The sequence below is a fragment of the Mycena indigotica genome (assembly GCF_014461135.1).
Source record: "Mycena indigotica strain 171206Taipei chromosome Unknown Mind.scaff0004, whole genome shotgun sequence".
Taxonomy (NCBI): domain Eukaryota; kingdom Fungi; phylum Basidiomycota; class Agaricomycetes; order Agaricales; family Mycenaceae; genus Mycena; species Mycena indigotica.
In genome coordinates this window covers 326,177-397,643 of record NW_023503003.1, presented here as the reverse complement: position 1 = coordinate 397,643, position 71,467 = coordinate 326,177, and the positions used below count along the sequence as shown (strand labels likewise).

The 71,467-nt window shown below is 53.4% G+C and overlaps 4 protein-coding genes across 4 annotated transcripts; 1 reads left to right on the top strand and 3 right to left on the bottom strand.

Moving 5' to 3' along the window:
* Positions 1-16,464: 16,464 nt before the first annotated feature.
* Positions 16,465-17,058, bottom strand: MIND_00409600 (uncharacterized protein; the record flags this gene model as incomplete). The annotated part of the gene is made up of 1 exon (XM_037360920.1): positions 16,465-17,058. Exon 1 carries the CDS (start codon positions 16,942-16,944, stop codon positions 16,465-16,467), a length of 480 nt encoding a protein of 159 aa, XP_037221212.1. The 5' UTR covers positions 16,945-17,058.
* Positions 17,059-20,008: 2,950 nt separating this feature from the next.
* MIND_00409500 (uncharacterized protein) lies at positions 20,009-22,686 on the bottom strand (the record flags this gene model as incomplete). Its single annotated transcript, XM_037360919.1, has 4 exons — positions 20,009-21,261; positions 21,303-21,463; positions 21,517-22,424; positions 22,462-22,686. The coding sequence occupies 4 exons, from the start codon at positions 22,684-22,686 to the stop codon at positions 20,009-20,011; spliced, it is 2,547 nt and encodes an 848-aa protein (XP_037221211.1).
* A 9,089-nt stretch (positions 22,687-31,775) lies between these two features.
* On the bottom strand, positions 31,776-33,552 carry MIND_00409400 (F-box domain-containing protein; the record flags this gene model as incomplete). Its single annotated transcript, XM_037360918.1, has 2 exons — positions 31,776-32,819; positions 32,866-33,552. 2 exons carry the CDS (start codon positions 33,550-33,552, stop codon positions 31,776-31,778), a joined length of 1,731 nt encoding a protein of 576 aa, XP_037221210.1.
* A 5,483-nt stretch (positions 33,553-39,035) lies between these two features.
* Positions 39,036-39,443, top strand: MIND_00409300 (uncharacterized protein; the record flags this gene model as incomplete). Its single annotated transcript, XM_037360917.1, has 2 exons — positions 39,036-39,057; positions 39,115-39,443. 2 exons carry the CDS (start codon positions 39,036-39,038, stop codon positions 39,441-39,443), a joined length of 351 nt encoding a protein of 116 aa, XP_037221209.1.
* Between the last annotated feature and the right edge of the window lie 32,024 nt (positions 39,444-71,467).

Below are 71,467 nucleotides of genomic sequence, written 5' to 3'. Positions count from 1 at the left end.
CATGCTATATCTGTTGCCGACAGGACGGTCTAACACAGTAATGAGTCAGTATTGATTCAAAGTGCCAATGCTTGAAAAAGACGTACCAGCATTCAGCGAAGCCATAAGGAAGGTTATTTTGGCGTTGTATTTGTTGACCGCTCGTGTCTTTTTCACAGCGTGGGAGGCATTGGTGATGCGAGAATAACCTCGGCCTCTGGCACGCCATGGTCTCACGCCAGTTGTGGAACCGCAACCCGAATGGGCTTCAGTAGGGCATGAATGGCGTCGGTTAGCGTTTGTTCCTTCTGGGCTTTCGCGGCTCGACGAAGCTTGGTGCTTGCTCGAAAGTTGGCACCCTTCTTTGCGCGTGTCCAGAGGCGGGGAGGGATAACTAGGGATGGGCACGGATAAATCCGTGGATACCGGACCCCCTACCCATATCCGTATCCGCACAGCCACCTATCCGCAATCCGCGGATACGGATAAGGATAATCCGGCGGATCGGGACTATGTGGCATCATATGTCATCTTTCATCAACTCAAACTAGCTCAGTTATTCTGTTTCCAACCGCCTAAATTCTGCCTTGCTGCTGGCACAGAGCTCAGCAGTTCAATTCTCACCCATGGATACTTTTTGTCACTATAAAGTCCTATCCGTATCCATATCCGTCCGGATACAATCCGTGTATCCGTCCGGATTGGCCCAATCCGTGCCCATCCCTAGGGATAACCACACGATTAGGATTGCGGCTAGCGTGCGTGGCTCGTTGCCGCCACCACAGCCGACTTCGTCAACCCAATCCTCGCTGCCATCGTCTTCATGAACATCTTCAGGAATCTTCTCCGGCAAGAGTGGATTCGTTGGCACACTGGATGACATGGCCGACAGAGAGGTGGAATGAGTGGGTGGATGCCTCTTGTACGAGTGTGACCAGGGTCCAGTGCCGATCCGATGTTTGTGGGTTCGACAAATCCGTAATGGCTCGTTCCGTCGGATGACAGTTGGTATGGAGGGACGGAGCCTGATTGAGGTCATTTCAGGGTCGCATTTTCGACTACTTTGGAATTTAGGTAATTAGCTACGCAAGGCCGGTAATCGATGCTGAAGACTGGCTTGATCGTGGAGCTCGAGTCTCCCATCTGCAAGCTCATTGACTGCTAAGACACTACAATCTCTGTCAATATGGCCCAAACTGACAAGAAATATACATACTGATCTCGATAAATACGCCGAGTAGATATATGTCGGTTGCTGGCTGTTGTGGCTATCTTCCTTCTTTCTTTGTCGTGCAGTGATAGGTTCTTCATCGTCTTGGCCGTCGACACTCAAAGCCAATTGCTGCTGCCGACTAGAGCGTCTAATAAACCCCGCGCTCGAAATCGATTCGGTGGTGTCGATGATGTCGAATTCTTCGGCTGAGTGAGATGAGGCGCATGACACGCGTGAAAGACGATGATGTGCATGAAGATGACGGTGCCCGTGAAGATGAAGCAGCATGTGAAGTCGGAGACGCAGACGCGGAAGCATCGATCAGGGGAATGTTTTTGAGGTATTTTGCAATTTGAGAGATTGGCAAAAGAAAGCGCGCGTTTGGGGGGATATGGAAGGCGGTGAATGACGTTTTTGCAGTGGATTTAGAGGAAGAAGTCGAAGTAGTAGTAGATTCAGCGTCAATAGGTCCAAACGGCACCAATGGAAGGTCTCAATGGCGTCCAGATACGCTATCCTCATGTTCTAAGGCACAGAGCATTTTCTACTGAGCTCTGACACCAACCCACGTAGGATGACCGGTGACACTATCTGGTGTCGCGCCAGGCACAGCCAAAGCCGCACTTCTACAAGGGATGAAATTCGCATTTCTGCACATGGACTTGACTTACTGCATAGTGAACGCCCCGATCTCTGGAACTAGCCAATAAAGCAGCTTTTCTGAGGTATTATGGTGGTCGCAATCCTTGTAGTTGTTGCTGGGGAAAAATGGGGGGTCGCAGAAGCTCGTGTCTAGCAGCATCTAGCTACAGTGGAAGTCAGTAAAACTGTAGATCAAGTATGCTATCCTCACCTGAGCTACTGACCACGTTGTCAAATGGCGAGCAGAGTAGGGGGTGGGGCAAATGTGGGGCAAAAGAAAAAGGTCACACGCCGATTGCGCCGATTGTCATGCTGAGATCGCAGATCGCAAGCAAGCAGTTGATGATTATAGTGAATCTACAGCGAAGCGCAGATAATATAGCCTATAAATTCTGCGTGCCAAAAATATAAGATGCCGCTCGTAAATGTAGTGCTCGCGCGTGCCTACTGCATGTAAGTCCTCCATACGTAACAAGTTCTGCCATTCACCCTGCAATAATGACTTTACCTCTCCTCGGAGGGCATCCATTACCCTTGGCCATCGAGTATCTCCCAATTTGTCATGCATCGCTGCCTCAAATTGAAGCTCCCGGCATCGAAGCAGTCCATTGACGGCGCAGCAAAGATATTGAATATCACACTGTTCTGGTGGGCCGTCAATGCCGGTCATGTGAGCCGCGTCGAATGGGGGGTGCCTCGAGCCAATGCTGAAACTGGCGGCTATCGAAATGGGGCTCTTGAACATCATAGTAGATGTACCGCTCGGAGTGGAGATCGGCACACGCCCAGTCCTCCACAAGGTCAGGCAAGGAACAGCTCGAACCAGACGCGCACTAGGAATGGAGTTGAGCATGAGAAGCAACCAGAGTTGGACGCCAGAACCGTTCGCTGCCTTCGTATCGAGCATTAGCGGCTTGACGAGCGACCAGCCTATCTGCAGGGGTACTGTATTTTTTGCGACGACCCATGGTAGAAAGTAGGGCGAGATAGCAAGGTTGAGTTTGTCAGTGTATGGTTGTGTGAATGAAGTTGTGACTAGCCTTCTCGGATATTGAGCGACATATTGTAAGGGCAACCTCGCGAGGCTCGAAATCAGAGTCCTGGGCAGAGGGGGAATCCTTAGTGAACTACTACAACAGGAAGGGACGCTACAGACTCACCTGGGCAGAGGGGGAATCCTTAGAGAACAAGCCAAGGAGCCCTCTGCCCAGGTGCACTACTATATACTAGTGACCGGAGTAATGATAGAGTGACTGCGTAGCGACGGATGACGGGTTGGAGAAGTCAGGTGTCGCTAATGGACCCTAGGTGAGTGTCGAGTAGCCCTCGAAGCTCCGGAGAGGCAGGTTTGGGACCGTGATGCCAAGGGAGGGGCCCAGGCATCCCTAGAAGGCCCAAGAAGGGCTTCGGGAGGTCCAGGCTGCCTCTGGGCGTCTCCGCTTGTGACCGTGACATGACAACCGGAATCGGAATCGGAATCGGAATCGACTCCGGGTGTGTGACCGTGACGTGACGGCCGGAAACGGAGAGGGAAGGCGTGGAGCGGAAAGGGAAGGAGTCTGGTCTAGCCCAAGGGCCGGGGAGTGTCGAAGAGGACCAATGGGAATGGCGGCCAGCCATGACCACTAGAGGGTAGCAACAGGGGGTCACTCGGAGACGTCCCCGGACGTCTCCAGAGAGGTGGAGGTGTGAGGGCATGCAGCCTGGGGCGCTGCAGTAGGCACGAGCCTTAACGGCAGTAGGCCTCACCCAGGGGAAGACCCGGTGACGGGGGCCGTGGTGGCGGAGTAGAGAGCGGAGCCATGGCAAAGCTCAGCCATCCGAACGTAAGCCCGAATGTTGACATAGGTTGGGGACACCCAAGAGGTCCAGCGGATAGAGATGGTAGGGAGACCTTGATAAGTAACAGCCCAGAGAGGCTAGAAGGCCATAAGCTCAAGGTCTCGGAGGGAAGTGGTGCATCCACATCCGGAGAGGTCTCCGATGGCGTTAGTGATCCATGATGGTGATTCCGGATGGACTTCCGGAGGGGAGTGGCCAGGGAAGTCGAAGACTCGGGATCACTGGATGTGGGATGTGGTGCAGGCAGTGGAGGGAGGGAGAGCGTTAGGGTGCGGAGACGCGGAGACACGAGCGGAGACGCGAGCGGAGACGCGGGGCGCTTGATGGGATCAAGTGACGGCATCAGGGGTTCCCCTGACACATATAACACACTTGGGTAGCATATTGTTAATATTGAGGTCTGAAATGTATCCAGTTATAACCGGGCATGTCACAAACAACACCAATTCAGAGGATGCCAGTTGGCCAGTGAAGGCAAGCAAGAAGCACCGTGAAAGGATATCGTAAAGATGATGGAATTCGAAGACTGGGGTACAAGACGAAATCTACTCTACTTATATACACTACTACCATGTGTTTACCATGCCTAATACGAGAGGCAATGATGTCATACTTTAGCCATGCCTTTACGTGCTATTTGCCTCATGTCCAACTCCACGCTGTCAATCAACATCAGCATGGACATCTGATGATCCAATCACTATCTTATCGTCCATCTTATCTCCTGCTTGTCTTATCTTATCAACCAGGGCCAAAATAAAAGGTTTAAAGGGCGAAGAAAAAGGGTTTTTAAACCCAGGGTTTGACAAAATCGGCCCTATGTACAACATTTGTATTTTGGGACCCCCCTTGGATCTCATTCAAAAAAAAAGTCAATGGTGCAACAAAGGGCAATCATTACAGAGGAGTGGTTTTGAGCTTTGACGATGTGCCCTGGCTTTCTCGCCCAGCATCATTAGACTTAAATCTGAGAAATTATCTCTGATGCTAGATCAATATTTGAAATGTATAGGTAGTAAGGTACAATTGAGTGATAACTCTATTGTCTCTACCCAAGTGTCATGAAATTGCCACTGTTCCAAGTCGAATCCTCACTAGGGGCTGTGTCGTATTTGCGCTATCCGCGCCCAGTCATACCTGAGCCAGACAATTCTGGATATATACCCTATCAGCTTTTGGTCATCGACCTGCGCTTTGGCCTCGGTAAGGAAGAACGGGGCGGAGTCGGCAGCAAATTGGCAAGAAATGCAACTGCATTAACATCCCTGTCGACCGCTGGACAAAGATCGATAACCCAGCCCTGATGGATTTGCGCGTGCAGTAGCTGAACATCGCTGGTGAGCCTCAACCAACGCCAGTGAACCTCGCACACAGCCGTCTCTCACGCGTTAGACATGGCCGCCTCTGCAGCGGCTGCTCTGCTCATTCCCAGGCCCGACCCTGAGCCTGCCAGTGTACTCCATGTCGTCTTCCGAGCCACCGACGACCACTTGTTGTTCTGCGGCACCTACGCCCACATGAAGTGAGGCGTCGTTGGTCAGGCCTAAGAACCCGCAACGATGGTAGACAAACCGAGCATGCCGTGGTCAACGTAAAGAGCAACTGCGGTTTTTGTCGACAGAAGATGCCTTGTGACCCGCTGAACAAGATGCTCTATGCGTGGGACGCCGCATTCAAAGGGGGGGGTGATGTCAGGGGAACCTCCCTTTCGGCCCGGAGACGCGCCCGATTCCGGTCCGACTCCGGTTCCGACTCCGGTCCGGCCCTCCATCTCGCCCGCACAATCACCGATCCGTCAACGCCCTCCCGAGGGTCGCCCTGGGACCTCGCCTGCGACGCCGCCCAAGCCTTCTGTTCCCGACAGCGGCAGCTACGGACAAGCAGTATATAGTCAGCTACCTAGCAGGCGGACCCTTAGAGTTTCTTCTCTTTGGATCCTCCCCTGCTAGGTCAGCTTCATTTGTATTCGCTTACCAATGTTTACGCTTTGGATCCTCCCCTGCTAGGACCTTGATCTCAGGCCTCCGGGGTTGCCCTTACAGGTGCGTGCTCGCTATATGGGTGAACATCATACTCATATTGTCGTGAGACTGGGGTATACCACTCGGACTTCATAATTGCGACCTTCGCTGTCCACTGCCGACAAACTCGGAAGGCACATGTCTCATACGGGCAGCCAATTGGAGCCCTGTCTCTCGCAGCAGCAGCAGTGCGTGAATCTGCTCATATTAGGCACATTATTGATGCTTGACAGGCTGAGCGCGCTCTCTGTTGAAGTTTTGATGGTCACATGTGTGACTCGCCGGAATGTTCTGGCAGTTTCTACTTGCGCTGACTGATTTTCTACTGACTCATTTAGAATATACTGGAACAATGTAAAAACAGTATATAAAGTGAATAGATAGTTAGCGTAGGGCATCGTTTGCCCTAACGCATAGATCACTCACCTGATTGCGATTGCAAACTTCTCGCTCTCTTTGATCCCGGATCAACGCTTATTTCAACACTCTCAAACTCTGGTAGACAGGGAGTCTCTGAAAGACAGACGGTGTCACCCGCGAGGGCAAACCAAAAGCCGCCAGCTTTATCGAGGACCCGTGGGCCGACCACGCCAAAGCATACCTTGAGGGTATCCGTGGCCTCTCCAACCAGAAGTGAGGGGAGATCTGGACCCTCGCTCATCATATACTCCGAAAGACCCCCTCTGCATCGACATCTTCACCGGCCGACAGTGGTCCCAATGCCCGTTCCGAGATCATCATCTCTGATGATGAAGAAGAGGAGGAGGAGGAGGAGGATGATGTACCTCAAACTATGCAGACTGACGACGAGATGGCGACCAGCTCTGAGTAATATTCCCCAATTTAACTACTTCAGTACAAATAAATTCGATTTAATATTCATTGGTGTGATGAGAAAAAATTTGTCTTTACCTGGAAAACTGTCTGGATGTGGCCTAGACAATGACCTGGCAAGATTCTGGGGCCAGAATAAATATTGGAGCTTGCTATGTCATTAATGGGGCCAGAGAAATTCTGGCAGGCTGGAATACCTGTTCATGCCCTGGATGTCATAGCACCAGGGCTCCCAGGAAGATTGAGTTTTCCTGATGATTGCAAAGAAGCAGCTCCGTCGTTCGTGCACGGACACTAGAGCCATCGCGCACTGCGGCACATTCAAGTTGTTCAGTTGTTGACGGATAAAACGCGCAACCGCCTGCCAGACTGAAGTTCTGAACCGCCGGGCAGATACGGCCCAGGGCCTTTTATACAGGAACAAAACGATCAATCAGTCAGAACTTGAAGAACACCCCATCGTGGCCCGACGTCCGGGCTCGAACGGACGGCAGCAGTGGCCGACTCGGAGGGGGAAGTGCCAAGGACGAGCCATGATGGGTGTCGTTTGACAAGTAACTGGCCGGGTGAGCGACTAGTAGTCGTGAGCCGTGTCGACGAGTGCCTGACCTTGTTGCCCAGTTAGAGCAACTTGAACTCGCGGCCCGTGTGTAGCGGTGTATCGTTGGCTGAGCTCAGCAGCTGGAAGGGTGGCTGGGACTGAACCCGAGAGCAGCAGTATGATCGCGGGCGGGGAAGTAGCGGTGATTGAGGGTTGATTCAGCGGTGGACCGATAGTGCCTGGACACAAGGAAATGGGTTTCCCCCGCCCTATGGGCAGCGTGGCTGCGCTCACAGCCTGAGAGGCGGTAGTAACCCGTGGGAGAGCTACTGGTGGCCGTCTTGATGAAAAGTTGCCGTGAGACTGTGCGTTGGCTGGCGGCCGGCGCGTATTCTCACGCGAGGTAAGGAGGGCAGGGCATTCAGGAAGTTAGCCCGGCGCACGACGCGTGCTGGAGCGGGGCGCCAAAACCGGAGTTTGGTCCGCAGATTCATTTGACAATGACTAAGGCGCTGGCATGGGTCGAAGTCAGAGCGAAGGAGATGTTCTTGACTCCCTGGGGACAGATGGGGACGAGCAGTAACGGCGGCTGGTCGAGTACACTAGAGAGTAACATTAACACACCTGAATGGTCATGTAGACTCTGAGTTCCACGCACCAGTCCGATGAGCATCATCACCGCTGCCTCGCATTTGTGAATGCCATCCTTCTATCATTAAGAGCCAGGAGGGTGACGAGCTGCCAACGTGTCTCGGATATCCATTGGGACCGCAGACCCCGTCGAAGCCGCCAAACGCAGCGCTCACTTGCTCGTCGTCGTGGAGTGGAAGAACGAATGATACACATCCGTCACGGCGTTACACCGAGCCGAGAGCCGATCAGCGCTCACACGCTCTCGCAGCGCCTCCACGACGACGCCCAGTGCAGCGCGCGCATCCAGCGCTGAGCGCGGTACTCGGCGGACCCTCAAGCGCGTTGTCATGGGTGGTTGGTAAGCCTATGGACTTGTTTTCAGCCGCGAGCCAGGCTGATTTGACGCGGGGCTGTTGTGCGGTGCGTAGTGCTCCCTTTTCGTGTGCAAGGTCGACTCATTTACGCTGCAGCAAGTGATGAAAGAAAGGAAAAGGTTAGGGTTTAGCAGCAAACGAACGGCGGTCGACCTCGTACAGTGCATCTCCCGTCCAAATCCCTTGCGTCCCCCGCTCTTCGTCTACACAGTCGAAGCGCTGACAAGCGCGGCAGGCCAGCGCGCCATCCAGAAGAGGCCCGCTGCGCCATGCCGCCCGCGTCTTACAATGTGGTGGCCATGTTATAAGACGGGTGGCCAATGGTGGCTGCCCCCTTCTCGTGCCTGGCGCCCCCCACCGCCTGCCTCAGCCGTGACCGCAGCCGACTTCTTTTGGGGACATTGATCGGGTCGTCGCGCGCGTGCAGAGTATTGATATGCAGGTGCGTGCCAGCTTTCTCCTTGTTTCTATCGCTCACCGACAGACTCTGTTGAGCGTCCTCTTTTGGCATCCTGTCCACAACGTCCGCCATCAGCACACGCAAATGCCAACTGCCAAGCGGCTGAAACATCACCTTCCAATTGCAACTCTCCCCAAAACCGCCACATTCCCCTCGCCCCACCCTCTCTCCTCCACCTCCCTCCTCCGCCTCCCATCCTCACCAAAACTATGTCCTGGTTCCCACCAAGCCAGGGGGCCGCACACGGGGAAACTGCGCGGGCCGGGGGCGCGAGTGCCTACGCGACGAGGAGAAGAAGCGTCTCGTACAGTCCGACGCGCAGATGAAGAAGGCTGTCGGCGAGGTCCGGGGATCGGGCGGGTCCGGTACTGCTTTGGGCGGGTCCAGACGGGAAACGAGCAGCAGCCGAGGGCAGGTCGCACGAAGCGCAAGCGGGGGAAGGAGGAGGAGAATAGACTTGGAGGGCAGCCGCTGAGGAAAGACCAAAGGACCAATTCAGGGAAAAAGGGGCGAGGGCACAATGATACATCCGCCCAGCCCTAGCAGAACTAAGCAATTGAAGTGTTGCAGGCAGTGGTTACAGCAGTCGCCCGCCCAGTGCTAATGACGAGATATGTGTATCAGTTTATCTCTGGGCAAGGAGCACAGTGACGCACCAGTTGCCAGCCATGCACCGCAGTGCAATTCTCTCGCAGCGGAGCGGTGGGGCACATGGACGTCGGGACGAAGAAGCGATTGACGTGGCACGTGCGGCACCGCCTGGTCCGTGCGCGCCACGTCAATCTTCGCGTTCCTTCCTTCCTTTCCCTCCGCCCCCGCCTGATACTCCGCGCCACGGTCTTGCTAAACACACGGGTAACGGTGTCGCTTTCGATAGTGTGTGAGCCAACTGCGCTCGTGTTCCAGGCTGACGCGTTCCAGGCTGACGAGTACCCGCATTCTTTGTCCGGCACAACGACACCCACAATGGGCCCGCCTTTGCTGCCGGCAATGATAGCGGAGTGCCGACAAAAAGGTGTAAACGGTGCGTGGGCTGCTGCTATCCGTCCTGTCGGCGCTGCTGACAAACACTCCTCTAGCAGGGAACGTGTTTGGACTCAGAACGTGGTGGAGCCATGCCAGGCCAGACCTCCATTGTTCTGGCTTGGACAACCACTAGCATACTCGAACGACGAGTGTGTTGGGTGAAAGCGGTCCTAACACCCTCAATGTGGACATTTGCCTTGGTGGCGATTCTCCTTCGTGGTCTTTGGGTCCAAGTGCGTTCTTCCGTTAACTTTCTGAATCGTTAAGCTCATTTCTTGGAGAACTCCTCCGCGGTACTAGCGGCAGACTTACGACCCAAAACGGTCTCCTTAGCGACACTGGTCTTCGCCAACGATCTAATACGGGCTGGATACGGGCTGGACAACGTTTTCATTGCTTTTCGTCGAACGTAGCACCAACAGTCCCAATCACGAATAAATCCTCTCCGTTCCCCTTTGCATCCCAACAAATGACCCCCCCGCACCACTCCTCACACTGTTTCATTGCCCGCCGCTGCCCCAGAACGATTCGCGCGCCTCATTCTCGACACCCCTCTCGCATCCCACAATGCTGTCCTCAGCCATCTTCTGGCCCTCCAAATGTCTTTGTCGTGTATTAGTCGTTGTCTTCCACAGAAACAATATATGGTCCACAAAGCATTGTCAGTCGCCGATACGCCGATGCACCTTTGTCATTGTCTCAGAGACTTTTCTGGCTAGAGCTTAAACAACATCCACGATATCTATTCATATCCATCCATCATAGCCATTTGTACCGCCCCCATTGGACGGCTCTGTGCTGGAGATCGTCTTCACCTTCTTCATCACCTCGCCAATATCGGTATTGCTCACTGTATTTCTGCTACTGCAATGCAACGCGAGATGGCCATTGGTCTTGAGAGACGATAGCAGCACCCTCCACAGTTAATTTCGACTGGCAACATTGCGAACACCGGTCATATAATTCGCCCCGACTTCTCGCATTTTCCCCGGACGACGATTTGCCTTAATGTTAACACTCTGAACTACAACACTCTGATTGTCTAGTGTTACTAGTCATAGGAGGCTTCAATCACAAGCAATGCAATACGCCGCAAATGCCTTAGCCTATAGCCTCAGGCCTTCATCCGCCCACATCTGGTCGAGTGTGCGTTGAATGCGTTCATAACCAGCTGAAAAACAACACCATCACCCCGCCGGTCATTGCTCAGAAGGGACCACACACCTCTGTGTTGGGAATGATCACCGGCCAGCGCTTACCAAGCCCGGAGCTCCGGACGTTCAGGCGTACCTTAGTCTCGGAAACCCAGACGTTTATACGCAATTCGAGAGGGGGAAGCAAACGGATTTGTGTCCAAATATGTTAATAGATGACATTTCTGACATTTGATTGATGCCGCGGTGGTGGGAAAATTTTAGGGCGTATAAACGTCTGGGCCACTCGTCATAGTGACACCTACCGTCACTCCTCTGCCTCAAATTCCTGGACCAATCCTGGGTGCCCCTCCGCGTCTTTGCAAGCCAGGCTCTTCAAGGAAGGCCTGTGGGGATGAGGGCCAGCACCCAGTGCTCCGACAGCGTAGTGCTGAGGTCCTTGAGGATGCCCGGCTATATAGCTATGGGCTGGAGCCGAGTGACGGTAGGTGTGACTATGATGACCGGCCCAGACGTTCGTACGTCCAAAAATTTTCCCACCTCTCTATCAGCAATCAAATGTCAAACACGTCGTCAATTAACATATATGGACACAAATCCGGCTACTAGGATTCAGCGTACGAACGTCTGGGTATCCGAGACTAGCGTACCTGGGGTTTCCATGCATCAAATGACTGTTGTGAGAAAGCTGCCATGATGCATCAAGGTCTCTAGCACAGACCGGCTCAGATGCATCATGGCAGCTCTCTAAGGCAGTCTTGGAAGCCACCCACGCTGTCCGCTTGCATCTACCCACCGCCGCCCTCCCGCCCACCTGCTCCCGCTTCCCGCTTCCCGCTTCCCGCTTCCCGCTTCCCGCTTCCCGCTTCCCGCTTCCCGCTTCCCGCCCTTGTGCTGGGCATGTGTCATGTACATGACGTGGGCCGCGCACGTGCCGATACCCGCGGCCCTGCTGACCACATATGTGTGACGTTTCGGACCGGGCTGAGGAATGCCGCTTCCCGCAGCGCACCGTCCACCCCCGCCCGCCTACCACCTACCGCTTGCCTACCCACCAATTCGCCACGCGTGTGACGGTGCCACCCATGCGACACTCATCCCGCTGTTCAGCGGCGTGCTCGCAGATCTCCTGTGCTCTTGGTGGCTGGGCCACAATGCCTATAGTGCGCGCGGCAGGCGGGCGGGCAGGGCGCAGGACGCGGGACACGGGGCGCGGCAGATGTCATTTTGGGTGGCCGCTTGTAAACGCCATCGGTTATTCCCCGCTCTTGGGGTTGATCGGCATCCATATGACATCTATTGACCGTGAGACGGAATATCGGGGCACGACAAATGGCCAATAATGACTTCCATTGACCCAAATCTGTGAGGGGATTTATACTATCCGTGTCTCGTAGTCAGCCCCCGCCTATGTACAGGTTTCTGAAGAAAAATCTTACGGTTTTGTTAGAACTTGTATATTGCGGAAGTACTGGTGTGTACCTATACTAAATTCCAACTACTATTGGAGAACTTTATTGTATTATTGCCAACTACCACCAATTGTGCTCCGACCACGTCTGCACGACCTCTAGGGACGTAACCCGACTTAATCGGCGCCTCCTGGCGCTCGGCAGCGGGCCACAGCGGCCGTCGTCGCCGTCGACGACGTTCTCCACGAAATCGGTGAGCGCCGGGCCCATTTCTGGATCCTTCTGGCCGGAACCTTCAGCGCAGGTAGCGTTGACATAACGCTCAAGTTCCACCAACTCCCAAGGGAAACGAGGGAGGGGTTGCCCCTGCGCGCAACGGAAACTGCCAGGGCAGGTGTCGGCGAGGCCCGGGGCCACCAGGCTGAATCCTTGCCCGTTTCGCCTGGGATTTCCAGGGATACAACGGGACGTGTGCCGCTCCCCTCCTTGAAATTCCCAGGCGGAATGGGCCAGCGGCTGGCTCTGCGCGACCCTCTCGCTGATTTGCCAGGCGACCGGCGTTCCGGCCCGGCGGCAAGTGTGTAGCAGGTATATGAGTGGTGGACAAGATTGAGAGGCTGGGACGAGCGGGGGGGCGAGCCACAGGACGGTACAGGTCTACATTGAGGCAAGACGCAAGGCGGAGGGCCCGGGAGCACGCCGGCAGCCCGCCGGAGCACGCCGGATGGTCCCCGAAGGTGGAGCAGTAACGAGAATAGTAGGAGTGGGACTCACCAAGTAGGACTGAATCCTACTTTGATGAGCCCAGTCCTACTTTGATATGATAGATGGCATGTGGACGCTGCCAACAGTGCATAGCCGAGTGATAAAACGACACTCAAGATCACAAAATCAATCAAACACAAATGAATGATGCTCCGTGGCGAACGGCAGCCCGCGGCAGCGTGGGGTCCGGGGCAAAGCCCTGGTCGGGGTCCCGCCACCCCGTTAAAAAAGGTGCTTATGACATTGAAACAGCAAACAAGTCGCCGGAAGGAGGTCCCACGCTCCGCGCAGCGGGCCCCGCGGCGAGCGAAAAGCCCCCGGCAGGGTGGGTCCAGGGCGAAGCCCCTGGTCGGGGTCCGGGGTGGAAAACCCCGGCCCAACCCTATTGATGCGACAGTTGTCGATCCATCAACGTGTGGTTGATTTGCGGGAAGCGAGTCCCATTCCGGGGCCGCGGGAGTAGGACTGGGACCCATCAAAGTAGGACTGAGTCCTACTGTGCGAGTCCCAGTCCTACTATTCTCGTATATACTCCCGAAGGTGCGCAGAAACGCTGGGGTGGCACGCAATTGGCTGTGGGGTATGCGGGGGAGGAGGATAGACCGGCAGTTAATCTGCTGGGCCAGGGACGCTGATCATGAACAGCGGGCGCCCGAGCCGGGGGGTTGAATATATATAACGGCGGGTTATGGAAGGCCCCAGGAAGGGAAACGGAGCTGCAGCTTCTCTCCGAGCAGCATGAAGCCCGCTGACGAGTATGCAGGGGCTTCCAGGTGGGAGCACCGAGGGCAACCAGGCGCCATTTTGGAGCAGAACCCGGGAGATTGCTGGATATACTGGCTGGAATCCAGCTGCCCGATTGCTGTGAAAGTCAGAGGTCCCACCCATATAATTGAGGACGTCTTGTATGTCCAATTCAGCATCAATTCGCCTGCTGGATGGTTGCCTGTGGGTTGCGTTAGCTATGCTACAAGTCGAAAAAATGCCAGAAGACACGGTTTTGAGTGCATGTTTTGAAAAAATAAGTGGCATTCGTTCATCAGCACGATTGGCCCGACGCACCATAATACTTTCAGAATTTTCGGGAATTATTTGGGAATGCCTCTGCTCGCTGTCGAGGACGATGACAAGAAGCATTGATTGCTGTGATGGACGTCGTCAGTGAAACGGTAACCAGTACGTCACGCTATGATGACATGCTGATGTGATTGGACTCACCGACGAAGGCAGAGACACACTGATGCATAAAAGCCAGGTCAGAGCTAGAGGCCTTCATTCATCATTCCATGTCTGTGGTGACAGCCAATGATGCATCGGAACCCCAGGTTGGGTACGGACGTTCCCCGAGTTTCTCTCTGTTTCCACTTACTTATCTTCTTCCTCTCTGTAGAATACTCTAGAACAAATAGCAGTACTATATAAAAGACATGTATTACTGTACTATTTCATTCAATTCTGCGGGCCTGTGACCTGTGACACATGTGGCAGAAATGTGCAATTCAGCCAAGGGGTGAATTTGGTGTGACCTCCTGCCTTATATGGAAGTTCTGCGCGCCGTAGGCGCGGAAACTTTTAAAAATTACCATTTTGGGACGGTTTAGGGCCAAAGAAACTTGCTGTGACCTGTGACAGGCAGAAAATTTTCGGCCAAAAAAGTCAATGTGACCGTGACAGGACTAATTGATTGAAATAGTACAGTAGCTACAAACAATTCATACTCTCCTTCTATCCCCTCTGCTCCTCTGCGCCCTCTTCTCCACCTCCATCCTCAACACTATGTTCTCCACAGCGAACGCCGCCTCGTCCACCCAGGGTTCTCTGCGGAGCAAGCCCCTCGCTGCCACGCGACACTGCCATCGGAGCGCAAACGAGGCTGCATCCACACCAATTGCTGTGAGCGTCGGAGTCGCTGCGGCAAGGGAGGCCGCAATGGCGGGAAGGTCAAAGTCGGTATGGGCCAGCTGTTGGGGCCATGCGGGGCTGCAGAACAAGAAGTGCCATTTGAGCACGAGGGTCTGTAAGGTCGGCGCAAGCGAGTGCGGGGCGCAAAGACTCAGTAAGTAAGACGGCGCCTGGGGGATGATATCAGCGATCAGCAGTATGCGACAAGAGGCCACGCACGAGTTTACTCTCCTCCGAGGCGTCAGGCAGGTCCTCTCCCCTAAACACCCGGTGGAAAATGATCTTCAATGAGCGCAGCGCAGCACCTGTAGTTGTGCACATTTGACAACTGCACTGAGTGCACTGAGTCAACCTGGTGTCAAATCCACTAGCTCCACTGAGGCCTGAGTGCAGTTAGTGCATTTGTCTTCTGTTCCCCTATAAGACTGATCAAACTTTGATATAACATCAGTATTAATAATGATTATACTTAATAAATGAATGTTAAGTTCCTTTTCTTCAGGCCGAAGACCCGTTATATAATTTGGAAGACTATATATATAGAAAATAATTAATAATCCCAATTTGGACAGAAATGATGTAGCTGGTTACAATCATCAAAACTTTTGATGGCAATCAAAAATCTTTCCACATTGATGACATTATCTAGATGCCATCAATTCCATCATCAATTCCCATAATAGTAGTCTTAAATAAATAAAATAAGCCTTTGAAGGAATGTGACATATGTGACAAAAAGCCCTGCTCAGTGTATTTGACAACCGTTATGCTAGCTGTAGCTAGTTGCATTTGTAAAAATATAACACCTATGGCTCAGCGCAGGCAGGCAGGCCCACATAGGCGCGAGGAGAGATGACTTCGCGGTTGGCACGTCCAGCGAAAGACACACCAACAGCGGGTGGGACGTTTGTATTAGCTTGCACAGTGTTGAGACATCATCTCCCGGCGGAAAGTTAAGCGTCCTGAGGGCGGATTTATTACCATAGATGAAAAGCTCCACCACAGCAGAAGACCCCGTTGACAGATGCGCAACGGTGCTGACCAATGACCGGCACCCTGAAACAATGTCTGAGATGGCTGGATGCGTGCTAGATATGCCCACGATAGTCAAATCTTCGAGCACAGGAAACTTGGGAAGCAGGGAGGCAAACACTGGCTGGACGGTAAGGTTGGGGTAGAATCTGACGTGCGTCACGGTGGGAAATGTAGGGATGTCGTGTGGGTCCTCGCTCCATGCACGTGCATTGCAGGACAGGTCGAGCTCTTTCAGCATTGCAGAGCCGAAGAATGCTCGATACACAGTGAGGGTGATGGTGGTGGTCACGGTGTGCTGGGATTCTATCTTCAGCACCAATTTCCGCAGCTTCGCCAAAGCTCTGGTGTTTTCAAAAGCCACAGGCTGTCGGGAGAAGCGACAGACAATATGCAGGACCTCAAGAGACGGCAGCAGATGATAAATGTTCAACAATGCATCAGTCGGCAGGGTGACATCGTCCAGAAGCAGATATTTGAGTTTCATGAAGCAAGACAAGCGCGAGAAGAATGTATACAGGCCCGAGAGCTGCATTGCGGCCTCCTCGTTATCCTCCGCGACCAGAGTAGGCCTTTGCATTGGCGCCCTACTTGTGCGAGGGGGAGTGCATGGAGGTCGACCATTGGTGCTCTCTCAGAGAAATACAAAAAATGAGGACAGCTGCGCGGCAGGTAGCGCTGGGATGTACTTCGAATCACCGCAGAAGATGACCTTCCGGAGAGACGGACAGTCAAGGAAGATATCCGTTGGCGCTGCAGACTCGGAGTGCCACAGCGAAATCCTAGATACAACGAGCTCCAGTTTGACGAGTGAGTTGAGCTTTCCCCGAGCCAGTTCCATGATTTTGATGTAGGAAGGAGTGGCACACCAGAGGAACAGAGTTCTCCAGCGGTGTCCATGCTCACTGAGAAGTGCAACCGTCTTTGTTGAAGCTGAATGCCAGTCTTCCTGGAGCGGCGATCCGATAATGATGTCGACATCCAGCGGATGTGAGCCGCTTCGGGTTAAGGAAGTGGATAGCAGCCCCAGATTGCGAGAAATGACGGCTTTGTCCGTCAGTGGCCAGTTGTCTGTGTCAACTATAATCCGCGACCACAGAGCTGGGCTCTCCATCACAGTGTGGTGCCAGCGGCTACACACCTGCAGACGGGAAAATCATCATCAATGAACCAAGTCAACAGACGGGTGACCACATACCTTTGATAGCACCAATAAGTGGCTTCTTGCTAACCTCTCCACCTCCCTCCCCTCTCTGTCATTCTCCCCCCATCTCCTCCTCCTCCTCATGCATAGCTGCCACGGCCTTGAAAATTTCCAGCAGAATCTCTGTCGGAACGCGGCGAATCGGAGCGTTGAGGAGGGAGGAACAGCCCTCCACGTAGCGCTGAAGCTTTGTGCGCTGCAAGACTAGCTCCCCCACCACCTTTCGCAACTTGGCTATCGCCTCGTCGTATCGGACAAGCTCCAGGTTCCCCGAATCGACAGTTGTCAGGAGGCGTGCCGCAATGGCGGGTTCCAGCAGCCCTTGTGCGCGAAGAAGAGCACGAAGATCAGCTTCGTCGGTCAGGGATGGCATTATAGCCGAGGGCGTGAAGCCGCACGCGACGCACGAGGCAGAGATCATGGGTGTTCGGAAGGAAGAGTGTCACATCGATGAAACGTGATTTGCAAATTAAAGATTTGATCAGATCGAGGTCGGTCCCACTCATCTTCCCATGGATCCCCTGTCTTCCTGCGAGGTCACTCAGACAGTAATACACCATGCTTGTTTTCCTTGCTACTTCACAGCACAGTTATTTTTACAGACCCAGCAGCTATTAAGTCGTCCTGTACCATGACATTCGATTCCAAGGCACAAGCTCGCTGGTTCCCCCAACACCCGTCCGCGTTGGCGAGGTAGCCTGCAATGAGAAGCAGTTGTGGAGGAACTATCCGGGTGTGACGCTCGTCCTGTGGTGCGGTCCTGTGGTGTCGGCGGTGATGCCTTGTCATTGATAGCGCGGGCCCTGCTGGACGGGGACGGCGTGCGCGGGGTTGCGACATGGAGACGTTTCTTTCGTCCCACTACTCACGCTGAGGGTCGACGGTCGTCACGGTGCGGGGCGGTTCCATATATGCATCCAAGCTCTGGTTACGCGAGGACGAGCACTGGGACCGGGCCGGGTGGCTGTCCCGGGACAGCAGTCGGGACCAGCGGCGATGCATGGCGCATGCGAAGGGGGAGAGACTGGCGCGTCCTTGTACTTCCGTGTGTGGGAACTCCGCTCACTCACAATAGTATCGGCACGCTCGCCAAATTCTTCCTCGTCGCAGTCCTGGGAAAGACATTGACTTTGCTTGTCTTTCTCCCGCGACCCGACGCGCTTTTGCTGGTATTATAGAAGTAAACCGCGGAAATGGACTCAAACCAAGCAGGGCACCTGTGGAGAAGAGACGCCGCTGGCTTATAAAGGTGCATGATCGGTTTGTCCCCCATTTCCTAGCTAAGGCCTTGTCTTCAGCTTGGAGAAGATGGCAACCCGCAGAGTCTCACTGGCTTGAAAGTTGAAAGCGATTCGTGTCCGCACTGACCCCGTTTGCGCCTGATACGCTGCCACCCTTCCTCGTTTGGTCGCGGCTGCTCAATCGCCGGCGGACATGCGCGGAATGGGGCAGCTGAAGACACGCCTTGATTGGGCAATGAGAACAGGAAACAAAACGACCCCGACGCACCCTTAGAGACGCTACGTCTCTTCTCCACAGCTGACCCAGGTATTTTCGCGCCGTTTAGTCTTAGAATGCACGCAAAAGCACGGTAGAAAGGCGAGCAAAGGCGACAGCTTCCCAAGGATCGTGAGAGCGCAGAAGTGGGCAGGTGTGCTGCAGAGGCAGAGTCGCGAGTGAGCAGAGCATTTCGGGGTCCGCACGCGGGTTGCCGTCCTCTCCCTGCGTTCCTCGCTGACCCGCAGGTGATTAGTAGGTATAGTCCAGCTGGCGCCAGCAGAGCGCAGTGGTGCCTGAGAGCCCTGCAAAACACGCTCCAGTCAACTCGACGACGATCGGAGCGATCGACCTCCCCAAAAGAAGCACATGGCGGAGGCTGGCACAGTCGGTGCGGGACACCAGGGACGAAAAGGGCACGGTCACCGTTGGCCACGCCTCTTATAACATGCCCACCGCATTGTAAGACGCGGGCGGCATGGCGCAGCGGGCCTCAGGCTGTTTTGGATGGCACGCTGACGTTTGTCAGCGACGAAGAACGGGGGACGCCAGGGATAAGTTAGATGGCTGGGTCACGAGTCCATGGGAGAAGGAAAGGACCGGCAAACTCTAAAAGAGTTTGCCTCGCGGCTAGCGGGCACACTAGTGACCGCTAGTGGGGGAAAGAGTCGGCGCACCCGGGCAGCGGGCCGGCGAGGCCGGCGCGGGCGACGAGGTGAGCAGAGAGCTTGGGCCGTCCCGAGGGAAACACGACTCGGCTCGAGCGAGCGCCTGGGACGCCTGGGCTGCCGACTCTGAGCGCGTGAAAGACCGGGGGCCTGCGGGCTGCCCAAATCTAGCACACACTGAGACAGGGAAGCGGAGGGCGGGGAGAAAAAGGGCTGGCGAGACGTGTCGAGGGCCGAGAGGAAGTCGAAAGTGAGTCACATGATAGCCTACTCGACACATCTCTATCTAACTTATCCGCAGATACCCTTGAGCCGCTCGTTCCTCGCGTCAAGGATATCTCAGAATAAGTTAGATGGCTGGGTCACGAGTCCATGGGAGAAGGAAAGGACCGGCAAACTCTAAAAGAGTTTGCCTCGCGGCTAGCGGGCACACTAGTGACCGCTAGTGGGGGAAAGAGTCGGCGCACCCGGGCAGCGGGCCGGCGAGGCCGGCGCGGGCGACGAGGTGAGCAGAGAGCTTGGGCCGTCCCGAGGGAAACACGACTCGGCTCGAGCGAGCGCCTGGGACGCCTGGGCTGCCGACTCTGAGCGCGTGAAAGACCGGGGGCCTGCGGGCTGCCCAAATCTAGCAACCCGAAGCGCAGCTCACAAGGGTGGGCAGCGCCGCAGGCTCTGCCCGGCTACCCAACGAATGGGCTGGGCAAGGGAGAGAAGAGAAGAAAGGAGGAGAAGAGGAGAAGAGGGGGAGAAAGGGAAGGGAGAAAGGGAAGGGAATGGATTGCACGGTGGGAACGGGTACAGGACCTAAACTAGCAGTTTTCTTCGGGGGTTAAGGTGATATTGTGGTCAATGCGGAATTGTTCGAAAGCCAGAGCAACTTCTTCAATCTTTTTCTTGTCGTAAGCCTTGCCGACGGCCATTGCGATAATGTGTTCGAGTTTTCGCCAGTAAAGCAGGAAGGCCAGGGAAGTCCAGCCTCCGGTTGCTGCCACAATGTCGCAGGGGACGCCGGCCAAGAGGAGCTCGGTAGAGCCGCCGATACGGAAACTGTGGCCTGCAACCGCCAGCAATTCACACTCCTTCCAAATCTCGGTGCAGCGAGCCAAGAACCATGGCTTGGTCATAGGAAGCCAACGGCCGTCTGCGTGGCGGAAGGCAAAAAGTGGGGCTTCTTCCGGGATGTTGCTGTTGACAAAAAGATGATTCTGGAGGGCTTCGACTGGGCAAAGTGGGTCGTCTCGATCAGTGAGGATGACCGTGCCGCCTCTTTCGCGGGTGGATTTGGTCCAAGGGATGTGGAAGGAAGAAGCGCGAGCACCACCGTGCTTGATTCGCTTGGTATCGGCGCCGCGGGCAACATGCAAGAGGGGGTCAAAAGCGTTGACAGAGGGGATAGTAAGCTCGCCTAGCCTACGACAGCCCCAGAAAGCTGCGCAGGCCAGAGCCCAGACAGCTGCGTCGAAGGGGATATTGAGCTTAAGTTTGGAGCGGAGAGCGACGAGGTGCTGGACGGTGACTGGGCCCCGCTGGGCCTTTTTGAAAGCGGTGCCCTGCTTGTTTGCTGTGCGTCGGATGAGTTTCACCCAGGGTTCGCCGCCCGGCCAGGCTGCTTGATGAACGTCGTGCCAGGCCCGAAGTCCGGAGAGCCAGGACTTGACGGTGTCTCCCCCAACTAGGCCGACGTGCTTGGATACAAAGGCTGAGATGAGGGCGGCCGAGGCGGGCATACGGGCTTCCTCGTCAATGGAGATGCTGTCGCAGTATTGATGAAAGCGGAGGAGTCCCGCGGCGTAGGTAGATTGCGTGTCCGGCGCAAACGCAGCGAAAAATGGCAGCGTATATGCGGTTGACTTCGTCTGCTGGGAGTGAGGCTCTGAGCTCGGCCTCCTTGGCACGGGAGAAGGGGGAAGACCATGTGCGGAGCCGATCTTTGGCAAGGGCTGGAGGCCGAAAGTCGCTGGGCGCGATATTATTCCCATGTTTGGGTTTGCGAGGGCTTGGCCGGCAGGGAAGGCGGTGGGGGAAAGGAGGCAGAGTGCGCGGGTCTGGGTATGGTGTATGGCTTTGGGCGTGGGGCGGGGCGGGACTGTGTGGGATAGAAACGGGAGAGCGGTTCAAGTGGAGACCGGGACAGGGGCATGGGGGTGGGCGGGGCTAGGCTGCTAGTGGCGAGCGGCGGGGGAACTGGAGCCCGGAGAGTCCGAGACTGCGGCGCGTGCTGCCGGGGCATGGGGACGGGAGGAGGCAGGTGGTGCGATAAATCTCTGGACATGGTGGTAAGCGAAGACAGAATACGCGGTCACATGCTAATGATTACGAGGGTACGAAAAAGGTAGCTAGGTCCGACGGGAGGCAAGGCAAAGGTGAGATACGGGAGGCAGCTTTGGGAAGGATGCCCCTCGAAAGAGGGTCAGCAGGGTTGTTGGCTGAGGGGATGTAAACTAAGTCTAGGGCTATGTTACGGGCGGCCAGGGCCACGAAAATACGGCGTAAAGAAAGGTTAATGTCGGGGTTGCGGCTGCGGCCCTTGTCGAAGGCGCCGATGACGCCCTGGTTGTCAGAGTGGACAAGGAGATAGGCATTTTCAAAGTCTAGGCTCTCCAGCGTGAGGACAAGCAGCTCGATGGCCACAGTCTCGAGCCAGCCGATGTGACGCTGGCGCGACTTCCAGTTGCCCGTCCCCTTCCAGGCTCCCCAGCAGCCGTCTAACCAGAGACCAATCCCCCAAGCTGTAGAGGCGTCCACGAAGAGGAGGCGGTCTTGGCGAGGGCCTTTGGGGGCGATGGAGCGAGAAACGCTTGGGACGGAGAGGGTGGACTCCCACCAAGCCAGGGAGGAGTAAACTGACGGCGGGGGCCGCCGGGTTTTGAAAGTGTTGCCCTCAAACGCAATAATGAAGGAGGTGAGGGCAGGCAAATAGGAGCGACCTTGGGGGTGGACAAAGGAGATGTGGCAGAGGGAGCCATGGATCTTCTGAGCGTGGAGGAGTTGGCATCTGCCAGATTTGCAGATGGATCGGAAATCATGTATGCGCTTGAGAAATTTTAGGCGCTTGTCCTCGGGCAGAGCCACCGTTTTGTTTGGGAAGTTCCAGAGGAAGCCAATGTAAACCAATTCGAAGAGGTATTCAGTCCACTTGGTAGGATGCCAAGGGATGCGCAGCGGTTGGATGGCAAGGAGGGCTTCGGGGCGGGAGGCGGAGTACCAGAAGTGCGAAGGGGGGCCCTGCGGGGGAATGCGCTGCTGGTGTAGGCTGGCGGACCGACATGATATCATCTTCATAACGGTTGGCGGGGGCAAATCCAAGGGCTTCCCAGATGTCGATGATGGCGGAGCCAATAAGGCCTGCGTTGCTGCTGGAAGAGGCGCAACCGAATGGGCAGCAGTGGTCGATATAGAAGCCCAAAGGGCCTTGGAGAACGAACCAGCGCTTGTGGGCGGGCAGGATGGGACAAGTTCTGTGGAATTTTGCAATATCGAGGACCATGGCCTGAGTTCCCGGGGGGGCAGAGGCAATCTGGGGGTGGAATTTGAGTAAAGGGAGGTAAGATTGAGAGATCAGCAGCAAGGCAAGGGGAAGACGAGGGCCAGGAGGCAAACAGGGCAGCAGGGCGGCAGAATCGAGTCATATATCAGAGATACGTGTACGAGAATACAGAGTATGGGACGTAATGGTGCAGAGCATGGAGGACAGAGCAGAGAAGGGAGAGGATGCAGAGCAGGGGGTGTGGACTCACAATTTCGGCTACGTCAGAGGCGGTGCCGAACTTGGTGGGGAATTTGTCTTTGTCAACGAAAAAAATTGGTGGACGGGTGAGAATGGTCGCCTTTCGAGAGGTGGCGGCAGAGCCGGAGTTTGTCCGGTTCGCCTGGGCCTTGGGGTTGAACCGCGATGATGAGTGGAGAACATTGGAAATGGCCCTTAAGAATAGACTCCGTCTTCTCTCGGGAAAAGGGGCCACTCATACGGCCCGCTTCGACCTCCTCGTGCAAATAGTCGTTAACGAAAGCGTTGTGGTTGGCAGTCGACGGGTGGTTGGGGAAAATTTTGGTCTCGTTGAGGACCGGGAAGTCACCCATCGGGAAACCTCGTCGTAGTTTGTCAGGCAGGGAGCCGTGGGTGCCAAGAAGATTAAGCGAGGACAGCAAGTCGAGGAACGCATCTGGGTCGTAAGGCGTGATTACGCGGGAGAAAATCTCTTCATCGAAAGCAGGGGGTGGCAAGAAGGATCGCAAGAAAGAGTCTGCTTCATCGTCAGACAGCGAGGGGGTTACGTTGGCAAGACCAGCTGAAAGCGTGATGGGATCTGTCGCCACAGAAGGAGCACTGGTGGACACGCTCTCTGTTGTGGGTGCAACTCGAGAAACCCTCGCCGCGGGTGTTCCAGTTCCTGCAGAGGTCAAGCGCGCCAACTTTGGTGACGATAGAGTCGTTCTTGAATTCGCTGAAGGTGGCTTTCCCGTCAGGGAGGGATCTGGAGGAACAGGTTGGCCCCGTGTGGCCCGATCTAGCGCAGATGAGGCAGACGGGGTCGCGCGCTCCCACCCCGGTGCCTGGCCGAAAGGAAGGGCGTGCCGGGAGGCCGCCCCCGCCTCGCAAGAGAGGGCCCCCGGCCCACACGCAAGACGGCGGAGGATGGGAGTCGGGGGGCCTGGAGGGCAAGCGGAGCCGTGGGCTGGGTCAACCTAGCACGTGCGATCTTCAGGTCGACGACGGCGGACTGGAGGTGGGAGCTGTAGAAAGCAACATCGAAAATGAAGGGGGAGAGGAGGTATTGGGAGCGCAGTTTGATGTCCGTTTTGAGGATGGCCGGGAAAAGGTCTTCGCCGTCTTGGTGCTGCTCGAAGAAAGCGAAATGGTCCGTGTAACGTTCGGGCGCGCTCCGGGCTGGGCTTCGCCACGAACAAAAGGAAATTCTTGCTGGCCTCGATCCACTGGCCCCGATCCAAGTTGTTCTCGTCCAAGACATTCTTCTGGAAATCACCCACATCAAGGACCACAGGGCGCTTGTCGACTCCCTCGGGCGCGTTGATCTTCTTTGTGGGCAGGGTGGCGGCATTGGTAGCGATGTAGCGGAGGGAGGAGGTGGTGAAGAGGGAGAGGGGGCATTCCATATCGAGGCGGAAAAGGTCGTGGAGGAAGCGGTGGAAGGTGACTGGGAGGGCAAGGCCGGGTACAAGGCGTGTTTCTTCTCGCAATCTCTTCGCCACAGGCTGGGCTTGGTCCGGGGCCTTTCTCTTGCCTGACATCACATCGCCGAATTTTGCGATGGCCTCGAAAGCCGTGCGGGGGGAGGCCTTGGAGAGGAGCCTGTCCCAGACTGACGACTCGTCTTCGACCGTGATGAGGGACTCATTGTCCGAGGCGTCAGAGTAGGTGTCGGGGTCCCGCGCGTGTTGGAGTTTTTTCTCCGCCCTGAGCGCGTTTCTCGCTTCTATCTTCTCATTTTCGGCGCGTTTCTGGGAAGAGCTGAGGTTGTGGAGGGCCTCGATGACGTTGGCCGAGGAGTGAGTGCGGCGCGTTCTGGGCGGCGCGGCCGTAGGGCTAGGGCTCCTCTCTGGCATGGTGACGTGGAGAAAGAGGGTCTTAGTCGAGGAGCCAAAGAGAAAAAGGGCTGGCGAGACGTGTCGAGGGCCGAGAGGAAGTCGAAAGTGAGTCACATGATAGCCTACTCGACACATCTCTATCTAACTTATCCGCAGATACCCTTGAGCCGCTCGTTCCTCGCGTCAAGGATATCTCAGAATTTGGATTTGGATGGGAGGCGCACCGATCGCGAGGTCGATCCACGCTCGCTTGCTGCTAGTCGGCTGGCGATGTGGCGCCGATGCCGATGACGCTGGCAGCAGCGGGCACACTGACGATTCTCCCCGAGCCCTGCGAGCTCTTCCATAGCACCAGGGACTCTTCTTCGTTTCGTCCTTGCATTGCATGGTTCACTTTGGCGCACATGAGCAGACCTTACGCACGGAAAAGGAGCACCTCACAATAGCCCCGCGTCAAACTAGCCTGGCTCGCGGCTGAAACCCAAGCCGCACATGCACCGAACACCCATGCAAGGCTGCTTGAGCATCCGTCCCATACCGCGCTGGATGCGCGCGCTGCACTGGGCATAGTCGTGGAGGCGCTGAGCAAGCGTGTGAGCGGTGATCGGCTCTCGGCTCGGCGTGACGCCGTGACGGATGCGTATCACTGGTTCTTCCGCTCCACGACGACGAGCGCGTGGACGCTGTGTATGCGCGCTGTTGGGCAGACTCGACGCGATAAGCTGCCCTGCTCCCTTCAGCGGGGCTCTTCTCATCACTGGTGCGTTGATTGTACCCGCACATATCCGCGTCACAACTCCTGACTCGGACCGAGGTTCACTGCCAAGCCGCCCAACGCCAGCTTCCACTCGGTAGCCCCACGGGCCACCAGGAGCCAGTGCCGCAACCGCCGCGCCTGTGAGATCGGAGGAGGGTCGGGATTGTTGGCGCTCTTCATGGAAGAGTACTCCGCGGGTGGGGACCGTGGTGTAGCAGAGAAAGGTGCGTGCTCGGCCCCTCTTCTTGCTCCCATTCTCAACAGTAGGAAGGTGCCAGCGCCGGATTTCCGACTTCATTCCTTCAATACGCCGCTCGTTGGCACGTCTCAACTTTCAAGACAACTACCAGTCACATACTTCTAGGGTGTCTGTCAAAGGACTCGGAGGCGGTGCCTGGGCGGGCGACTCGGAGGTGGATCGTAGCGCCTAGCCAAGAGGGACCCTATCGCTGTTTCTATTATTTCGCTCCCGAATTGCGGGGGGAAGACGAAGAGACTGCTATGGCAACAGGTGCGTTATTGTTCTCTTTGCCCAAGAATAAACTCGAGTTGTCAGCCATGTAACACCGTGCAGCGCCCCGTGGTCTTGTTCCTGGGTGCGGAGCACGATTGCCTCCTTGCGACCAACAACTAGGCCAGTCCAGCTTGCCACGGCGCCGATGACCAATGGGTGCAGAGTTTGCTCTCAGTACGTGACCCGCTCGCCTTAGTTTCGTTGTGTTGACGCCTTCGCACAGGCTCGTGGATGTACTTCAGGTTTTGGGACTCGAAATCATGACGTTACTCTGGTGTCTCCCAATCAGCCCCAATAACATTAATATGCCCTCTATATCGTCCAACCGGCAGATCGACCCGATTAATGCTATGCGTAACGCCGCGGACACTGTGTGCCTCCACTCAGACTCCAGCTTCGCCATATCTGCTGGGGATTCTATCACTGCTCTCAGGCCACGTTTGACTAATCTGCCTATGAGTCCACAGGTGGAAACAACACACTGCGGCACACACACAGTCATTGTTCGTTCAAGCAATCAAGCAATGCCTCGCGACGGACCCACACACGGAATCATTTAGCATCGCCTTGCGACGCGCGTCCCCTGACAACATAGAGTCAGCAGAATGTCATCGAAGCTCGTCGAAGGCCGCGTGTACACAGTGGCGAAAGGTATAAAAGGCCCACGAAAGTCGAGATGTGTTCCAGAAACCCCATCTCTAATCACCATGAAACCGCCGACAGACCTTCATACCCGAGTCTATTTCGTCGACGACAACGACGATGACGATAGCTCTCGCGGATGCTTGAGGCTATTCCTGCTCTGCGTTGCTCCGCTCGTTGGAAAACTCGAAACCCACCGTAGCTATGCGTAATCCAAAGGGCATGCAACAACTAGTGCCGCGACCGGCGACTGGTACGGCGAATTCCAGTGCTGCTATTTCCTTATTGACTGCGCTTACAGGGTTGCTCTATCCTCTTGCTTCGCACTTATATGGTCAAATATGGTCTGGCAATTTTCCCGACTCCACTGTGGATGACGAAGACGGTCCGGAAATTCCAACCATCTCTGTGCAAAGACCCAGTCTGCAACGAGGAGGCAGCCTGCGTCCATCGCCGCCTTCACGCGAAACTCTGACCATGTGGCGACGATAACCAAAGTCTTCACTGACCCCCATTGGCGTCGCAGGGGGTGTGCAGAGCATCTTGTTCGGCGGGTCACAAGGCATCTTCTGTCGACAAAAACGGCAGTTGCTCTTTACGTTGGCCATGACAACCCTGCTCGGTTTGTCTACAATTATTGCGGGTTCTTAGGCGACCAACAACGCCTTGCTTCATGCGGGCGTAGGCGCCGCAGAACAACAAACGGTTGTCGGTGGCTCGGAAGAGGACATGGAGTACAGGCTCAGAGTTGGGCCTGGGAATGAGCAGAGCAGGCGCCGCAGAGGCGGCCATGTCCAACGCGTGAGAGACCGTGACGGCTGTGTGTGAGGTTCGCTGGCGTTGGTTGAGGCTCACCAGCGATGTTCAGACGCGCAAATCCATCAGGGCTGGGTTAACGACCTTCGTCCAGCGGTCGGCAGGGATGTTAATGCAGTTGCATCTCTCTGCTTCCAATGTGCTGCTGACTCCGCCCCGTTCTTCCTTACCGAGGCCAAGGCACAGGTCGACAAAAGCTGATGGGGGTATGCATTCAGGAGATTGTCTGGCTCGGGTATGGTTCGGCGCGGATTGCGCAATGCACACACACCCCAGCTAGTAAGGATTGGGCTTGAAATAGTCAAAACTTCACGACTTGGGATGGACACTTGGTGGTGGAGATAATGAATGGAGTTATCATTCAATTGTAGCTTGCTGCCTACACATTTCAAGTATTGATCTAGCATCAGAGATAATTTCTTAGATTTAAGTCTAAATTATAATGATGCTGCACTCCTCTGTAATCATCGCGTCTGACAGTCAATATAATCCTTTGTTGCACCATTGACTTCATTTTTTTTTTTGAACGAAATGCAGCATTACAGGGGGGAGAAGGTCAGGGCGGGCAGGAGGAACTGTAGAGCAGTTACATTTAGAAGTTGAGTTCCCGTATATTGCTTCTGTGTACGCAACTTAGAGTATCCGCAAGCTTGTCGGCGTGTCGCGAGAGAGTGCGCGGTCGCGGATTTTCACGCACTGACAAGACCAATCCGCCAGGAGTAAAGTCATAGACTCTGGGTCTACGGTCTTCCACCAATCAATTGGCGACGGCAAAATGCGGGTTGCATTCCGTGGCTAGGAAGGGGTCAGTAAAGAGAGTTTGTTTTGGGCCACGAATTTGGGAGCATACCGTGTCGTGGCTGAGAAGTTGACGGGAAAAGGTATGCAGAGGTGGCGCTGAATCGCGCGCTTGTTGTGTGTCGTGCGGACTCGCGCCGTTCGTGGTTACGATTTGCACGGGAAATATGATCTGCCCATAGATGTAAGGTACAACACGCGCGTGTGTAAGTAGGCTGCCTAGACCGCTCATATGCTAAGATAACCTGGAGACAAAGGCGGAGGGCACACACATTGTAAAGCTTCTCGCTATTCGTCAATTCTGCTCCGACGGGAGCGAGTACATGGCTTTCCCCCCTCTTCCTTCCCTCGCCATCCTATTCCTACGAGGAGACCAGATCGTCGATAGAGGCCACTACGCGCAAGCAGAGCTGCACAGTGCCTATCCTTGTGACGTTTAGGCGCTAGGCGCATCTGGATTCAAACTGGATGAGTCCCTTCATTCCAAACCGTTCAGAAGAAGCGCAAGGCAGCGCACCAGATCATGACATCCCCCCAACAGCTGGTCCTCTCCACAGCCCCAGTTTGGACCCTGCGCGCCAGCCACAGAGCCGCGCAAGCACAAGGGGGAAGGGAAGCAAGAAGCGAGGATCCGCGCGTAGTTGACGGCCGCGCACGGACCATGCCGTGTTGCACGTGCCACGCCAATCACTTCTTCTTCCCGAACCACCATCTGGTGGGACGTGAACGCGTCCCGGCGTTGCCCGCAGGAGCGGGAATGCGGCAATGCCTTGCGGTGCAAGAGCTCGTGTGCGCGTGGCGCTGTCCGCATGCAATCCAATCTTTGTCTCGTCTGGGAGAGAGAGAGAGAGCCCGACTGGACGGAGAGAGAAGGAAGCCGCAAGGAAGCCGGTGTCGAGTGCGTCTACCCGGCTTGTTTCGCACGGCTGCTGCTGACGATGCACCCATGCCAGGCGAACCATTGCGCGCTCGTGCAGAGCGTATCCATGGGCCTGTATGGAGCTTTACGGCCGATGATGTGGCACCGCTGCCAATAACGACGATGGGAGGCGGGTCGAGAGGGCTGGGTGGGGAGGGAATCTGTCGCCGAGCGCGCTATTCTGGGGAGTCCGGGCTCGAATTCAGAGATCTTCGTGGTGTTCGCGGTGCGTTATCAATTAGCTTGGCTGTCCCGCCCATGCTCACCCATTTTCGCAGACTATCCGTGAAGAATACTTCAAGTGCTTGCGGCACCTTGCCAACGACTAACCCCTGGCCTCGTCACCGTTTCCACGGCGTCGCCGTCGTCGCCTATGGGCGCCGAACACCCCCCATGTTCATCGGTCGTCGTTATGCGCGCTTCCCGCGCATCTCTTCATGCACCCGCCGGCAATCTATTCCACCACCCTGCTCTACGTCACCTTTCCTCCTCACACATCCTAAGTCCGCCAGAGTCCCGTAAGTGGCTCTTGAAACGCACCAGTCGTCTTCGCGGTTTGGGAGAGATGGGGGGAGGGATAGCGGCTGCGTTGGCCCGCAAGCCGTGTTGCCCAGCTGAGGGGATGCTTTTCGCCAGGCTGTGGGACGTCGACGTGAGTGGTCGTTAAGAAGAAGAATTTGACGTGTGACGCGGCGTGATCGGCCCATCTTTTTCTTCTTCCGCTCCACCACCACCTCGCGTTGCAGTCCGCGGGAACACCTCTCTCTTGCGACTCGACCATCGTATGCAGAGCGCGTAGCGCACACGGCTTGGTATGCTCCCCAGCTGTTCATATGGAGCGCTGACTGTCGACCTTGACATCCGCCAGAGTTTCCTCCTCGCTGTCCCCACAGCGCCCATTTGCGGGAGTCTTAGAGAAGATAGCTGGGCTGGATGAAGAGTTCCTGGCCATAGTGGTACGTCCCAGCGCGGGCCTTGTAGTCTTCTCGTTTCCTGACCGTGTTGTCTGCAGAACTCCGTTGACACTGACGACAGTGGCCTCAATGATGAGGGATTCAGCGTTATTCGAGCTCCCGAGCCCCGCGCCTCGTATAGCCTCGCCGCTGCTCACCGACAACGACCTGCGTCTCCACACATAGCCCACGACAGCTAGACGAGAACTGGGAGACGGTGGAGTCGAGAGTGGGGATTCAAAGAGTAATGCTGGCTGGAGCATCCCACCACGAGTACGTCCTCCGCCTCAGATTCCAGCAGGGCTGCTTACTTTTCTCTCAGGTCTTCGTCATCTAGCTCACTGATCGAGGAGAGCCTGGAGAAGAGGAGAGAGAAAGCTCGAAGGATATGATGTGTGGGTGGTGCGTCGTGCTGATAGTACTCAGTGCAATACCCATTTCACTGTTCAGACGCACCTCTTACATGATATTTGCGACAACGACCACTCGTATCCACTATTCTCAGCCCAAACTCGTGTTCACATCTATGCAAGACTACGACACGTCAAGTTCGCGGCCTTTTCCGACCCTTCCTATTGGAATACTTACACTCCAATCTCCCCCATCGAGCATCTTGCGAACGCGTCGTTGACTTCCATGCCATCTTCTAATCGCTCTCTTACTGGATGTTGCATCCATCTCAAGGCGTGTGCAGAGACGTGCTCGTGATGTTCTTGTTGGTCAAATCCAGCAGAGGGCGGAGACGGTTCTTTTGGGACTGGCGTCTCGGGGAATTATGGGTGGACCTCAGTCCATCAGCGGACCCAGAATCAAACAAGAGAAGGACAATTCGTCGCTCGCGAGCAATACATTGGGGGGCTCAACGTCCGATCAGAAGATCACCCGCGGGTTGCGGTAGGGCGTATAGAAACGCCTGGTGGGGACCTATCTGGAATCTGAAAGTTTGTCTCTCCGCATTGAATCCGCCCCGTTCTCCGCTGGTCGCCGCCCTGATTACCAACTCCACCTCCAGCATGTCTGAGGCTGCAGAGCATGTGCGTAACCCTCGCTTTGCTCGTTCAACACACGTTGATGCGGCACACAGCACCCAAGTGTGCCCAGTACACCTCCCGCATCGCCTCCGGGGACCGCCTCATGCCCCCTGCCGCCCAACCGGAACCACTCAGTGCCGCTCCCGCAACAACGCCCACCAACCAGCTCACAAAATGTCTCTGCCGGCCTCGGTCCCCCCGGCGTGGAAGGGACCGACCGCGTGACACTCCGCCCGTGCTGCTTCAACTGCTGGACGACTGAAAGCAGCACTTGGCGCCGCAGCAAGCTCTCCGTCGGCAAGATTGTCTGCACCGAGTGCGGTCTCTTTGAGCGCAAAGTTAAGCACTCCCGCCCCCGTCCCGTGCAGTTCCCCCATGTGCCGCTGCCGCCGGAGCTGAGGCATGAAGAGAAGTGATTGTATTGAAATTTTACATGCATTTTGTTCAGCGTAGAGGTAGCTTGGAATCGTGTGGCTGTAAACAATAAATAACCAACGAAGAACGTGTCCATATGATGCATTAGACGCGTCAATACGCGTCCGAGGAGACATTTAACATGATTCTGTTGCATATGTGCCGGTGTACAATAGCTACATGCTTCAAGTGACTATGCACACATCACGCCACTTGGCAACATCGTAGTACAACCCAATCTCTAATCTCTCATCCTCTGGACTGATCTCAGCAAATAACACATCCTCCACAAGTTCAATCAGCTCAATGGCACGGGCAATATACGCATCCTCATCGCACGTCTCAACAAGCACACAAGCCTCAAAGGAAAACTGGACTGCACCGTCCAAGCTCACATCGGTGACCAGCTGGGCCCGTGCGAGCAGGCACTGCGCAAGGAGCTCCGCTTTGAACTGGAAGTACGACACCACACTAAGCTTCCGAAGCATAGGCACCAATGCCATGTCGTCGCGCAACGTCGCAAACACAGTGTCGTTGAGCACCACGGGATTCTTTCCGCCGCAGAGCTCGACGTCCTCCACCCAGAGTTCACCGAGGCGTGGCACAGCATGCAAGGCGGCCAGCAGTGCGACGGGCGGAATGGCGATGTTGCACAGTTGAAGTGTCGTGAGGTTTTCGGCGTGGCTGGCGAGCTTTCGAAAGCCCTTAGCGTCCCACGGTGCTGCAGGCAGCCCCGCGTCGGCAATTGCAAATTTCAGTGTGCGCAGATTTGGCAGCACAAGCCGGCCGAAGAGCTTTCCTAGGAGAGTGGTCTTGGAATGGGAATACAGATGAAGGCGAGCGGGGTTATCGTTTACTACCACGAGCCTTGAGATATCAGAGTGGAGAGCACCGCCGCTGTCCGGCCACCCATGAAATGTCTTTATTGCACCATACATTGTGATGGTACACGATGCGGGGCATTGTTCCAAGAAGGAGAGCGCATTGGAACTTGCAGTCGAGTCCGTAAAAGTGACCCTAATATCACGGAGCTGCTGCCACGGAAGCTGCGGCGGCCCTAAGTTGCTGCCGATATCGAAGATCACCCTGTTCAGGACCGGGGCACTCCGAAGGACATCCCATTGCGAAATAAAATGGTTGTCGTAGGCACTGAACTTTATTTCGACGCTTTCCAAGCGATGAAGCCGGCCCCGTGCTTCTTCAAGGGCCCCGAAAGTCGCTGTGATTTCCTATCAGCACAAGGGATCGCCAGCGGGTAGAGTGCATGCATAGGACTTGTAGCGTGTGGCGCTGTGGCGGCCATGCAGGGAAATGGAGCTTCGCCACAACATCGAGCGACAGCTCGTCTCCAGCACGAGCCACAGTGAGGCGCACAAACTCCGCCACAAGCAAATCATATTGAGGTTTCAGTCCCATGATCTCGATATTCGCCCAGATGTGGGGGGCCCCGAAGATGAGCCTCTGCCAATACAAGCAGACGGTGGAGAGGAGCACCCAGCCCTGTTTTGCAGCCCGGAATAACATCAGCCTGTCCTCCGAGTCCATGGCAAGTGGCGGTCCAGCAAAGCGTGCTGCAGCGCCCCGGTCCGTGTCGATGTCAAGGTGGGGTTGTGCATTTACTGGAATATCGCTGACGCAGTCTTTGAGGATGGGCAACAGCAGTTCAGGCGGAAGCTGACGGATGGGGGAAAAGATGCTGGCGCAGGCCTGGGCATAGCGCTGGAGTTGACGTTGTTCGTTGCGCAACCGCGTTAGGATCGACTGCACCTCCGCGATTGTCGCCTCGTACTTCAGCAAGTCCGGAGTAGCCTTCGCGGGAAAGCTTCTGATCTCGTTTAGCCCTGAAGACAGTGTGGAGCGGTTCCGGAGTAAGGCGAAGATGTGCTCGCATTCCACCGAGGTAGGAAGGAGCCTTGAGGAGAAGAAGTGGTCGCTTGAAGGTGGATACGATTCGGAGGCCATGGCTCAAGACAAGAGAAGGCGAATTTGCCGCATGTACTCCATGTGCCAGTGCGCATGTGCACTGGCACCAGCCACGTTGAGGGAAGATGTGGTCGCCACGAACCGATCCGATCGCCCAATAGAGCCTGTCCCTCAAAGCCGGCCACACGGATAGATGGTGAGGCGCAGTAACGGCAGCTGGTCGAGCAAGCTAGATAGCAACGTTAAGGCACATGAGCGGTCATGCATATGCTGTATTCCACGCACCAGTCCGATCAGCGTCATTATCACTGCATCGTATCCGGAAATGCCATCCTTCTATCCTTTGGCGCCAGAGTGGAGCTCCTTGATCCTCCTCGAAGTCGCCGAATGCACCGCATACACAGCGCTCACGCGCAGGTCGTCGTGGAGCGGAAGAACCGGTGATATGCATCCGTCACGGTGTTACGCCGAGCCGAGAGCCGATCAGCGCTCACACGCTCTCGCAGCGCCTCCACGACGACGCGCAATGCAGCGCGCGCATCCAGCGCGGTACTGGACCGATGCTCAAGCGGTCTGGCACGGGGCTTTGGTGCGTGTATAGCCTTGTTTCCATCTACAATCCGGGCTCATTCATGAGAAGATTGCGCCAACGCCAAAGGTGGAATCAGCAGGTCGAGATCATGGGCAAGGTGTGGCGCGCGGCGGGAGATTCGGTGGAAGAGACCATTGGGATAGTAAGGTGCGTAGTGGTCTCTTTCCGCTGGGTGAGGTCCACTTATCTTCGCCAAAGTGAACGACAAAACAAGCCAGATTTTCGCCTGGCACGCTATTCGGCACGACCCAACTTTCTGTGCCACGCGGCATAGCCAACAGATCTTAGCTTGACGGAGAGATGGGCACAGAGGGCCCTGTGTGTGCCCGCTGCTGCGTACTAACGACACTGACCGCAGCGTCATAGGCAATCGAAGGGCGTTTGCGGCAAGCGGACCCAGCGGAAGCTGGCAGTCAAACTACGCGAGCACGTTGTGGTGTTTGGACAGCTCTGGGTCTCCTCACGACTTCCCATGCATATGTACAACTCCGCAACGTCACGACTCACGAGAAGCCACTGCCAGGAGAGAAGCCAAAGGGCAGGTGCGCATGATTATCTGCCTCCGATCTGAGTGCTGACTGACGTTCTCTGCTGGCTATGCACAGCGCACTGGCAGAGCTCGAATCTTGCCCATATGGCGTGGTCGCGGCAGTACTAGGGGTAGCTAGCGGCGGGGGACTTTCCCACCGCGGCCTGCACCTCCACATGACGACTCGAATAACGGCTGCCAGCATGACGAACCAGTGGATCGTCATGTTTCTTGCTCGGGGCTTTTCACTCACTCGTCTACCTAGATTGGTATCGCTATCCCGCTCTCGATCCTTTTTGCTGCTCTCTTGGTCTTTTCTACTGGTTCACGCTGTGCATAAGTTTCTTGCGAGAGTGCTATATAGCCTCTCCTCCTTGTGCACGTCCGCTCCGCTTACAACTAGCTCCTAGTTTTCCTTCCTACACGGCGCGGCTAGCGAGCCCGCCGTATAATAGGAAGGGCTGTGCAGTCTTCCAGCAATCGATCTGGCTTGTGTTCACGCAATACTAAGAAGAACTGCGTCTATTGAAGTTAGGAAGTCATAGGTTCAAGTTGTAGGTGAGACCTTCGCTACGCGCTAGTATTGGAATATATCAAGCAACTTCTTCGGCCACCTGTCAGCACTATCGATGAATGCCTGCTGAATTTGCAATAGCTCTGCTGCCATGCCCCCTTCTCGACGTGTGAGGCGCCGCGTCAAACGCGCTGCCATGTCGCCAAGGAATGACATGTTCATGCGCAGCGGGATGAGGATAGCCATGGTGCGTTCCGGGCCAATCGACACACTGATCACATATAGCAGAAGGCGCCCACGGCTCCGCCGCGCACGGTCACGCCACACATCCAGATCCGGGTTGTCCTGCAGTAGTTTGGCGTGCGACTCCGGGTCACGCATGGACCACGTCCACACGTTCAGCAGGAGAGGCAGCCCGAACATCGGCGGAACTCAGATGCATCCTTGATTAGACCACAAATTGGATTATCACATGCACGATAATGGTCGTGGCCATAGAACTGGTTGACCTCTGCAGGCATTTCACACCGGAGGAAAATCTTGTGGTGGTCTCCAACAAGCCCCGTCATCTTCGTCCACATGGGCCCAAGGGTTGACGTTTTTATAAGCTGGAACAGCGGCTTTTGAGCAGTCTCAGCCTCCAGGACTTCTATGCTAATAGCAAGCGCAGGGAGCACACTCCGGTGGAGCAACGCAGCGGGAATCAGCAGTGAGAATATGTTGGAAAATGCAGCGAGAATGGCATCATCGGGCAGAAGGCGCACGCACGGAAGCACATGCCGTAGGAGGTCCTGCCTCAGCGCATAGCGAATCACACGTGGATGGGTGCGCATCATGATATCGACCACTTCCAGCATCAGGCGCACCGTCTCTGCCCACAGAGCATGATGGACGTCCGGGTGTGGTGGTTGGACCCCATACAAGATGGTCAGCATAGGGAGAAGATCGCCCGCCAGACGGCACGAGTATAGTTCGTCTGCGGTCGTGTGACTTGCCAGGTTGATGAGTGCAGGTGGTGATTCCGGTTCCGATGTCATTGCTGAGAGAACATGCAGCATCTTGAATAGGCCCAGGGGATAAAATAGGGCTATCAATGTCGCGGGGTTGCCCAGCGGTAGTATAGACCGGACAACGCGGAGATGAGCCTTGAGAAATGTGAACAGACCCTTCAAACTCCCATCGATGCTGTTGATGATTTCCGATAGATGGCCGCGGTCGGCATTCTGGGGCAGAAGCTGAACACAGGTGGTGATGGGTTCGAGAGCGGGATGCCCTTTGACATGTGCAAGCTCGGACATGAACAGCATCCATGCCTGCATAACAAGATGCAGCCATCGGGGTGTCGAAAGAAACTGCTCGTGCCTGGTTTCCCACGACTGGAAAGGCCCACTCTGGGGGTCACGAGAGTGTAATGAGTTCATGAAGCGTATGAAGCCATGAAGGAGCTCGGCGCGAAGCTGGGTGGCGCTTATTTGTGTGCCAACATTGTCATTGATGGGGATGTCGAGAGAAGCATGGAAGGTGCTGAAGAAGTCGTACCAAGGAACAACGACTTGAACTAGGTCCATCATGATGCCGTTCGGGTCCTCTGTCTTGTTAAAGGATAATTGCACAAGTGCTCGCCAGACCCGACGCACACAGGCCATTGCAAGAGGGTATCCAGCTGCGCCAGTCTCCAGCGCCACTGGCGAAGGAATTCGAGCGGGATCAAAGACGTATAAGAGCACAGGAAGTAGTGTGGAGCGTACTGTAGGGCTTGCTTCTGTCCATACGCGGAGAAATCGATTGAAATCAGGGACGGAGCACGTCGGAGAGCAGGCCGCCAGAGCGATTTGCTACGGGTTTTGGGCTAGTTGTAAGCACTTGTTGAAGGATGATAACTTACTTTGCACCATGGCGGCACTTGTTCAAGGGTGGGCCTCTGTGGAATCTGACTCATGAGCGTCAAGAGCAAGAAGCGGAATGTCAATCACATATTACGTGGGCTGCACGTGGACCTGTGTCACGAGGCCTCGTGACAGATACGAATAACTCCTAGCGGGAAAAAAATTCGTACGACATATACAGAATCACAAGGCAACTGAGTCCATCTAGCGACACGAATCCAAGCGGCATCACGTTCGTTGCAGCATGGCACGTCTCCCTCCGAGTCGACGCAGCGGCCCTGGCCTGCTTGCTCGTCGCGCAGGTCAGTATAAACTGGGCCGATCGCGGGCAGTTGAAGCGTTGGTCATGTTTTCCAAGCTAGGATCTCCCCAAGTCGCATGCTCCGCGAACCATCCATCACGACCAGTCCGTTCCCGCTTTGGCGGTACCTTGGCCCGCTATGTGCCTCGCCGCGCGGCGCGCAGCTCAAAGCTCGTATCGAGTCGGAGATGGAGAATTGGAGGCGATGCTAGCATCAGCCATTGACCAGATCATTCGGAGCTCGGGGACATACGGCGACCCCCAACATGCCATTTACTCGCACACACCGAACGAAACGGCGACGACTGACGTTGACAGCGACCACGAGCCGCTCCTATTACGTCGAGAGGACTCGACGGCCCCGTCCCATTCCTCCTTCGACTGCAAGCAACGACGGCGCTGAGAAGCAGCAACGCGATTCTCTCCTGCCTCGACATGTCCCGCGACACTACCCACTCAGCGGAGATTCGCAGGGTGTCCATCGAGTCCAAGTGGTGGCGCGAGTCCGCGTGTCGGCTTGTCGCAAGGGTGGCGGATAGAGTCTACGAGCCGCACAACGATTGGCCGTGGCGCTTGCTCCGCGATTTGATGACGTAGGCATGGTGTTCTTTGGGCTGCCGACGAGACACGGCAAGGATGGGAGCACTGGGTGGTGAGGGAAGCAGCGGCTGTCGCGATAGAGAAGTTCAGGGAGTGGAATCCGAGCCTACCAGCGGGGGATTTGAGGTGAAGCAGTTGACATCGCGTAGATATGGCGTTCGGCGCACTGCGGGGGTAGTGGAGAAAAGAGTACCAGCAGTCCATGGGACAATCGCCAGTTCCATGCAAGCCGCGCTCGGTCGGCCAATGTGTCCACCTTCTTGTTGTTGAGAATGCGAACAGGAAGAAGCGCTGAGCACGCACCTTGATCTTTTTCCCACTACCACCCACGGAGTTCTTTTGCGCCCCAGATCGTACGGGGCATACCTCTGGTTCCGCTTCCATCCTGGCGCCAACGCCTCTGCACCCCTCCCCGTCGAAAGCACTGCGGTTGGAACACTGGCTCTTGGTGAGCTAACGAGTGGAAGCTGCCAGCGTGGGGATATGAGCGGGGGACTAGAGCGACGCACCAGCAGTTAGAAGATGCGGAAGGAAGCATGGCCCCTCGAGGCTGCTTATACACAGCGCTCACGCGCCCGTCGTCGTGGAGCGGAAGAACGGGTGATACGCATCCGTCACGGTGTTACGCTGAGCCGAGAGCCGATCAGCACTCACACGCTTGCTCAGCGCCTCCACGACGACGTGCAGTGCAGCGCGCGCATCCAGCGCAGTACTCCACGGAGCCTCGAGCGCGTTGCCCTGGGTCTTTGGTAAGCCTATGGCCTTGTTTTAATCCAGAGGCCAAGCTGATTCGCTGGAAGATTGCGCCAAACTTGGATTTGGCTGGGGATGGAAGACAAGAGCGGGTGGCGATATCCACGGAGGCTAGCCAATACGTGAATGCAGGTGCGTGGCTCACTGTCCTTGCATTTTCTGAGCATTCACCCGCCGACCTGCAGCAAGTCGCCGTGATGATGAGAACGCGAAAAACGACAACTTGAACGACGAACAGCTGTGACTGCCAATGCCCTCTCTGAACCAATTGCTTGCGACACCTGTCCCCCAGCGCTAAATCCTATGCGCGTGGCTTGAAGCTCCTTTGCCTACTATCACTTGCAGACATGACGGCTGGAACATGCAGCGGTGAGGCCTCGACGCTAACTGCCAGTGTATAGCACCGCTGACTAACGCGAAAACCAGAGGCTTTGGTAGAACAAATGTGTCTTTCTCCTCTGTCGTTCTTTGGTCTGACGGGAGCCAGTACAGCAACTGACAAGCAACGATGTTGGCACCATCCCCCCTGCGATCTCCCTCCAAGAACGTTTCATCAGCAAAACTACATTTCACTGGGCTTGACGATCCGCTCTTCTGAACCGCTGATCTCGAGTGTCGAACTTGTGATGTCCATTTCCCATTGCAGCCGACTTGTTTCGCATCTAATGCCCGACATTATACGTGCGCGGACTCACGCTGGTGCTCCTGCAGGTGTTCACGGGCAGCGCTTAATGTCGTTCTGCGTTGACGAGTAAGATAATGACATATGGCCATGCGTTCGCTCGTTATTAGACAAATCAGGATCAATTATATTCATTCGAAAAGTGCAATTAAACCTTGGAGGAAGTCTCATAGAAGGGTGCATGAAACGAGAGATAAAGTGTGACCCATCACTGCCTCTACTTCTTGCAAGCGCTTGTGCCACGTGGCGTCACCAGCAACATCTCTCTCGTCGTCAGACTCCGAGTTGGACTTGTGCTTGCCGACCTCCGAGTCCGTACCAATCCGCCACGTCCCATCAATTTTGTCCGGGTTGAGCCATGTGCCCATGTGTGCCGCCCAACTCCAGTATTTACTGAGCCTGACGTAGATCAGAGTCGGGCAGCACTTTGCCCAGCGGCGGAGATGCGTGATCTCTGAAGTAGTGCCCTCCGAGTCCGCAAGTTGGTTCGTCTCCGCAGCGTGACGGCCCGAGCTTGGCAGCTGCAGCGTCGACAAGCTGGTCAGTTGCGCAAGGAAGGGGTCGATCGACAGCAGGAAGGCCTGTGACAGCTCAGCAATTTCAATTGGGGGCAGGGTAGTACTGTACCTCGTACGCCTCCACACCACCATCTCCATTGGTAAACACAGTGAGCATATTGATGCCTGGCGCATGGGCAGCAAGAGCGGCAAATGGCGCACTGGCCGCGTCCCACCCGTCCACGAAGAAGGCGCATGATGTGAGGTTGGCGGCGTTGATGACATGCAGAACATCTCTCACCATGCCATCTGGCACAGCGAAGCAGGGGATCACCAGATGCTCGATGGGCGAATGCAGTAGCCAGTTTTCAGCTAGTGCCGATGGCCCAGCAAAGCGCGTGAGACAGGGGAAGGTGAGCTGTGGTATCTTCGAGTTCTCTTCGGCGTTATACGCAAGCAGAATGTGTGTTCCAACAGTGTCGGAGATGGCGAGCGCCTGGAGCGTTGCCTGGTATGGGCAATATACTGTAACATTAATAAACAACATCTTTAGGAAAATGACATGCATAATTTTGAGACAACTTCAATTATTGACAACTTTTTTTTGATACAAGTGGCACTTATATCAAGACAACTTTATACCACATCAGGACAACTTTTGTATGGGACAACTTAGGTTGAGAACAACTTGGCAAACTATTAGACAACTTAGAAAGTGACCGATTTAAGGCAAGGGTAACTTTTCTGGCAGGTGGGTACAACTTTTCCTTGACCTAAGACAACTATTTTTAGTCAATTTTCAGTTCAAGGACAACAACTCATTTCTCTCAGTCAAGTTGGACCAAAAGACAAATTAGTAATTGCTTACTGAATAAGTATCAGGCAAAACTGATTTTTGATAAGATATATACTGGGAGAGAGATTGATCTACATAGGGCTTCACAGGTTCTGGTAGAATGAAGTGGCTAATAGAACAGCCTGACATGGTTTCCATCCTCTGTCAGGGGAACCCCCGCTTCGGCCTCCTTCGGACCCTCCGAACGCATCCGAGGCGCATCCGACCGGCGCCCCCTCGGACGCTCCGACCCACCCCAACCATCGTCCACAGCCTCCTTCGCCCGCACAATCACCGATCCGTCAAGACCCTCCCAACGATCACCTTGGGACAGAGCTTGCGACACCGCTCAGGCCTTCTGCGCTCTACGTCGGCAGTTACGGACGACCAGTATATAGTTGGCACCCTAGCAGGCGGACACTTAGAGTTTCTTCTCTTTGGATCCTCCCCTGCTAGGTCGGTCCCTCCGTGTATTTCCGTAGCTTCTATTCACGCTTTGGATCCTCCCTGCTAGGCTTTCCTCGGAGTCTCCAGGGTTGCCCTTACATCCTCTGCTTCTAAGTCAAAATCTCATAGAGGTTATTGAGAAAAATACCAGCACTTCATTCCTTCTCAATTATAAGGAAACACTGCCAAATTACATATATTTCTGTTTTTCATACCAAAATAAATTTAAGATGTATTGGCAATACGCAAGTCAAATTGTGTCAGGATGGTCACCACATGGCATCACATGTGGCATCATTAGTCAGCATTTGCGCAGCCTGTGAAACTAAGTTGTACCTGCCCGAATGAAGCTGCATCTTGTATTTTCAAACTTGTACTTTGATTATTTAAAGTTGGCTTGTTCCAGAATCAGAGTTGTACCTTGTCTGTGCCGAGTTGTCCCTAGCCCAAGTTGTTCCAGATGGAAGGTGCCTTGTCAGAATACTAAGTTGCCCACAAGTGCCAATTACTTGTTTAATAAAATTTTGAAGTTTTCTTGAAATTACCCAAGTTTTTATTTCAAACTTGTTGTTTATTAATGTTACAGTATATTGCCCATAGCCTGGTGACGTTCGAGGAATTGCAGAGTGAATTGCGGGGAGTACGGAATGGTGCAAGATCGGAGACGAGGGAACATGATGGAGGAAACAACCATGACAATGGCAACTTGAATGTCTCCTTCAAGTTCGGCGCTGGTGACGGACAACATCTCCACCCACTCTGCTTTCTTCAACGCCTTCCAGGCGAGCAAACATGTCTCTGCAGTGCCAAAGGAGTCATTTTTTCCAAGCGCATTTGGATCCACAGATTTGATACTAGTACTGTTCGCTGATTAGTATTCTGGAAGTGGAATGGAAGATGGGCGAGTTACATGTCAAGTCGCCGCACAAGTCTTACGCATCGAGGCGCCTCAGCGAGTGTAGTCATGAGCGAAACAGTCCGCGCGGCGTCTGAGATGTCGATTTCGATGGTGTGGTACAAGGAACGGCGGCAGATAGTGGCGAGACGCTTGTTGGCAAGACACAGACAGGCGGTATCGTGTGGCGTGGAAGAATGCGCGATGAGTTCGACAAGTTCATCGGGTATTTCGTCCATAGTGGTCAGGAGAAACAAGTGGCGAGCGAAGGCACGTTGGACGTGATGCAGTGTCATGGGCGGAACGGCGAAAACGACACGTCGTGACTGCGAGTCAACAGTGAGACATCCGTTTTTCAAGCCTGCGAGCAGATCAGCCAGGTATATCAGGAAGAAGCCATTAGGCGCACCAAACACCAGTGTCAACCCGCCAAGACATTCGCCAAGTACCGCTGGATGCGCGAGGCGCGTTGGGTCGTCGTGGATGCGGCAGAGGAGCGTGGGAGTGCTGATCGGCTGTCGGCGCGGCGTTACCCCGTGACAGATGCCTATCCCTCCTTCTTTTACTCCGTCACCACAGGCAATAAGCGACATATGCACGCTCGAGGAATTCAATCAGACACGACAAAGGTGCACTTACCCTCCACTTGCCATCAAGAGCTTTGCTGCTTTCTGCCGCAGCATTCATTTGCTTGTCGTCGGGTTGTCCATTCCCGCATGTCGCAAGCGCGGGAGTGTGGATTCCAGCTCAGAGTCCGCGCTCGGTGGGGGTGGTGGCTGGGGGGCCTTTGCCGCACATAATGAGTGGCGAGAGTTGCGAGACGAGGCGGGTGCGTCGTTATAGTTGCTCGATAATTCATACTTTGCTGACTCGCGACTGTGACTCGTCAGTAATCTTGATCTACTCTTCGATGGAGCCTTTGCCTGCGCTCCTGTTGGTCCCACAAATACAACACGACGTGTTTTCTTTGTGCGTACCGTATCTGGGCATGAACTCACGAGGGGACTGGAAGCAAGCGGAGCAGCTGTGAAGAAAGGATGCCGTGTGTCTAGGGTGGGTCATCGTTGTTCGGTCCCCGGTTTACCAGCTAAGGCGTGTCTTCAGCCCTGAAGTAGAGGAAGACTCGCGAGGTTTCGGCAGGCGCGTCTCATCGGCAACACACCCGTCCCCCCGCCATACACCGTCACCCTTTCTCGTTTGCAGGAGCCGCCGTGGCTTTGGCCAGTCCGTAATGCCTCAGGGCCAATGATCTTGGTAGGGGCTACTCGAGGGCTGTCAACCGGCGCGTTATCCCCTCTTGCGCTGAGGGCTGTTGGTGGCAGTCGCAACCGGGCGATTGGCAATCCCATGGAAGCTAAAACTCTGGACGGCGGACTAGGAGACATGGACAGTGCGTGATCGTCGCTTTCTTGTTCGTTTACAAAATGAGGCTCGTCTTCAGCTCAAACCAAACATTGCAATACATGGCATACCGTTCTAACAAAGGAAACGAGAGCCCGGCAGTGGCACCCACATGAAACCACACCTCCTTGCGCTTGTGGTCGTGGCTCCGGTGGTAGCGCAAGGGTCTGGGGTCGGGCAGAACATCCTTTGCATCATCGTCTGACTCGTTCTTCTGGCGGAAAAGGCAGCAAGTCAGCTCCCAACGCGGCAAGCCTTGCTACGGCGCGAAAAGAGCGGCACGTCAGACACTTGTAGCAACTATCCAATGTCGCTACAGTGACCCGCCACGAAAAGCGCACCCATGACGTCAAGCGGCACGTCGATTGTCTCGTTGAACTCGACGACAGCTCACATTATCCAGCAAGACCCTTCCTCCGTCCCTCCTCTACAGCCTACACGCAACAACTAACTTCACATCCAACACCAGCAGCGCGCTCGCCGTCACCCATCACCTGCTCCCTCGCTGTTTCGGCTCGTTCACGTCGGGCAAGTCAGTGGCGCTGAATGCTGACAGCGGACTCGTCTCCGCTCGTTGGAAAACTCGACAACACGCTCGACGGCGCTGTTGTTCGTCACGGCTGGCCGTCCTACGTCAATCATTGCTGGATCGGCATGTGTTCTCGACTGGGAGGTCCACAGTGGGCGGACGACACGTTTATGAGGTGGGGACAGGCCGGGGGAAAATTGTTGGATTGTTAGCCGCTGCGACTTGACAACCCGTCGTTGGGCGCGATGTCGGGATGTCCGAACAAGCGGAGACGCCTTTGCGGCGCAGCGTTCGGTGTCAATCTGTTCTACGGGGCCGCAGACGAGGTCGACAGCGAGGAAGACAGGTGGGCGATGCTCGTTGGCGCGAGGCCGGTGCTTGTCGTGAGCGCGGTTATCGCGAGTGGATGCAGGCGAGGAGAGACGGAGGGAGGGTTGCACTGGAAGGCTGAGCTGTTGCTGAGGAGTGGAGGAGGAGAAAGTGTGGCTTTTATACGGTTGGACAGTGGGCGGGCCCACATTCCATGATGTTCCATCGAATTCGGATGTGAGTCTTATTGTTCTGTATTCACACGTACACACACAAGGCTGATGATCATCGACTATTCAGGACGCGTGGGTGATCACTCGTATGTGCATACGGCGTAAGCATGGGCAGTGATGTACGCATTAAGATGATTCAAATTGATCTCTGATGCTAAAGTCTGCATGAATACTCAGGTAACCAGCTGCGTGAAATCAGCCCTTTCCCAAAGGCCCAACCGACTCGGATCCCCCTCCTATGTCTCGAGAATTTGATTTCAGCTAGTCACTGCGATTGAAGAAGTTGACTCTTCGCGCCGAAGCGAGAGAAAAGCGTGCCATGGTATTGTCAGCGACTCATTCTCCCCCCCTTAATGTTCCCCTCCGCCTCTGGCTCCAGCTCCACAAATGCGCCCTCCGTCTACATCCGCCTACCACCAGCACCAGTGTTCTGTCCAAGAATCCACCATCCACATCGCAACAACGTCGACCATCACATTCTCCGCCAACAGAACCGTGAGTGAGACCGCTGGCTGTCACGGGATGCCTTCAACTAGTAAGGGCAAGGTACGTCAAGTATGACGGTTGTTATCATTGGAAACTCGGAGCTTGCCGAGGGTGCTTAGAGGTTGGAGCTTTGAGCTCGGATATGCATCTAGAGCTTGTAGCTCCGGGCTGGACAGCATTATTTTGGTCCTTGCTTGGTGCTTCCTCTGTACATAAGACTTTCCATATCTAGCCCAATATAGGACCAATATAACCAACACACATAAGTACTGATTAGGACACTTTCTTTGATTTACACCAGTTTTATGTTCTTCCAAAATTAAAAAAATACTTTGTAATGTCAAGAATATTAAGTAAATTCTGATTGAAGTTGATGTGTTTGGAAAATTCAAAACAAACAAGGACTAACCAATTAAGTTTATATAGTCTGCAAATAAATGAATAAAGGCAAGGCAAAAGTTGTGGAAATTGCACAAAAATAAACATGGCATTGATCAACTAGTTGTGTCCTATATAATCCTTATGACTTATTTATTGACTTACAATAGTATTCCAATCACTTAATAATATCAGGCTCACAGTCCAGTCACATTGAGATTTTTAGCCAAATTTCTTCTGCTTATCACTAGTCACAACAGATTTCTTTAGTCCACAACTGTCTCAAAGTGGTGATTTTTGAAAATTTCCTATATCACATGATTAGATAATAGGATCTGGGGTATGGTATAGGCCATGATATAACTTCAGTACTATTATTAGTCAGGTTGGGGATAAGATGGATAATAAAATCATCATGACTCTCTGACTACAGTCATTATATTGTCAGAGCTAAATCAAAGAATATGTTTGATCTAACCATGGGCTGCCATAAAAACCTAGGCATATACTTCTTTAAAAATAAATAAAATAAAAAATAGAGCTTTCTTTAAAATAGAATACACTCACCCAATGGTCTCTAGTCTACAATTTTTGTGACAATCTCTGGGACTCTCTCTCTAGAGTTACGATCATCAGGGATTACTGATGAACTCAGAGATCTCTCTGGATGTGGATGCCCTACTCTGAGACCTTCAAGCCCATATCTCTATAGCTTCTCCGACTAATCAAGGCATCTCTGCAAATGACTTTTTAGGGTGCACCCATTTCTGCCGATGGCCTGGCCTGCTTTGGTAGGTGCGGGTACCAGCATTTTAGCTGCTAGGCCATTCACAGGCCTATGGACTACAAAAGCCACAACTGCGCTACACTGAGGTCACCCAAACTATCGACAATATGTTTCTACATAAAGAGTCACCGGAGACCCAATTATCTGGTATACTGGGCCAACCTGTGGGCTACTAGGTTCAAGGCACCAGGCCTGTACCTATACATGCACATGTAATGATTATTACTTGGCACCAGGGAGGCTTAGAGAGACTAAAAGGGTGCAAGTTAAAGGGATAAGCTATATACTATATTGTCTATTAGTCCTTTATGTGATACTAGCATTGACTTAACAAAGACTTTCATCAGTCACACAGTCCTAATCAATGTCTAATCAAGACATGTCCAAATGATAATTTGTCTAACTTTTGTAACAGGGAAAGCCATAATGAAATATTAAGTTCATTACATACTTTAAAGGGTCATAAACTGGATAATAAACTAAAGGACAGCACAACATCGCATAGGGGGAGGCACCACTGGATATGATGTTAGTTGGTGGGTGTAAGGGCAACCCCGGAGGCTCCGAGGAGAGTCCTAGTACACCTCAGGCTACCCCTACCTGGTACCTCTTAGGCTTAATCGAACCCACAGAACCCTGGGCCTAAGAGGTACCAAATCCATGGTATCACCCATGGGGGTGGTACTATCCACAAATTGTGGATGGTACCATGGGTGTCACACCACCCATGACCATGGTGCCATCCATGCAGCCTTGGGTGCATCCATGGCCGTGTGGATGGTACCATGGTGCTTTGCCTGATTTGGGTGGCGGGGTGAATGGCTTGTAGCTCACTCAAAACTGGCTCAAAAAATAAGCGCTTTGGTACAGCCGGTAGGTCTCCTCCTGGGCTCTTTGATCCAATCACCTAGTGACGGGGAAGTTGCTGGTTTGACTGGAGGATGGCTTTTGCATATTTTGGGAAAAATACCCTTGCAATAATTTTTGCCTTGGCTTTTGGGTTGTCTGCTTAGCACTAGAAAAATGAGATGTTTTTGCTCTTCAAAACAGGCCAAGTCTCATGAGATTTGCTGGGCAGACTATGGAGTTTTGAATATTTTTGTCATTTTTCTGGCTTTTGATTAGTTGGCAGTTCAGGCATGATAGATGGGCAGTGGGCAGCCTAAAGTACATGGAAAGTGATGTACAGTATGTGTGGAGTATGAACTACATGCCCCCCCACCCAGTTGGCCATGCTCCTACCCCTTGGACTTTGCAGGGTATTGGGCACTGGGAGCCGATCGGCCATCACTGATGGCATCAAGCCGACCGGCATGTTCGATTTGGATGCATCCATGGTGCCAGGCAGATGGGGCCATGGATGCATCCATCGCTAGGCTTGATACCATGCATGGATGCATCCATAGGTAGTTTTGAAATTATTTGTGGTAACATCCATCTCACATGGATGGTACCATAGTCATGGTTAATACCATATATGGATGCAACCACAGTCATATATGGATACAACCACAGTCATATGTGGATGCAGCCATAGGCAACTTGGATCAAACTGTGGGTACATCCATATGGACATGGTTGCATCCACATATGGATGGTACCATAGCACATGGTTGCATCCATGATATGTTCCAAATTGGGACATGGATGTATCCATGGGACATGGTGGCATCCACACTTCCTGTATGGATACATCCATGGACCAGTGGTACTATCCAAGGCCACCTCAGGCTACCCCCCCCTAATGTCTGGTAGGGCTAAAGTACCCCCCCTGTCCCGGACCCTAAGAGGTACCTTCTCCATGGGGTTACTCCATGCAGGCAGGGCTTACCCAGATCCTGGGCAAACCCAGGCTATGTCACGTCACATCAGTCTTTTTTGATGTGGGCTCACCCATGATTGTGGGTCCATTATTAAATTCATTACAGCCTGTATAGCAGCTTTAAAAATATATAAAAAATACTAGGACCCTTAGACAGGCTATACCTACCAAATTGGGTGAAATAGGGGACGGGAAATGCCCTTGGTGGGTCTGGTATGATGATATCAGGCAGATATATTATTGTAGGAATTTATTCAGGCTGGCACAGCTGCCCCATAGGATGGTAGGATGCTCAACTAGGTTACATCAGTCAGATTGGGGTATATAGAAAGGCCCTTGGTGGGGTCCAGTGGGCTACAGACAGATAATATCATGCTAGTAGATTATTTTTAAATTTTATCCTGGGCTCTATGGATGTTTCTAAACTAGTTATGAAATCCTTAGATACATTAGAAATATTTTTAAACAGGAGCTCTACACCGAAACAGAGAGGGTTAGTGGCTTGGTTTGATCGGTGTTAGCAGATAGACAAAAGCTGCAAAAAGGTGTACAAGGCAAGACTTGAACCGGTGAGTGATTTGGGACCTTAGTAGGCAGGGAAACAAAAGGCAAAAAAGATGTCAGGAGGAAGAGTTGAACCGGCAACTATCAATGAGGAAAGCCATCAAAGCGTCAGAGAAGACAAGTTAGACCAGAACGAGCTTGATAGGACTGCCGCTGATAGGCCTACATACGTCTATCCATGGGTTTAGCACCAAAAAAAAACACTCGGGTACACCCATCTGAGCGCGTAGAACGCGATTTGGGTGTGCCCAATTAGCGTCTTTAAGACGGGTTTGGGTGTCTCCATCACTCTCCCTGGAGATACCCACAGCTGTCTCGGAAAAGACCACGGGTACACCCGGTTTAGGCCTGGGCGCACCCTGACGCGTCTTGAACCGACGCGTCAGGGTACCCCCACAGCCACATGGGTCCACCCATCACAAACACACGTCGACAGCACGTGGTCGTACCCAAAAGCCTGGTTAAACCCACTCCCCAGGCTATAAAAGGCGCAGGGTGTACCCGCAACGCGTGGTTTTAACCACGCGCTACCTTCCATGGCATCTGGCTGTACCCACGACGCGTGGTTGTACCCTACCCGCTTTTGTCCCCCGCATGTGGGCGCACCCACGCCCTTCCTTCGTCAGGCCACGGGCACGCCCACGTGGTCTGAGCAGGCACGTGGGCGCGGCGCGCAAGCACGTGGGCGGCGCGCCCGCGTCGGTGTCACGGTGGGCTGGTCCGACGCGCGAGTGACGACTCGGCACGCCCACGTGCTCTAACCAGACGCGCACACGCTGGTATCACCGCGAGTAAGTGATTCGGCCTTCCTCGTGATCGGCCGAGGAAGGCCGAATCACTCTCCCTCGGACGCGATCGACCTCTGTGACCAGTAGCGTGGGAAATCGTCACCCCTCTTCTTCTCGCATTCACTCCTTCCTAATCCGGACGTCCTCCCGCCCGCCCCCGCCCGCATTGCCCTCCTCGCGCCTCTCTCGCCTCGCCCCCACCCGCATTGCCCTCCGCCAGCGCGCCCACGTCCCGCGCCCGTGCCCACGCCCTCGCCTCTCCTGCCGCGACACTCTAGGGTTAGAACAACACCGGGATAGAAGAGCAGATACATGTCATAATCCATAACTTAATCTTAGTGTATCTCATCAATATCAGACATTCCAACTTCATGAATACTGGGTGAAATCAAGCAAGGGAATCATTCATTGTAGCAGAGTAAGTCTTAAACAATGATACAAAGGCGCACTACATACATATGAGATGGTTTGATACAATACATATTACAAGAGCGGTTTATTCGTCCAGCGTGATGTCCCCCAAAATCCTCATTGCCAACACACGCTGCGGGACCGTGAAGACAGGCTTGAACCCGGGCATTTTAGTCCACTTTTTGTCCATAAGGAACTCGGTGTACTTATGCCGTATGTCGCCGGCATTCGCGTCGTAGGGTTTGACACCCGATGCGTAGAAGATGGACGACTTCTTGACGTCGTTGAAGTAGCGACAGACCAGATTGGGCATCTCGGTGTAGTCGGCGGTGTAATGGAGGCGCGATTCGTCGTCCGCAAAGTGCTGCTCCCGCCCAAGCCGCCGACGCCGATGATCTTCGCGCTCCTCCGACTCGTCGTCGTGTTGCCGATCGTCCGCCGGGGGCTCTCGTTCTTTTTCGCGCCGCTACGTCGTCGTCGGCCCGCTCTCGGTCGGTCGCCCGACCCCTCCGGCAGGTCTGCCTCGTCCTCCTCCCGAGCCCGCTTTTGGCCAACAGTCGCCGGCTTCTCGGTCCGCGGCTTCACCGGAGCCGCGGCCGCTTTGTTGGTCGCCGTGGCCGGGGCCTTGGCTTTCCCCTTCCCCTTGTCCTTTGCCGCGGCCTGTGCAGCGGCTTTCGCGTCCTTCTTCGCCTTGGCCTCGAGGACTTTGAGAAGCTTGGGCGAAGAGCCCGCTCGCGACAGGACGGAGCCGTCGTAACAGACAACGATGGGGACGTCGCTAGGATCCACCAGTTGTCGTTCATCTGTGGATTTACTTGAATATAGTGTTAAAAACATGAATGAGAAGCACTGACCGTCAGTCCATGACTCCAAATACGGGGCCAAGTTGCTTTCTTCCAACGCGGGATCCTCATCGTGGCCGTCGTTTATACGATAAGCATTATACATCGCCTCGAAGATTCGTCGTAGGGCAACGGTGGGCGCATCATCGGTCGGGCTGGCTCTGATCTCCTCTGTGTCGCTCTTGTCGCTCTTGTCGCTCTGGTCATCGTCGTCGCTCTCGTCGTCGCTCTCGCGGGACTCGCGGGTTTCGACTTCGACTTGCTGTCGTTTCTTGTTGGCGAGGTCGTTTGGGGCAAAGCCATGACCAGGGAAAAGCAGTTTGCAAAACTCGGGCCAATTGACGATGCGCAAGTGCCAGGTGTATGCGAAGTCCGCCCAATGTTTCCACTGAAACTTCGGAAACTTGGTGCGAAGATCACCAAGTTGAATCTTGTCACGAGAGTGGAGAAGTATATCTGTGATATAAACATGTTAGGAAGAACAACAACGAGGCAAAAAAGGACGTACATAAGCAGTTAAGCGCGAAATGGCCTATCCCCCTCCGCCAGAAGTCGCGCGGAGCCTCGCTCTTGCGCCGACCATCGACTTCCAGCAGATTGCGGACTTCGACTTCGCCGGTGGCCTCCTCTTCGAGGTCAGCTTCAGTGTTCCTAAAACCGGGTTAGAGCAGCTTGGGGGATAGTAACCAATTCACTGACTTCATAACGGCATACCATTGCGCCGCCAGCTTCTCGAGGGTTTCGGCATAGCGATCCTGAGCAGCGACAAAGAGCTTGCCTGCGCCGAATAGAGTATATTGGCGATGGGCAGGAAGGTATCCGGCTCGGCCAACATCGACACAAACGCCAGAGGCTTCGAGCTCATGCGCTTGACTGAGCAGCTTGGTCTGTAAAGACGGTTAGTTTACCCGCGTTGAGTGATGCAAAGAAATATACCTGCGAGTTCAAGGGACGAAGCGCCTTGAGCATCATGTTACCGTGGGTAACCTTCTTGGCATGCTGGGTTTGGTTGAGTGTCGCCGTCAGATACTCATTGATCTCGAGTTCAAATTCCTTGCGAACGGCGGCGCGATCCTTGCGTATTGCCGCAGGCAGCGCATCGAGTTTGGCCTTATACGCCGCCAGGCAAGCCGCATTATACTCTTTTTACTGGCACTAGATATAAGTGTTAACATGAGGGGCCCAACTAAACAGGTAAAACTCACTGTCTCCAGGCGGAACTGCAGGCGGTACCAAAACTGGAAGGCGTTCCAATTACTTGTGGCACGTGCCATTCGGGCCATTACACCGGCCCGCTCCGCGAGTGTCGCCGGGCTGATGTTGTAACGCTTGGCGAGAGCGTGGAGATCCGTAAAGTACGTCTTGGTGAGTGCTTCGGCCTCTTGGATGGCCTCTTGTGGAGGCGCACCAGGCCTCAAGCGGCTGGGTCCCTCCTCTTCATCGTCGACTGGGTCGCTTTCCAACGGCAGGTCCCACGGGTCATCCCCAGGCTCCTCACGCTCCTGCTCAGGCTCCTCGCGCTCCTGGTCAGGCTCGTCCTCGTGCTCGTCATCCTCATGATGCGACGGCGGGCGGAAGACTTTGGAACTGGAGGCGACAGCGTTGGAGGTGACGGAGACGCGTGACTTGGAGCTCGACGCGACAGCGTTAGAGCTCGAGGGGAAGCCAGGCCGTGACTTGGAGCTTGACGCGACGGCATTTGATTTGCGAGGCGGACGAAAGCCCTTTTCGGGGACACTCTGCTCGAGGTAATCCGCATAGTCGTCGACTTCTTGCTCGTCGCCCAGCGGTAGTCGATTGCGTGGCTCGACGAGTTCGTTGTGCTGGGTGATGGCGTAGTATGCTCGATTGCGAACCGTAAGATAGTCTTCATCTTGGTCGTCGTCGTCGTCGCTGTCTTCAATCAGGATTGGCACTTTGGATGTCGACAGTGAGACGGGAACGAAAAGGTCCTCCCTCTTGATGCTCTGGGGCAACGGCCGAGTCGGGGAATCCAGCGCTGATTCTCGTCGTTGGGACGTTGGACCCATAGGAGACGAGTTCAAGGCGGATTCGCGTCGGCGAGGGGAGGGGGATTGATGCGCGACAGTTTTGAGGTCGAGCATTGGATGAGTCGGGGGGCGGCGGCGGGGAGAATGAGGCAATGGGCGGCGAGCTGGCGGAGCTACCACCCCGCTTGACGCGTCGAGCTGCTCTGGCACCTCTTCACGGCTGTCGATGTCCATCGACTGCTCAGGGAGCTCTTCGGTCGCGTTGACCTCCACTAACTGTTCAGGGATTTCCTATAATATGCATTAAAAACTGGCAAAAGGGCAGAGGCACACGCGCACCTCCGGCGCGTTGGAGGCGACCTGCTCGGGAACGGGGTCGTCCTGCTCGGGAGCAACGATAGGCTGTGGCATAGGTTATTTGCTGCCAAGTGATAAGGGGAAAACGAACTGTAGCCGCTTTCTTCTTCTTGCGCTTGGAGGGAATCCGTGGTGGGTCGGGAAGCGGTTCCGGCGGGCCTTTTGGGGCATTCTTCGTCTCGCCGCGCCTTGATCTACGGGGGAGGCGGGCTCAGGGGTCGTTTTGGGAGGCATAGTTTCGGGGGAGATGGGGATGCGTCAGAGTGTGTGCTTGTCTTTTATAGAGGGACCGCACAGCTGCCAACAAAGCACCTGTGGCCGGGCGCGCTTAGTTAGTGCCACTTGGTGTACTTACCTTCAGAGATTTGCTTTGACTCACGGGTAAAGCGGAGTTCACGCGAAAAAACAAGGTTCTTTGTATTTTCTACTGTAACTTCTAAGCGCTGTTGCTGTCGCTGTTCATGTCCAAGCTCAATGCGTCACACGGTATGAACTCGCAAGACGTACCGACGTGTACCTGGGCGGGAAGGCGCGGGCGAAGGCGCGCGGCGAGGCACGGGCGACGCAGGGGAGCGTGAGAGTAAGCCTTCCTAATGAGGAAGGAGCAAATGCGAGAACAGGAGAGGTGACACCGCTGGTCACAGAGGTCGATCGCCAGCGAGGGTGAGTGATTCGGCTTTCTGATCCCAAGTGATCGCCCGAGGAAGGCCGAATCACTCACCCTCGCCGGAGATCGACCTTGGTGACCGTGGCGTGGGAAAACGTCACTTCTCTTCTTCCCGTTTTTTGTCCTTCCTCATTTGGACGCCTCCCGCGCGACCCGCCGCCCCACGCTGGTGAGTACCTTCGGCCACATCCTGCTCGCCTTTTCGCTCACGGCCCTCAGCTTCTCGCTCGTCAACGACCTGCCTCCTCCCGTCGTCACCCTCATCCGTCTTACTAGGCGCACGACTGCCACGTCAACGCGGTCAACGTCGTGTCGGCCATCTGGTGAGTCAAGTTTGCCTGCCCATCTACTCTTGCTAACCTTTGGCTAGCTCGCTTGAACTATCTCCACGCCTGCTCCGCTCCGCCTGCCCGTCCAATGTGCGTTACATTGTCTCCATTGATCACCAGCACTAACGTCTTTATTCGACCAGTATTCTCATCAACGATGGAAGCACCATCGGACACGACTTCTCGGGTTCAGGAACTTTGGGAGGATGAATGCACTAGATACACCCCGTCCGTACTTCGCAATAGAGAACCCTTGTTCTTCCCCGAGAGCGATTCTGAATCCGAGGCACCCCAGTATGATTCGGAGGCCGAAAGCGAGTCTGATTCGGAGGCCCGTGGATCGGAGGCCCCTTCTGAGACGACTGGATCGGAGGCCCCTGGATCGTTGGCGGCATCTGAGACGACTACGCCTGCAAAGACGACTATGCGTGCCAAACCAGCGCCAAAGCCAACGCCCCACACTACTTCAATTCTTCGATACCGAGGCTATTGACGGCGGCTCCGACGATGACCAGCTAGTAGTAGACTGGGAAGACCATCGTTTTATAGACGACGATGGCGGCTACGACGACGATGACGACGACCAAATGGAAGACTACGCTGATGACGACCGAATGGACGTTGACTTGCCTCCCGTACACCACCAGCTAAGCCAGCAAACTCTGGATGAAATGAAAGCCACTGCTGCTCGTCTAGACGAACAAGCGCGGCGCGCACGGGCAAATGGAACGCGTTCTCCGTGGAACTCCAACAGCGACCAGCACGGCAACTCCTTGGTGGGAAAAGCTCCAAGTCTCTCGCCCACCTCCTGTACCTCCGCCTGGTTCCCCTCCTTTCTTCGCCGTCCGTCCGGCGTGGGGGCGAAATTCCCCTCGTTCTATATCTCCTCGTGCAACCCGACATCATCGTTACCGCGGGAACTTGGGGGCAGGGCTCGGGCCTCGTCTATATGGAAACCAGGACGATTGATCGAAAAATAGAAGAATGGCTCGCAACGCAATCCTCCAGGACCGGCAAACACAAGCACTACATTCCTCCAGCACCCATACAAACGCTATCAGACACCCTCAGAAGATGGACTAAAGCATATCGCTATGGCGGGCCAAATCTTCTTCATCCAGTGCCCGTTTCCCCCTTCCTCCAACACCTTCTACTCGTTCCCCCTACGGACCCGCAATATGCTGACCCGTTCTCCGGAGGCGAGAGATGGGTTCGCGTCAGGGGAAACTCGCTGTACGAGGGCGACTTGGCGTTTGTCGAAAAGTACTCTCCCGACCCCGAGTATGCAGAGCAATATGCATACGTGGTCCTCGCCTAGCGCTGACACGCAAAGACTCGAAGAGGAAGCGACCAATGGCCCGTTTATTCGACCGATTCTTGGCCATGGATCGACAGCAAGTCAAATTCGAGGTCCGCAACCTCGTTTGCTTTTACGGGAAGCGGGAGTTTGGTATCGGATCAGTGTTTGGGGGACTTGAGAGAATCGAACTCAAAGATACCCCATATCTGACCGATACGGCGCAACGCAACGCTATCCCCACGGAGGCTGAATTAGACCTTTTCCGTCTGTCACCTGCGCCGGAGTTAGACGTTCCCCATAATGGTTATAGCCTGGCGTTGCACGAGGGTGACAAAGTTGTCGTCGTTCCTCGACAACAGGCTCCTGTAACCGGTATCATCGTGCGACTTGCCTCTATAACAATTGCGGGCAAAGTCATTCCCAGTGCCTTAATACTGGGAAACTACAACGGAACGACTTGGCTCGATGTCCAATCTCCTCAACTCCAGCAGGCTGTTGCCTACCCGCTATCTCAACTACGACTACATTTACTGGCCTATGAACGACGCGTTCACGTGGGGGACAGAGTCAAAATCGTCGGGGGAAACTACATGGCTGGCTACATTGGCCGCGTCTGTGAACTTAGGGACGACAGTGTTACATTGGCGATGTTGTCGAAGGACGAGAAGTTGAAAGAGAAGAAGTCGAAAAAGCCTGCGCATGAGGCGAAGAACACAGAAGGCGAGCCCAATCTCGAAGATGAGACGACCAAACCAAAAGACGACGAAGTTGACCCCACTGTCGGTGTTGACGTCCCCCTACGCCATATTATGCTCGACTTCCAGCTGGCGGACGTTGTTCGAATTATTCGAGGCCCGCACAAAGGCATGGTCGGGTTCATTGTCGAAGTTCATCGCGAGGGGTGGATTGGCTTCCAGCCGGTAGACATCCGCCTCAGTTTTGCGAGACTCCGCTAACATATTGTAGGGCCAGTTCCATGATGGCCTCTTTTCAACGCCCGACCCAGTTCAACCAACGGGGCTATATTACGCCCCCAACCCAGAGTTTCCTGAGCTAGACGAGCTCAAGCTTGAGCTGGAACAAGTCCTTCGAGCTGACAGCGAGAAAAAGGCGGGATGTTCAAGAGTCAGCGTCGACTTGATGCCTTTCGATCGACAGGCCTTCGTATACCGACAAACTTCATCGAATTGAGCATTGGAAAGACACACCAATGCAGCTTCAAATGCAGGACCACGAATACTGGTCTACAGTCAAACAAAACCAGAATTTTGTCCGACAAGCCACCCGTGATTCTGAAGACTGGACACAGTGGATGGAGGTTATGGTGACAGGGAGGGAGTATTGCAAAGGCAGGTATGGGACAATCCAAAATCGTCGTTGGCTCAAGACACGCCCCGATCCCACTCTTCGAAGGACTCCCGACTACAGCGACTTGTTCTTCGAGGTTGGTTTAGATGCCAGCGCTCAAGTCATCTCGGTACCGTATCACCATCTCGTCGAGCGATATTCCAAAAAGGACTTGTACACCGCCTACTGTTTGTACGGTCAGCAAGCGGCCCTGAAATTCCAACGACGGCCGCTTGTGCCTCCTCCTCCTCGCATCCCTACGCCTCCGCCGGAAGAGCCACTGTTCGATCTCGCTCCAGAGGCAGACGGCTTCCTTGCTCGTTATGGACCCCCGCCACAGATCGACGAGTACGATGGCGGGTGGCTTCTTCAGGAGCAGATGGTGCAAAAGCGGATTGATGTGGTTATAGCGTCGAAGAAGGAGTTCATCGACATAAAGAAGAAGTACTCCAAGCTGCGTAAGCTCATCAAGGATCCGCAACTTGCTCAGGCGGACCAGACCGGCTATCTCTGGCCGTTGGTCACTCCCCTCTCCTTGAATGAGATCAAGCAAAAGATCTACTACGTCAACGTCCAGTGTCCCCCGACCTACAAAAAGGTCAAAATGCCAGTTCAGGCATTGCGGCCGTGTCGAACTTTGCCTTCCGGCCTCTGTATAAGCCAGGCTCGGCATCGAGTACTCATCATTGGCCCCGACACCATGGGTTCCTCTTATCGCATCGGACACTATGGCGAGGTCTTGCCGAATAAGACGGAGTATCCTGATCGCGTGGTCATGGTCCGATTCTTGCCGCAAGCGACCGGACCATACGGAGACGAGGTGCAGCGAGGGGACATATCATCTGGTGGCCTTATGCCGAGCGACTAACGTTGATATAGACGACACTGTTAGAGCGACTATATTTTTTTAGAGACTGTAAGTAGCGTAACATACACCGAGTTTATTTGTAGCATATCCAGAACCCAAAATGAAGATAGTAGCACGATAAGGAAAAGGGGAGATAAGACAAAGATAACGGGGCGTACGATAAGATGAGATAAGACAAGGATAACTAGTTTTGCAGGAGGTCCGCCGGCATTGTAGGCACAGAAAAAAATGAAGATAGTAGCACGATAAGGAAAAGGGGAGATAAGACAAAGATAACGATGCGATGAGATAAGACAAAGATAACGACAAGATGAGATAAGACAAGGATAACTAGTTTTGCGGGAGGTCCCGCATAGCGGCATTGTAGGCACAGAAAAGGGGGGTGACGGGCAAGGCGAAGAAGGCCATCAAGGCGTCACCGTGTTCCGGCGTGCCGACGGCGGCCTCCAAGGCTTCGTGGGCGGCCTCGCTGTCGTCAAGCCGAGTGCCATAGGCCAAAGCCGCCAAAAATGCCTTCATATAAGGCTCGTCCACGACGACCCTTGACTGCAGAAAATTAGCAAGAGGTGAGTGATAAGAGTGACGGGGCACCTTCAAGCACTTCCGTTGCTGTACACGATCTTCAGATGGTCGCGATAGTCAACCACTAGAATATTGCTTAGCAAAAGCAGCGTTGGCGGGGTGGTACGTACGAAATCGAGCCGGGATCGGGTGCAGCAGGAAATAAGCATTGGTGATGGCCTCGTCCTTGTCCTCCCGGTAGCCGAGAAGGGTGGAAGGCAAATAGCTCTCGTTGAGCTTCGGGTCACAGGTACGGGTGCCGAGTGATTTCCGCGGGCTTGTGCGAGTCGAAGTGCGGGTGGCGGGCATGATGGCGGAGCGATGGGTAGAGCGAGTAAGCTGTGGATGGAGCGAGTGACGGTGGCCTTGCGGAGCTCTGTAGACCATTTTATAGCACAAGCCCCTCGAAACACAACAATGCGGCCAATGCCCGGGGCTTTGTCGGCATGCCCGGCGGATCGGTGGCATCAACCGTAGGGTCAAAGCGGCTCGCACGTGACTCACTCTCCGTTTCTTCACTCCTACCCCCCATGCCAAACCCGGAATCTCTAAGAAACAACTCGAACTCCATCGCAGCAACCAGCTGGGGGTCTCTGCTTTACAACCACTGCCAAATATACGGCGTCTGAACGCCTCACCCATCAAAACCAGTGGCACTATCTTCCTCACTGACACACAAACGTCTGCCTTCTTCCCTGGCCGGTCTCCTCGTAAATCTCCCGTCAAAAAGAAAGCCCAACGCCAACGCCACGATGACTTTGGCGCTGGGCAATCGTTGATGACTGATTCTCATTTGTTTGATTCTCACATTCCCCGGTCTGGTGCGGGAGCTGGCTCGAAAACGGGCCGCGCAGCACGAGAACTGGATGAAGATTATTCCCGACCTCGTTCCTCCCTACCTGCAGCTCATGGCGGCCACCGACTCGATGAAATCGCTCCAGGAGATCAACATTGGACGAGCGACTTGTGCCTGTGTCAAGCGCAGACTTCAGATAACCATAATTCGCTGGTTATCCATCGAAGACATCCAACTGGAGACATGTCCTCATTGTCAACCCTTCCGAGCCCCGATTCTCTTACTCCAGGGCGGAGTCTTTCCCTGCAGTCCCTGTAGCCCGACACTCGCTGTCGAAATACCCTTGCTCCAGCTCTTTATAGAGCTCGGGCTCAACATTGCCCCAAATAACACGGCTTTTTCTAAGACGCTGGAGAATGTACTTGCCGCTCGGGGATATAAAATGGCTTCTGGGGTTAGTTTTCTTGCTTCAATGCGACTCAGAATTGATTGAAGCATTTGCTAGAGAGCGCCTCCGCATCCGATTCGGAAATACTCTCCAATGGTTTACCCAACTGACTCTTCTGGTCGATAAACGGGTTAACGATGCTTTGGAACCGGCTCGGTCCGTCGCCCGGAGCCGGTATGCCGATGACACCGTCGGCCCCTCCCGAAGAAGCTGTCAACTCCCCGGATCAAGAAGCTGTCACACAATTGGAAGCTGTCATTACCCCAGACGTCGATCAAGGTCAGCCCCGGACCGGGATCAGCGCGAAGGCTGCTGGCAAGAAACGACAGCGGGAGCACGACGACGAGACATCGCCCCCCCCAATCCCTACTCCGACCCGCCGCATCGTGCTCGTCCTAGCGATTATCTCATGCGGCTTTGCCCTGCGTGTTTCACGGGCCTCAAGCATGACCCGACCCAAACATTCGACATCTCCGTCTGCCTGGATGGCAATTTCACACAAAAGCGATACCGTAGCTCCGGCGCTATGGACCCGCCGCGCCAACATCCAGAGAGCATCTTTGTCCCTCGCGATCGCGAAGGCTATGGAGGAGTATGTTGATGGGGTCCGCGCCAGGCCCACCAGACGAGCAAAAGACGGAGAGTTGATGTGGAACCAGACGACGATGGGAGCAAAACGGGCTTAAGGTCCCCATCTCTGGGTTAAACGCTTGTGAAGCGTCCTTCAAAGCTGCGGACGAGGCGCGAGAAAGCGAGCACGCGTTTCTTCGCGGAGACTGGGCTCATGGCGCTTGTGTGTCGCCATGATATCCCTATCTTTATGGTCAATATGGACAGTGCTGGAGAAAAACAATACTATGCGATCTTGCTGCTCGAGCTCCTCATGCAGCATTTACCTCGCAATCTGATCGTGGGGGTCTTATACGACATTGCATGTCAGCTGGAGCGATCGTGTAAGAAGTTTGGATTTCTGCTCCGTTACCGGGACCGGCTCGTTTTCGCCGTCTCGGTATTCCACGCCCGCCCATATCTGGGCGTGTCAGTTGATTTACCACCCCCACAAATGCATTGGCTTTGGGGGAACCAACGGAGAGGGCAGCGAACGCGTCTGGTTCAAACTTAGCCATCTTATTTCAAATCTTCGCGTTTGTGGGGTGCGTCGATGGCCTGCAAACTTTCATTGATAAATTTAACGCGTCTTTAGCATCATCAAAGGATTCTAACTCTAGATCGTCAACTGCAACGCGACTCGAAGGATGTTCTCTACACTATCGCTCAGTGGTTGAGGCGGCGGACAGGCATTTTCGAAGACAAACTCCGGGAGGCTGAACAAATCCTATCCGCGACCGATATGACCGAGCAAGAAATCAAAGCCCAATGGGAAGCCCAAATCGCTTACCAAACGCGACCGTTAGCCAGTATGTGGTCCTTCTAAAGCTTCTCCCATTCGTGAGACTTACTTGATATTGTAGAACGTTCTAAAACCGCCAGGACACTGCAATCAAGAATGTTATCATTGCAGAACGAAGTATGGCTCTACTCGATAAGCAAAGCACCACGAAACTTGCGAAACTCCGTCAACTCGACATGCCACTCGCTCAACGTCAGACTCTGCAAGAAGAAATCGAAGAGCTTCAAGACAGCTTGAAGAAAGAGACCGTCAAGCGCGACAAATTGCTACGCCAGCTGGGCGCTACCGAGATGGTGGCATTGACGACAATGGCACATCGCGAGTATTATACGCACAAGTTCGCCTTAACCACCTTGCGGGAACGACTGCTTCATCGCATCACCTCCAAGAAAATGGAGCACGATCAGCTTGAGCGTTCGGTGCGACGTTCCACTAGTAGTGGGTTAATTTCGCCACTACTACACCAGAGACTCATTCAACCCCCTAGGTCAGAAGAAAAACGAGCATGCGTCTGCCGCTATCAAAAAGCGCGAGCCTACAATCAAACGGCTAGTAAAGGTCCCTGCGAAAACTATTGCTCCCCAACGCATCGAGGAGGCTCATATCTTCGATCTGGACATAGATGACGCCATCTGGATTGACGTGGGCCTCACGGAAAACGATGGTATCGACGTCCCGCAGGCCCTGTTGGATCCGAGACTGCGAGAGTTGGTTCGCATGTTCCTCCAGAAGCAGCGAGCCCAAGAGGAGCTACACCGCCTGAAACGCGAGCACAAACATCTCAGGACTCACCTTGCCATCGAATGGGAAGCCCTGGAGGCCACGATTGCTAATACTCGGGATTCCTCACTGCTCTACCAGCTTGACCATCAACGTCGCGAGCTGCTGGATCTCCACGTGGTGTGGAAAGATTCCTTGGACCCTCTCATCGCGCCCAGTGATCTGCCAGCGTGGGGTCCTTCCATAGCGGAGAGCTATCCGTGGCCCGCGTCGCTCGGGTTGTGCCCCTCTGGAGAACAGAAGGGGATCACTCAGACGTTTGCAGCGATGACGGGGCACCAGATGAAGATGAAGATCCTGCTCTAATAGGTATACTTAGCGTTATTGAACGCGCTGAGGGAGACGGACGCGAAGAGGCAGATGAGGAAGAAAATGTATTCATGTGAATAAAAGTCTATGTATCTCTGTGGAATCGACGGCTGGTTGTTAGTTAGGATGAGAGGAATCGAGAAGATGTAAACCTTATAAGTCTGAAATGGGTGGCGGTGAGAGGCGCAACGATGGCGAGGGCGCGACGAGGGCGTGAGGAAGGCGCGAGGAGAGAGGCGTGAGGAGAACGCGAGTGGGCGAGGCGAGAGAGGCGCGAGGAGGGCAATGCGGGCGGGGGCGGGCGGGAGGACGTCCGGATTAGGAAGGAGTGAATGCGAGAAGAAGAGGGGTGACGATTTCCCACGCTACTGGTCACAGAGGTCGATCGCGTCCGAGGGAGAGTGATTCGGCCTTCCTCGGCCGATCACGAGGAAGGCCGAATCACTTACTCGCGGTGATACCAGCGTGTGCGCGTCTGGTTAGAGCACGTGGGCGTGCCGAGTCGTCACTCGCGCGGCCGGACCAGCCCACCGTGACACCGACGCGGGCGCGCCGCCCACGTGCTTGCGCGCCCGCCCACGTGCCTGCTCAGACCACGTGGGCGTGCCCGTGGCCTGACGAAGGAAGGGCGTGGGTGCGCCCCACATGCGGGGACAAAAGCGGGTAGGGTACAACCACGCGTCGTGGGTACAGCCAGATGCCATGGAAGGTAGCGCGTGGTTAAAACCACGCGTTGCGGGGTACACCCTGCGCCTTTTATAGCCTGGGGAGTGGGTTTAACCAGGCTTTTGGGTACGACCACGTGCTGTCGACGTGTGTTTGTGATGGGTGGACCCATGTGGCTGTGGGGGTACCCTGACGGCCGGTTCAAGACGCGTCAGGGTGCGCCCAGGCCTAAACCGGGTGTACCCGTGGTCTTTTCCGAGACAGCTGTGGGTATCTCCAGGGAGAGTGATGGAGACACCCAAACCCGTCTTAAAGACGCTAATTGGGCACACCCAAATCGCGTTCTACGCGCTCAGATGGGTGTACCCGAGTGTTTTTTTTTGGTGCTAAACCCATGGATAGACGTATGTAGGCCTATCAGCGGCAGTCCTATCAAGCTCGTTCTGGTCTAACTTGTCTTCTCTGACGCTTTGATGGCTTTCCTCATTGATAGTTGCCGGTTCAACTCTTCCTCCTGACATCTTTTTTGCCTTTTGTTTCCCTGCCTACTAAGGTCCCAAATCACTCACCGGTTCAAGTCTTGCCTTGTACACCTTTTTGCAGCTTTTGTCTATCTGCTAACACCGATCAAACCAAGCCACTAACCCTCTCTGTTTCGGTGTAGAGCTCCTGTTTAAAAATATTTCTAATGTATCTAAGGATTTCATAACTAGTTTAGAAACATCCATAGAGCCCAGGATAAAATTTAAAAATAATCTACTAGCATGATATTATCTGTCTGTAGCCCACTGGACCCCACCAAGGGCCTTTCTATATACCCCAATCTGACTGATGTAACCTAGTTGAGCATCCTACCATCCTATGGGGCAGCTGTGCCAGCCTGAATAAATTCCTACAATAATATATCTGCCTGATATCATCATACCAGACCCACCAAGGGCATTTCCCGTCCCCTATTTCACCCAATTTGGTAGGTATAGCCTGTCTAAGGGTCCTAGTATTTTTTATATATTTTTAAAGCTGCTATACAGGCTGTAATGAATTTAATAATGGACCCACAATCATGGGTGAGCCCACATCAAAAAGACTGATGTGACGTGACATAGCCTGGGTTTGCCCAGGATCTGGGTAAGCCCTGCCTGCATGGAGTAACCCCATGGAGAAGGTACCTCTTAGGGTCCGGGACAGGGGGGGTACTTTAGCCCTACCAGACATTAGGGGGGGGTAGCCTGAGGTGCCAAGGCCCATATGGTCCTCTATGTCCCTGGTAATACCAAGTGACCTTGGTATGATCCGATACAATCAAGTTCTGTCAAAGAACATCAGTTAATATAGTAGTTATAGCATAACAAAACAAATATAATATGCAAACATACTATATATGAAAGAAAATTAAAGTTCTTATAAGGGATTATTTCAAGATGACAAAATGTCACCAGGTCCTGCTATTGCATCAAAGTTGGGTATTCCAAGTACTAGGATAACTTTTATTAAGTGACCTTGAGAGGTAGCTTTATTGTTATATCAGCACTAATGAGGTGTCATCTCACTAATTGGAGAACTCATAACCACAAGTACCTTAATAACAGTATTTCTATCTTTTGACAATGGAATGTCTATAAGGGCAACCCTGGAGGCCCGAAATCAGGGTCCTAGCAGGGGAGGATCCAAAGAGTGAATAGTGGTAGGCAAATACAAAGGAAGCTGACCTAGCAGGGAGAATCCAAAGAGAAGAAACCCTAAGGGTCTGTCTGCCTGCTAGGTAGCTGAACTATATACTACGCTCTTAACACACCAAGTGTGATCATTGCTCTGAGCAGTATGCCTGTGCCATGTCATAAGGTCCCAGGGGAATCTCCAGGGAAGGGCAGTGATGTGCCTGATGGAGGCGGTGATGTGATCACTGGAGTCAGAATCAGATTGGAATCGGAATTGGTGGACCAAAGGGGAGGTTCCCCTAACAATGTAATTATTATTCATACCAGGATTTCCACCTAAAAATAGGTGCTTATATAGGATTGATTCATAATAAACAGTGGACAAAAAAACATATATATTAAAATACTGGACAAAAAAGATGTAGATTTCAATGACTCATAAAAATAGCAATCAAACTCTAGGAAAATAGACTTGATCTTTAAAAAATTGGGGAATACTTATATTAAGTTATCATATTGGACTCAACTTAAAGCTGATATGAGCTAACAATTTTTTAAATGGACTAAATATGCCACAAGATATAAGACCATATATATTAAAAATCAGAGACAGCACCAAAGTGTACCTGATATATCAGAAATCAGTGATAAAATGCAATTAAGTCATAATAATGTGATATTATGTTTTGACAACTAATTGGGTTCAAATAAGGTGCACTTATTGTCTGATTTCAGTTGTCTTGACTCTTTTGTCATAATGGATATTTATCATAGGTTTATTAACCATATGTAAGTTTGGCTATCATACCTAGTATTTTAATATCAATCTGTCAATAACTCACTCATAGATAGGGAGTTCTCACTAAAGTTAAAGTTGGAAGTACATACAGAGAGTTGCTTCTATTAGGACACATCTCACAGTTCACATCTCTCATACCATATCTTTCAGCTATGTAATCTCTAGTGATTCCCCTCTAGACCTATGAATACTATGACTCATGATATATGCAGTCTAGCTGTAATCTGCTAGTTGATTATAGATCAGAAGGGATCAAGTCCAGTTAACTCAGTATACACACACACCCACATACTTGAATTGATTTCTGGGATCAACTGGGGAATAGTAAAAGACAGATTGAGTGTGAAGTGGTTTATATGAATGATAAGGTTGATAGACTGAGTAACAGACCTTCAGAGGAGCTCTAAATTTCTAGTAGCACTCTCTCTCTCCTGTAATCGATTCAACACCTAAAATATATTATAAAGGTAGCTGAATAGGGTGAAAGAGCAGTTTTAAGTGTGATTCCACTCTTGAACCTAGGAATCTCTCTTAGTACGATTATCAGTATTATCCATCTATTCAATAATAAGTTCACCATAGTAAAGGTAGCTGGGCAGAGGATGAAAGAGAGGTCTTAGCTATTACAACTAGTCATTGTTTAATTTTAAGTAAAATGCAAGAGTTGAATATGGGAATCTCTTGTAGTACTATTATCAGTGTTATCCTATCTAAGAATGAAGAATGGCTTTTGTAAGTTTTAGCAGTCTAAGTAGATATTAACTATTTGGGTATTCTTTATCTGGTAGCCAGTAGTGTTCTTGTCCTTGTAGTAGAGCTCAATCCTAGCTAGTAAGGTCATTAATCTATAGGGCTATGGTACATTCCACATTCATAGTTCTCAGATATCTGTAAAATACTGTGTCTTTTAGTATTCAAGCATGCTTGGCAGTGACTAAATTGAGATAATAGCGACAAATGATATAGCTGAATGGGATAAATGATGGCAAGCTGGTATGCCTCTTAAATGATAATCTCTTTCCTAGTATCATCCATCAGGGCTAGCTGAAGATCATATCTTACATTCTCAATTGAAAAATAGACATGCTAAAGCTTTACACCATTGTCATAAGCTGGATTCCAGCCTTCTACACAAATGGACCCAACTTGTCACCAGCCTTAGCCGGCTATCAAGTGATATTGATGGTGATCCAGGTTCAGTACAGGTTGACAAATCTGGCTTTTCAGCAGCCACAAATAGGAAATAAAGCACAAAATATATTGGATAGATAGAAATGCATGATTCTAAGAACAGAAGTAGTGAAGAAGAGGAGTAGAGGGAAGAGGGAAGTAGTGAAGAAGAGGAGTAGAGGGAAGAGGGAAGAGGGAAGAGGGAAGAGGGAAGAGGGAAGAGGGAAGAGGGAAGAGGGAAGGGAGAGGGAAGAGGGAAGAGGGAAGAGGGAAGAGGAAGAGGGAAGAGGGAAGAGGGAAGAGGGAAGAGGGAAGAGGGAAGAGGGAAGAGGGAAGAGGGTGACAGCGCGAGATAAGCGCGAGATAAGCGCTGTCATAAAAAAAGCTTATCAATCATCTGATTGACATCCAGTGCGGAATTTTCCAGGAGGTCCTCAGGCCTCTGGATCGTGCATCTGGCATTCTCATGGCCAACAGCTACTGCCAGGTGGGTGTCATGTAAGCCAGTGCCAGCTGGAAACAACAGCTGTGCATCAGCTACAGGCCCATTAGTGGTGTACTTAGTTTCATATATACTGCATATCTGACATTACCTACTGATTGATAAATTATTATAGAATTCACTCTTCTCCACATATTGAAAGCCTTCTGAGATGTAAGGTTACTTGGTATTACCAGGGACATAGAGGACCATATGGGCCTTGGATAGTACCACTGGTCCATGGATGTATCCATACAGGAAGTGTGGATGCCACCATGTCCCATGGATACATCCATGTCCCAATTTGGAACATATCATGGATGCAACCATGTGCTATGGTACCATCCATATGTGGATGCAACCATGTCCATATGGATGTACCCACAGTTTGATCCAAGTTGCCTATGGCTGCATCCACATATGACTGTGGTTGTATCCATATATGACTGTGGTTGCATCCATATATGGTATTAACCATGACTATGGTACCATCCATGTGAGATGGATGTTACCACAAATAATTTCAAAACTACCTATGGATGCATCCATGCATGGTATCAAGCCTAGCATGGATGCATCCATGGCCCCATCTGCCTGGCACCATGGATGCATCCAAATCGAACATGCCGGTCGGCTTGATGCCATCAGTGATGGCCGATCGGCTCCCAGTGCCCAATACCCTGCAAAGTCCAAGGGGTAGGAGCATGGCCAACTGGGTGGGGGGGCATGTAGTTCATACTCCACACATACTGTACATCACTTTCCATGTACTTTAGGCTGCCCACTGCCCATCTATCATGCCTGAACTGCCAACTAATCAAAAGCCAGAAAAAATGACAAAAATATTCAAAACTCCATAGTCTGCCCAGCAAATCTCATGAGACTTGGCCTGTTTTGAAGAGCAAAAACATCTCATTTTTCTAGTGCTAAGCAGACAACCCAAAAGCCAAGGCAAAAATTATTGCAAGGGTATTTTTCCCAAAATATGCAAAAGCCATCCTCCAGTCAAACCAGCAACTTCCCCGTCACTAGGTGATTGGATCAAAGAGCCCAGGAGGAGACCTACCGGCTGCACCAAAGCGCTTATTTTTTGAGCCAGTTTTGAGTGAGCTACAAGCCATTCACCCCGCCACCCAAATCAGGCAAAGCACCATGGTACCATCCACACGGCCATGGATGCACCCAAGGCTGCATGGATGGCACCATGGTCATGGGTTGTGTGACACCCATGGTACCATCCACAATTTGTGGGTAGTACCACCCCCATGGGTGATACCATGGATTTGGTACCTCTTAGGCCCAGGGTTCCGTGGGTTCGATTAAGCCTAAGAGGTACCAGGTAGGGGTAGCCTGAGGTGCCTAGTAGGGGAGGATCCAAAGTGTGAATAAAGCTACAGGAAATACACAGAGGGATGATCCAAAGAGAAGAAACTCTATGCTCCTGTTTCTTGTGGGCAAGAAACAGGAGCAATGTTCGTAGAGGTAGGAGTCGGAATCAGAGAGAGTCGGAGTCAGAGTTGGAGTTGTGAAAATTTTGAGTCGAAGGCCGGAAAGGCCGAGATCACCGAGGAAGCCGGTGAGAACATGATAATAGCAAGGAGGACGAAAAAGGAAAGGGGTGACAAGAAGCACGTCACCGATTGACATCAATCTCTATCTTTACCACTTCCCACCATGCCGCCTAAATGCCAGAACGCCAAAACGCCGAAGAAGGCCAAGAACCTATTCGAAAATGCGGTGGAGCGGGTCGAAGAGCTGTCGGAGACGGAGAGGGTGGGTGGATGGGTCGGTGGAACGGACCGAGACCCCTTGGCTGACGCGTTACCGTCCGGGTCGTAACCGACGCGTAGATGTGCGAAGGGAGCTGGAGGAACTCGAGCGCAGAGCGGAAACGCTTCGCGCGCTACTGGCGGAAACGGCACCAAGAGCACCGTCACCGGGTGGTCGGTCGGAGTCGTATGATCCCGACGACCCGGTTGACAACGAGCCAATCGTTGAGGAATTGTCGGAGCACGGGTCCGTAGTGGCGCTGCTGCAGTGGGTTCCCAACGACAAAGAAGAGCTCATCTAAAGAGCGGCCGAGTACCATAGGAGCCGAGCCGAGCGCCAGCGAGCCGCAGTGCTCAGAGGGCAAGAAGACGAGGCCGAGCCTCAAGAACAAAATTGCCGGGGCCGGGCCTTGTTGGCCAGAGATCGGGTCAGAGCCCGCCGGGAATGCGGACTCGCACCGCTGACCCTTGCCGAGACGGCCGAGGTGAATGCCCGGGTTGGCCGCCAGGTCATGCGACGCGTTGAGTCATCCAGGGAGCCCCAAGCCGGCTGATGTAGCCGAAGAACCCAGAAAGGTGGAAGAAACCGAGAACGCCGAGAAGGCCCAGGCTGATGGGCCCGATGCAGACGGCGATGCAGAAGAAGAACGTGAGTGCAAGTAATATTCTCGGTTATGAACCTGACCCGTTTTGGCAGAAAAATGCGCCAAATGTATCAAGACGGGGAAAAAATGCGTGTGGAGCGACCCTAAGCCCAACACGACTTGGCACGGAAGGCTTTCTTGCGATAATTGCCGCAAGCTCAAGGCCCGTTGCGAAGACGGAAACCCACCCCTGCGTTTCCGCAAGGACGAGAAGGACAAGGAGAAGGGCAAGAAGAAGAAGGTTGCGGGGCCACGGATTGTGGTGCCCAGAGTGGTTGAGAAGAAGGTTCCTGCGAAGACGACCGCGGAGACGCCAGCGGAGACGCCAGCTGAGTCGTCAGGTCTGACGCTCAGCAACGCGGGATTGCCGCAATGATGGCAAATCTGTTGATGCGTCAGCGCGTAGATCACCGGCAGCTCAGCCGTGTGATCATGGGACTTCAAAACCTTGGCCGCGAAGTTGTGCTTCAACGTCGGGCGCGATCAACTCGTCAACCACACCCGAGCAACTGGACGAGCGCCTACAGGGAATCGACAAGACCCTGAAACACTAGGATGTCTTCATCCAGCAGGAAGGCTAGAGGTGTCGGGATGCGGCAAATCGCTCTCAGTGATTCCAAAATCTTGACTAGGAAAAGTTCGCAGAGCCCGTTTCTCGCTAGAATCTATCCAATTCTATGCAAAATACCCAAAGGGAGTGTATTCCAAAAGGCATATTCGGTTTGGCGCTCAGTGGAGGCTCGAGATCGACTTCTCCTAGATAAGGGACACCCCTATCTCTGTTGGTATCAACGACTGACATCATTGGAACGTGGTTTCGGATCATGCTGGAGGATCGAGAGTGCCAAGGGACGGTTAAACGGCGAAAACCTACTCAATTGATCATCTGAGCATTGGAAATGCACCAGGAGAGTTGGGACAACCACCGCTGAGGCCATACGCACGAGATACGAGTTATGGGTGTCAATCGAAAGCTGGGAAGCAGAGCTATCCACTTATCCTACTCAAGATTGAGGGATACTTCACGAGCAAAACTAGATGGTCGTGAACACGGAAGATTTACACAGGTCATTAACTCCAATACACACGATACCAGTCATCTAGACCTAGATTTTTAACTCTAGGCCATATAGCGAAACGATACCTATACAATTATGCACATGGACGACTTTTCTTACTCGAGATTTTCCCTGATTCTATCAATTTCTGTTTAGTATTTATATCTCTGTTTTGTATTTGGCAGGTTCACGGATTGCCCCGCTTTACTAGGTGCATCTGGGGATCTAGCTCGTCAATCTATCTTGCTAGCTCTTTCGAAATAGTATCATCACGTCGGAAGGATTATTGGTTGAGGGTTTCGGTTGCTGAATACAAGAGTTCCGGTTGCTGTTTATTGGGTTTCGGTTGCTGGTCGAGAGTTTAAGGCAGTTAGTTCCTGACTCGAGACAACTCAGAGGGTTTAAGGCAGTTAGTCCTGATCCAACAAGTATAAACTCTCCGGGCATCGTATTGGCGCTTCTCTATTGCTGAGTTTCATCGATAGTACGCTTTGGGGCACAACAAATCAACGTTTTTCAGCAAGAAACTCGTATCTACCCTACAACCTTACACATCTGTGCCAATGCTCTGTTCACAGGGGCCTGTGCTCGCACAAGGAGTTGACGATTTTTGGGTTTTTGTGACTTTTCCTACTTGACATTATACATCTTTCTCTCTACGAAAAGTGGAGTTTTGGTTGTTTTTGTTGGTTTGGTTAGTTAGAGAGCTCATTTGCTGTCCCCACTCTGCACTCATCAACGCCTCGGAGATGGAATCGAGAAACGACAGAATTAGAGTCGTAAATGTAAAATAGAAATTAATTTTCCTTATCTCACAAATCCGGTGTGATGTTAATCCAGTTTGGGTTTGTTGGGGTATTGACGATGGAAGGATTCGATATACTCTTCAGCTTCCAAGTCAGGTGCACCAACCCAAGTGAATTGTTCATCAGTGTTCTTGTAACCAAGCCATTCGACCAGGTAGCGGAGTCGAGCCGGACCCTTGAAACGGCGATCAATCTTGGAGTCAACGATTTGTTTGATTTCGAAGTGTTCTTCTCCATTGACTTCAATTGCCGCAGGTGGTGGCTCTTCACGACCAGGGAATTTAAATGTCTGCCCCAATTCATCATTCAAGAACATACAGTCATCAATCAGAGTATGTGGGTACCTGGATATACCTCATTGACTACACTTGACATATTTTGATCCATAATCAACAAATAGATCATGGCTGTATTGTCAATATGATGTGTAATAGCAGTCATGTGTATAAATGAGAATTACATGAGATTACATAGATAAAACATTATGAGAGGCATAATATTTCTTGGGGGTAACCATCTGTATGCTTCCTACCTTTATGTCATGGGAGACTCCTTGCCTTCAAGTGAGATATTAGGAGATTGGCATAACACACAATATGTTATATACATAGGCATACAGAATGTCTAGAAATATATATACCTCTTCAAGCTATTATAG